The sequence below is a fragment of the Elaeis guineensis genome, chromosome 3 (genome assembly GCF_000442705.2).
Source record: "Elaeis guineensis isolate ETL-2024a chromosome 3, EG11, whole genome shotgun sequence".
Classification (NCBI taxonomy): Eukaryota; Viridiplantae; Streptophyta; class Magnoliopsida; order Arecales; family Arecaceae; genus Elaeis; species Elaeis guineensis.
Window position 1 is genome coordinate 116,126,719 of NC_025995.2, and position 72,089 is coordinate 116,198,807.

General features: G+C 38.7%; 2 protein-coding genes and 2 pseudogenes across 2 annotated transcripts; 3 read left to right on the forward strand and 1 right to left on the reverse strand.

Annotated features, from left to right (window-relative positions):
* The first annotated feature begins 6,443 nt into the window (after positions 1-6,443).
* Positions 6,444-15,594, forward strand: LOC140850923 (uncharacterized). Its single transcript, XM_073253442.1, is given in 8 exon segments — positions 6,444-6,703; positions 7,828-8,046; positions 10,093-10,225; positions 10,372-10,873; positions 10,967-11,029; positions 11,032-11,088; positions 12,940-13,124; positions 15,221-15,594. Coding segments are annotated over 8 exon segments (1,581 nt in total). The 3' UTR covers positions 15,383-15,594.
* A 1,103-nt stretch (positions 15,595-16,697) lies between these two features.
* LOC105040676 (protein trichome birefringence-like 31) lies at positions 16,698-18,993 on the reverse strand. The gene is made up of 5 exons (XM_010917322.4): positions 18,262-18,993; positions 17,999-18,170; positions 17,704-17,903; positions 17,320-17,463; positions 16,698-17,223 (listed from the first exon to the last, which is right to left on the reverse strand). The coding sequence occupies exons 1-5, from the start codon at positions 18,630-18,632 to the stop codon at positions 16,878-16,880; spliced, it is 1,233 nt and encodes a 410-aa protein (XP_010915624.1). The 5' UTR covers positions 18,633-18,993; the 3' UTR covers positions 16,698-16,877.
* An 8,971-nt stretch (positions 18,994-27,964) lies between these two features.
* On the forward strand, positions 27,965-41,502 carry LOC105040674 (protein trichome birefringence-like 38; annotated as a pseudogene).
* Positions 41,503-47,013: 5,511 nt separating this feature from the next.
* On the forward strand, positions 47,014-49,591 carry LOC105041483 (protein trichome birefringence-like 38; annotated as a pseudogene).
* The last annotated feature ends 22,498 nt before the right edge of the window (positions 49,592-72,089 follow it).

The window sequence follows — 72,089 nt, forward strand, 5'->3', positions numbered from 1 at the left end:
TGTCCCGTAGCCAAACTGAACGGCGACTCCCCGGTCGGGACGGGGGGTCGTTCGGTAAGCCCACAGAACGGAGCCCAGCTCGTCGACCCAGAGACCTTTGGCTTCGTTCAGTCGGGTCTTGAGTCCATGGAGCAAGGTTCGGTTGGTCACCTCAACCTCACCGTTGGACTGTGGGTGCCCGACTGAAGTTAGTCGTGACGGATGTGGAACCTGGCGCAGAAGTCTTGAAGTCTTGGTTGTCGAATTGCCGTCCGTTGTCGGTGATGATGGTGTGCGGCAATCCGAACCTGAAGATGATGGACTTTTGGATGAAGTCCTCCATCTTCCGCTCGGTGATCTGCGCCAAGGGCTCGGCCTCGACCCACTTCGTGAAGTAGTCGATGGCGACAACGATGAACTTCCTCTGGCCCGACGCCGGTGGGAAGGGGCCGAGAATATCGACTCCCCACTGAGCGAAGGGCCACGGAGCGACAATGGGAGCGATTTGGCTGGCCGGTTGGTGCTGAATATTGGCATACTTCTGGCATGGCTCGCACCTTCGGACCAACTCTGCCGCATCCTTCCTCATGGTCGGCCAGTAGTAGCCTTGTCGCAAGACCTTGAAGGCTAAGGACTTGCCCCCCAAGTGATTCCCACAAATTCCTTCGTGAACCTCTCGGAGAGCGTAGTCGGCGTCGGTCGGTCCCAAGCACCTGAGCAGAGGGAGGGAGAACGACCTCTTGTAGAGTCGGCCGTCCATGATCACATATTGCGACGCCGACCATCGGAGTCGCTTGGCCTCCGCGGGATCTTCGGGACGGTCCCGTCGGTCAGGTACCGACGATCGGGTCCATCCAACTTGGTTCGGACGTTAGCTGCTGCACTTCTTCGACCCGATCGATGCTCGGCTGCTGGAGGTTTTCGACGAACGTCCGACCCAAAGATCATAGGCCGACGCCAATCTGGAGAGAGCATCGGCACGGGCGTTCTCCGTCCTGGGGATGTGGGAGATCTCGAAATACTCGAGGCGGGCCACGAGGTCCTTACCTTCTGAAGATACTTGATCATGGTCGGATCTCGCGCCTCGAAGTCGCCCTTGACCTGCCCCACGATCAGCTGAGAGTCGGAGAATGCCCGGAGGCTGTCGATGCCCAGCTCCTTCGCCATCCTCAAGCCCGCGAGGAGTGCCTCGTATTCGGCTTGATTGTTGGAGGCCTTGAAGTCGAACCGGAGGGCGTATTCGGTGACTACCCCATCCGAATTCGTGAGCAGGAGCCCGGCCCCGCTTCCCTGAGCGTTGGAGGCTCCGTCGATGTGGAGTACCCAGGTGGAGATCGGGTCTGGCTCAGAGACCGAATCTCGTCCCGGGCCTTCAGCTCCCGACCCTCGGTCGGTCGTCGGGCATTCGGCGATGAAGTCGGCCAAGACCTGGGCCTTCAAGGCAGGCCTTGGTCGGTACTGAATGTCGAACTCGCTAAGCTTCATCGCCCACTTAGCGAGTCGTCCGGATGTGTCGGGTCGGCGCAGTATGGCCCTCAGGGGCTGGTTGGTGAGTACCACGATGGCGTGGGCCTGGAAGTATGGTCGGAGCCGTTGCGCGGAGACGGTCAGGGCGAAAATCATCTTTTCCGTCTCCGAGTATCTGGCTTCGGCGCCGTGGAGCACTTTGCTGGTGTAGTAGATGGGCTGATGAGTTCGGCACTCTTTTCCCGAACAAGCACCGAACTGATCGCCTCGGAAGATGTGGCCAAGTAGAGATACAAGGTCTCCCCGACTGCGGCTTTACGAGCAGCGGTGGGGAAGCCAAGTACCTTTTCAGGTCTTCGAAGGCCTGTTCGCACTCATCCGACCAAGAAAAACCGTTCGCCTGACGCAGAGTCTTGAAGAACGGGAGGCACCTTTCAGCCGATCGGGAAATGAATCGGCTAAGAGCGACGATTCTTCCGTTCAGCTGTTGGACCTCCTTCTTGGTGTTCGGATGACGCATGTCGAGGATTGCCTTTATCTTCTCAGGGTTGGCCTCGATCCCTCTCTGAGAAACGAGGAATCCGAGGAACTTCCCTGAGGTCACCCCGAAAGCACATTTGGTCGGGTTGAGCTTCATTCGGTGTCGTCGAAGGGTGCGGAAGGTCTCCTCGAGATCCTGAACATGGTCCGGGATCTGCGTGCTCTTACCAGCATGTCGTCCACGTACACCTCCATGTTACGCCCGATCTGGTCTTTGAAGACCTTATTGACGAGTCGCTGGTAGTGGCGCCGGCGTTCTTCAATCCGAAGGGCATCACCCGATAACAGTAGAGGCCCTTGGGAGTCACGAACGCGGTGTGCTCCTCGTCTTCAGGCGCCATCCGGATCTGGTTGTACCCGCGAAGGCGTCCATGAAGCTGAGCAGTCGAAATCCGGACGTCGCATCCACCAGCTGGTCGATCTTCGGAAGTGGGAAGCTATCCTTCGGGCAGGCTCGGTTGAGGTCGGTATAGTCGATGCAGATCCTCCACTTCCCGTTGGCTTTCTTGACCATGACATTGGCGAGCCAATCGGGATACGTGGATTTCGAATGAAGCCTGCTTCGAGCAGCTTGTCCACTTCTTCGTCGATGGCCTTCTGCCTTTCTGGGGCGAAGGACCTTTTCTTCTGCCTCACCGGCTTCATTGTCGGGTCGATGTTGAGTCGGTGAGTAATTGTTTCTGGAGGGATGCCCGACATATCTGCTGCCGACCAAGCGAATATGTCGGCGTTGGCCGTCAGCAGCTCCGCCAGTCGGTGACGTTCGGTGTCGGGCAATTGAGACCCGACCCAAACTTTCTGTCGGGATTTCTCCTATCGGGATCGCCTCGAGCTGCTCGGCGGCGAACCCCGTTCTTCCTCCTCCCGTTGTCCAGTTTGTCGATTGTCAGGGATCCTTCGTCTCGTCGTTTTGAGCGGAGATTTGGAAGCATCGTCGGCGAGCTGTTGATCTCCGCGCATCCCCGACTCCGTTTTTGGTCGGGAATCGAACAAGGAGATGGTACGTCGAGACGATCGCCTGAGGGCGTTCAATCCGGGTCGCCCGAGTATGGCGTTGTAGGCCGAAGGAACTTGGACGACCGCGAAAGTGAGGGAGACCGTGCTTTGCCGTGGTTCGGTACCGACCGTCACGGGCAGGGTAATTTCTCCTCTGTCGTGACGGTGTCTCCGGCAAAGCCGATCAGGGGCACAGGGATCCTCCTAAGTCGGTCAGTTGACAGTCGCATTCGGGAGAAGGTCGAGTAAAACAAAACATTTGTCGAACTTCCATTATCAACAAAAATTCGTTTTACATCATAATTGGCTATTGTCGCCGACACAACAACAGCGTCGTCGTGGGGAGTCTGGATGCCCCGAACGTCGTCTTCTGTGAAGGTGATTACGTCGTCCGGGCGCGGCTTTTTCGTCGGCTCCCCTCCTGTAGACGTCCCCGGTCCCAGCCGCTTGGAGATCATGTTGATGACTCGGCCGTCGGCTGGTTAGTCGGCGCCTCTTCAGTCGGCTGGGGGCGTCGATCGGCAATCGGTTGGGTCGGCGGACCCTTCCGAAATTTGCCGAGATACCCCCGGCGGATGAGATTTTCGATCTCATCCTTCAACTGGATGCACCGCTCGGTGTCGTGGCCGTGGCTCCGATGGAACCGGCAGTACTTCCGATGGTCGAGGCCCTTTGCCTTCAGAGGCGGAGGCCGTCGCAGGTATTCTTCCCCTCGATCTCCATCAGGATCTGCGCACGGGGAGCGGAGAGAGGAGTGTAGGAGTCATACCTGGGACGCACCGGCCTCGGAGTCTGTCGCGGGGTGATTTTTGGATCTGTCGGGGTGGAGAAAGCCGACTATTGGTCGGGGGCCTGCTTGGTTCGGCGGGCTCCCGACCTTTTCTCCGCTTCTCCTTCGGACCCCTGGGCTCGCCAAGCGTCGGTCGGACGCTCCTTCGTCCGCGCGCATATACTTGTATGCGCGCTCCAGTAGCTCGGCATATGTTCGGGGGAGGGTCTTGTCCAGAGAATAAGTAAATCGGGACCTCAGGCCCCGCTTCATGGCTGAAACTGCCATGTCTTCGTTGAGGTCCCGGACCTCGAGCGTGGCCGCGTTGAATCGCGCCACGAAGTGTCGGAGCGTCTCGTTTTCCCCCTGCTTGAGGGAGAAAAGGCTGTCCGACGTTCGCGGCGGCTTTCGGCTAGTGCTGAAATGGGCCACGAACGAGTGCTCGAGCTGCGCGAAGGAATGGATACTGCCCGATCGAAGACCGGAGTACCAAGCCCTGGCAGCCTTGCGGAGCGTGCGGGGAAGCCGATGCAGAAAAGAGCGTCGGTTGCCCCTTGAATCGTCATGAGAGCTTTGTAGCTCTCGAGGTGGTCGACTGGGTCGGTGGAGCCGTCGTATGGCTCCACGTCGGCATTTGAACCGACTGGGAATCGGCTCGTCGAGGACCAGTCGGGAGAGAGGTTGGGCGGTCTGGAAGTCGACGTCGTTCGAAGACTTCTGGCCGTCCATCTGCAGTTGGGCGAGTCGGCGGTCGATTTCCTCGAACCGTCGCTCGTAGTCGTCCGCTCGTCGATGCTGGGAGACCCCAGGGGTGGAGCCTCCGGAAGATTCTGAGAGAGGCCGACGGTGTGCGCGGCCGCTTCTCCTTCCTTGCCCGTTCCAACGGGGAAGGAGAGGGCCGCTGGGACCGTCGGTCGTCGCGCCGTGGTCGTCCCTCCTCCTCTCCGTGGGAGCGCTGGGAGCGCTCGCATGGAGGCGACAGGGGTCGCGCGGCCGTCGGCGGCTGCTCCTGGAAGGCATAGGTCGGGCCGCCGGTTGCTGCTGGAGGCTTTTGACTGCGTCGGTCAGTACGGTCATCTGCCGTACGATGGCCGCAATCTGGGCCTCCGTGGTCACTGCAGGGCGCGGAGAGCTAGGCTCCGCCACCGGTGGGGGCGGGGAGGCCTCTTCCCGGCGGGAAAGAGCGCCTCGCCGACCCAGTGACTCTCGATCGTTGAGCTCTTGTCTTTGTCATGCTGTTTCCCCTACCTGGCGCGCCAATCTGTTGCGGCCAATCGCCTCGTCGCCCGATCGCCGGGAAGCGTGCACCTGCAAAAGGAAGTCCGCACTGACCGGAGGCGGCTCCGGTCGGGAACCCTCCGACGGTCAAAGTCAGAGAGGTGACTGGCGGGCAACAGTGAAATGCAGACAGAGAGCTCTGAGAAAGAGAGAGAGTGAGGGGGAGGAGCGAGCCTGCGTATGTGGGAGAGACGGGCGGATCGATCCCTTGCACTGTTGCCTTCCCTGGTATATATAGTGGAGCTAGGTTATGGCGCCGTCATTAATGACGCGGACAAGTGAGGAACTGTCAACTCACTGTGGGCTGTCAGAGCCACCGTGAAAACGTCACGTCGCCGTGTAGCCGTCTAATCACCAGGGTTGACCCGGCTCTCGGCGGGACAATGCCCCTAGGCAACTGTGCCGCATGTCCGTGTCAGAGCTGACAACGTCTGGCGGCTGTACGGCGGTTGGAGGAGTCAGTCGACCCTAGGTCGGCAGCCAGCAGGGTGGCGTCGGGTTCCTCCGGATCGATCGGCGAGCTTCATGTAAGTCGGGCCTCAGACCCCCGGGTTCAGTCGGTCGGGGATGGTTACGCCCGACATACCCCCGGCCGGCGATGGGCCGTAGACTGGTCGGTAGTTAACCGCTGACGGCGTCCGTCAGTCGGTCGCCCCGACCATCTGTCGGATGGTCTATTGGCCAGTCGGAGTCGTCCGTCGGAGGCGGTCGGGCCCTCCGGCGGTCGGTCGGGCGGTCGGGCGGTCGGGCCCTCCGGCAGTCGGTCGGCGGGTCTCGCCAACACATTGCATGCAAAAATTACATGTAAATGAATACTTTAGACCTCCTCTGAATCTTATTTCATGTTATTGAAATGCAGGACATGTTGATAGTTCAGTCTGTAGCTTTGATTGTGTGCATGATGAAAGGCAGGCGGAGGCCGAAACTGCCTCCCTTCCAACTCAGGCTTTAAGCTGCTCCTTTGCATCATATTTCTATGAAACTATGGTGATGCCTCCCACCGCTCATTAATCCGAGGAGGAATCTTAACTCAATCGAACCATGTGACATGAGATGCAGAGTAGAGTCCATGCCGAAGTCTTCATAACTTCTTGCCCTGTATCCAGGATACTGAAAAAAAAAAAAAAAAAAAAAAAAAAAAAAAAAAAAAAAAAAATATATATATATATATAATATATATATATATATATATATATATATATATATATATATATATATAGGCAGTAAACGAGGACTACTAGTGGAGGCCGAGATTGCTGGACTCACTGACATTTGCGCACACTTTTTGGCATCCTGCTGCTAAACCTGGACTTCAACTGGCAGGCAGGGGGCGCAGCATCTCCAGTGCCAGGGGTCCGTCAGCTTCCGCTTCTTCCCATTGATCGCGAGCTTGAAAATTATCTGATGCCCGTCCATGGTCTTGACGACGGGATTAACGAGTGCGGCCCTGGCCATCTCTGCCGTCTTGTACCCTCTCTTTCTGGACTTCCCTGTATCCCGCCGCAGGAGAAGCCAGCGAGTCAGCATCCACGTCGGCGGGGACGCTGCCGACATAGATTTGCGGAAGGCAACACCGATGGCAGGCTGGGCGGCGGCGGGTGTGCCAGCTGGGCGATTGACATCCGGCCGTGGAGGAAGGAAGGAGGTGACGAAATCGTATCGCTTTCTCCGCAGGTGGCCTTATCTTGGAACACGACGGCCTCCTCGACGTCACCGTTGGAGGCGTTGACAGGGCGGAGTGGTCTCCCATGCGAGCTACGGAAGAAGAGTGTACCCTGGGTCCGGACTCCGGCAAGGCGTTAGCTACGATGTCCTGGTTGAACGGGTCTAGGATCTCACGGGCGTCCTCCATGGTCAGCCCGTCCCGATCCGTATGTAGTCGGACTTCGCTTCTTGGAGGCTGAAACACCGCTGCGCCGATCCCGTTGTAGTCGGACTCCCGCTTATTGGAGGGCGGATCCCTAGTCGGAGAACGAACGGAGAAACCCCTTCTTTCCGATGCTACTCCGCGGTAAATAAATAAATAATAATATTATTATTGTTATTGGTGTGAAGCAAAGGCTTACAGAAACGAAAGGATGACGTCACTCATTGGGATTAAAAAAAAATCATCCATTTATCCCGATTTATTATATATATATAGAGAGAGAGAGAGGGGGGGGGCCGGGGGGGTGGTATAAAAGGAGCTGACGCCGAATATAACGGAATATACGGTATACATATGACTGAAAAACCATAAAAATAAAAAATCCAACCATTCGTATAGAAATGGATAACCTAACAATCAAATAGCAAAGATAAGAAAATAAAGATGTAAAAGGAGATGGATTTTTTCTATACATTTTTGATATAGCTTCTCTTCTTTACATTGAGTAATCTTTGTTGACAGGTTTTATCTCCATCTCTTTATATTGATGGATTTTGTATAAAATAAAAATATAAGGATCAATTATTCTATTTAATCATAGGTTAATGTCAGCTTTTGTCTTTTGAGCTCTTTTTTGATCTCGTTTGTCGCGATATGATGTCCAGAGGCAAAAAGCTATGCTGCACTGGAATCAATATCCCTCAAAGAAAAAAAGGAAAATAATGTGCACGTGACTCTATCTGGTAAAAGAACGTGTATTGTCAATAGTTAAGGTGTGAATATATCAAACTCAATATTTTGATAGTCCTTGAAACTTTAAACCTTAATAATATTCTCTTTTACCGAAATTATGTAGAACAGGTGTTCCAAGTCAAGTGAACGACCTTCCCTTCCTCGATGTATCTTTATAGAATTTGAAAATAAATAAAAGATTGTCTCTTCGACGCATATATGTGCGTGGGTCCCGCCAGCACTCCAATTCCGAAGCGCTGCCTCTTATAGATTTAGGTTTTCCTCTCTTTCCCGACTTGTTTTTACTCCAGCGTCTCTCTCCTCCTCCTTTCCATCGTGACCCCTCTCTTTCTACTTCGAGAAATTCTCAAGTTCCTGATCGCTTAGCTCTTCGCTTCAAGTCGACTAATTTTTTTCGGTATTTCTCCTGGGCTTTGTTTTTGATCACAATCTCGTAGGCTTGGCGCTCTTTTTTAGTGGTATATGATGCATGCCCTTTGATTTTTTTCTGCTCTTTTTTGTTGTTGTTGTTGTTTTCCGAGCTACTCCACTCCTGGGTCTTGGCAATAAATTCCCTACTTTACTTTTATTTTACAGTCTAATTGACGATAAAAAGTAGATTTTTTTTTTTTAATTTGTTCTAATGTAATTTTCCTGATGCTGAATTAATAGATGTTAACATTATATGCACCCAGAAGGGGATTTCTGCTCTATTTTGCATTTGTGGTAGTGTTTCTGCGCACCCTAGCAATACAATAGGGTTTTGGACAATCGGTTGGTCGCTTAATGCGTTTTTGCTATTTTGACGACTCGAAATCATGGTAGAAATACATTTTTATATCCTTTCTGTTGAGATAGTTCGTGATTTAAATTAATGTGGTTTTAGGTATCCAGCAGTAGGCTGGATACCTTTCAGCTAAGGATCGTTGTTCATCTATGTCCATTATGCGAATATATGTTGGACTTCAGTTTCCTTCTTTCTTTTGTTTCTCGGTTTGGAGGAGTTTGTTGCATGTTTCAACTTCTGTTTATTATCTGTCTAGTAGTAACATGCTCCCATGGGTGTTTTTGGAGTTCTGAGGTTTAATTTTTCCGTGGCGTGACAAATTCTATGCTAAAAGGATGTAGCTGTGCAAGAATTTTAGCGTGAAGTGACTTTTATAATGGCCTAATACGCTGTCTTGGACCGACCCTTATTTTCAACTTCAAAATCTCTTAATGCAAATATTTTGGCAAGTCCCATTGTAAGGTATGAAAGTTCGAATATTTTTGGAATCCCAATTTAAACAATGTAAACGATTACTCATAATTGATATCTTGGCATCAATGTTTTTATGGGGAAGAAAACAGTTTAGCTCTGTTTGAACCGAGAAATATCTCTGTGATTGTGTCTGTGTGCATGTGTATATGTGTTTGTGTGCACAGGATGGGGCCATGATGCAGGGGAAAGTGGCTGTCAGATGATCTGCCCATGTGTGACTGCACAGTTTTCCTTCTATTTGATCTCTCTTCTATCCATTTTCACCTTCCATGTTATAAGCCTTTCAGAAAGTTTAAAATTTATTAGTGAGTCATGCTTCCCAGCTTAATCCATCTTGGATACAGAGGCATAAAAGATGTACTTAAGCTTTGTGATTTTGCCAAAGAAAGGAACGCTGTTATATTACAAGTTACGAGTAGTTCTTCTATCAACCCCTATGTAATGGGCACCATTCAGTTCTATTTGGGGATATCAAGTAAATTTATGGTTAGTTTGTAACGTGAGTTTGTAACGTGATCTTGGTGCTAAATACATTTGTACCATCAACTGTTAGGATAACTATCACAAAGTTTTATAGGAAATTAGGTCCAATTCTTAGCTGGGGATAGGTCCTTGCTAACAAGCTGCAGTCAAATCTTCATTAGTTCTCTTCCCATGGCTGATTTTCGATCTCAGTATGATATCATTTCGCTTGTTGTAAATGCTATGGGAGATGCATTGGGAATTACTAGCAGAACTTATAGTCGCTGTTAGGTTAATCGAAAACGTGTAATCAATGGGCTTTAAAGCAAGCGACTTAAAGTTGCAAACTTATTATGACCAATAAGTTTGGATGTTATTGCTGTCATCCTTGAAGGAACCCTAGCCTAATTGTTTTTGGGGAATGGTTATGGAGTAATTTCATGCTAATCTATTTATACAATTGTTTCTTCTGCTTTCTTATCATAGAATTGGACTGATATTTTCATTCTTAGGAGTAAACAAATGAATGCTTTGTCTCACCAAGAATGTTTAATTGTGTGTGCATGTGCATCTGTGTGTTTGTGTTCTTTTAATGTGCAGTTGTTTTATACATTTTGTGTTTGTAAACATAATGTCGATGACCGGTGAGCAGTGTAAATTAAAATTTGGAAAAGTTTGATCAATAAAACTTCCATGACAAGAGAGGGTGATGAATTTTTGTTGATTCTTTTTCTCTTCCAGGAGCTTATCTTTGATCAGCATGGATTTTACATTTGAAAATCCAGGGTGGGTTTTCTCTCAAAAAGAAAATTCATCTTGGGCTGACAACGTATACCAGAAGGTAGAAAAAATTCGTGCCAATAAAATGGTTCAGGTTGGCATCTTTTATCTTGAACAGAATAAGTAGTTTATAAATTGATTTGCCTAGTAATATGAGATCCTTATCTTCCCCCCTCCTAAATAACTTATTTTGTTTTTTATTCTTTCTAATAAAAAATAATGCATTATTTTGTTGGACAGGTTCCTTGCAAATATGTTAATGTAATGGGTGAACATGTTAAAAAGTTCCTTGACGAGGTTGACGAATGGCTTGACCCTTCTAGTAATCATGCTAAAGAGACAGATTTTGATAAATCTAGTGATACTGATTCAACAACAGAGCTTTGGAAGAAATCAAGTGAAAGAGTTGATGAAAACAACTTAAATGAGTTAGCAACTTCTGCCATAGAGGAGCCTATTATTTCTTCAATGGAAGATATGAAACTAGTCACACCCCCTGATGTAGCCCAAGATACTCTAAGCAACGAACGTGAAAAGGAACAAATTCCAGCTGAAGCTACAGATTCTAGTTGCACAGGTGTGGATGGAAATTATAGGAAACTTGCGGATGCATTCACATCTTCTGACTTCACAAGTGCTCTATCAACTGATGAAGCCCTTCCATCAGAGTCCCGTAAAAAAAATATGGTTCTTGAAGAAAGGTTCATGTTGTCAGGCAATAATGCATCAACTGAAATATGCAGTATGGATATTCTGATCAACAATCTACAGTGTTTGCTTATTTTGTTGTTTGCATTGCTGCTGTTGTATACCATTTTAAGATTTACCTAAATAGATGTCATTGTAGGCACCTCTACATCTAGGGGCATAGCATCTCTTGTGCATTCTCTTGGAAATGAACATCAGCAAAATTTGGAACTAATAGATCAGAGGCTGATGTGCAATTACCAGAATCTGGTACGTGCATAACTTCCCAGTTGTTTTCTTCCTTGTACTGGCTGTTGCATTTTATCACCTGTGTACTATAAAGTATGATTTTGATTCAATAATATTTTAGTGGCTCATGCACTTTGCCACATATTAACTATAGAAAGATTTTCCGGTTCCTTGTTCATTAGTCTACCTAAATTGGCTTGATAAGTGGAATGCAGGCTTCATCCTTGTGTTGTCATTGACCGGCAGTTTTCCATTAGGAACATTATTAATGCTCCTTGTAAGTCAACCTAGGCACCACCACATCTACTATCTACTATATCCTTATGCCCAAATTTTAGTTTTACAATTGGTTTCAGATTTATTGCCTAAGCATTGGTTTTTCAGTAATGTTTGTTGGACATACTTTGAGGTTATGATATAATCCACTGAGCTTCTTTAGGGATTGAATTGAGTCTCTCTGTCACTGTAAACTGGTAAAGTAGCAGAATTTAAAAATCATTAGCATTACTTCTCTATTCTTGTAGTGGTTTTCCCTGAACTCCCTTGAGAGCCAATTTGGACGTGCGAGCACCTAATTGCTGAATGTAATATGCTGGCAGGCAAAAGGGGTTGGGAAATAACTTAAAATTGGCAGAAGTTTAAGGGGAGTGGAGGTGCTCAGAATCAGTAAAATTAATAGAAACCGATTGAAAGATGATTCCATATCCCTCTAAATTTGGAATAATAGGATGCTAGACTCCTCTGATCTCTGGATTTTCTCAATCATGGATTTAGCTTGAGAGTTTTTATGAGAGAGTACATAATTTAGTGGCTCGGGTTGTAAGCAGGCCCTTAGTATTGAAAAGTTGTGGTTATGGTTTGATGTGATGCATCACTTGTAAAGTTACAAAGTCAGATTTAGATTCCTTTTGTCATTTTCTTCTGATATATCTTCATTTTCCTAGTTCAACAATGGTTTCCTTCTGCTGAGAAATTTTTGCTTTTTCCTCTACCACGCCTTGCCCTTTCTGCACCATTTTAGTATTAGAACTGAAAGCTTTTGAAGATTAGAGGAATTCCGTTCATGACTCAGAACCAATAATGAGGTTTTGTTTTGATGAGCAAAGGGAGATGAAAAGCTACCATCACAAAACCAATAATGAGGTTTTGTTTATGATGAGCAAAGGGAGATGAAAAGCTACCATCACAAATGCAAGTTGGTAAATGCAGGGTTGGCTTGAAGACTGAAAAATCTGGACTTTTGGCTAAGAAATCAGGCTGTTGGGCTGAGCTGGGAATTGGCATGAGAGCTTCAGGTTGAACAGGTTTGGGCCAGGCTCAGATTTAGGATTTTTAAATTGAAAATAGGGTTCCTACCAGGACTTGTTCCAAGTACTGCCTGAAGATACAGTAAGCTCAGGCGGAATCTAGGCCTTGTATGCGTTGGCCTTTTTGGGCTGAAATCAGGCTTGGGCCTGGTGGTTTTTGCCCCGGCCCAGGCTTTGAGCAGACCCCAAGTCAGGTCTTACCTGATCAATTGATGCTTCCCTCCCTGAAATTCTTAGGGCCATTTGCGCTTCACTGAGCACCTCCTGTTTAAACATACCAAACGTTCTTGTTGCAGGGACGTATGACAAGTTATGTTTTGATTTTTCTTATTTTATTTTTCATTTTCAAATGATTCACCCATCTGAGTTCTGATATTTACTGCTACATGCAAAATTACACACAATGAACTTCAGTTGACCACTTCTCCACAAAAATAAGAAAAAGGGAATATCAGTTTATTGTTGCTGATTTTGCATCTGGGCAGACCCACACTTTTATCGAATGGTTGATTCTTTTATATTTTAATTCCTCAAGTACCTGATAAGTGGTTTTTTGTAAGTTCAGCTGTTTCAGAAATTTCAGACCTCTCTGCCAGGGAAAGCTTGTTCAACAGTACTGATCTGGATGACCTGAGCACAGAACTCGGAGAACTTGAAGATGTAGATCTTCAGGATAGCTGGGATGATGACGATGAAGACTATGAACTTGCTTTGGTCTCATGTCAGGAATTCAAGAATAGGTCATACAAGGTAACTTGCAATTCATGGATATCGTACTTGCATATCAAACAAAAGTGGCACCAACACTGCCGTGTGTGTGTTTACCTAAAATGTCTACACTTGCTTATACATGATCTGACATATATTGGCCATGATGTGCGCTGCAGCTCATGTGATTATGTAGGTGTTTGATGTTCATTGTTATGAGAAGCTGTATCTGCCCACATATTAAGTCTAATTGTGTATGAGAAATGATGGCCATCCGGTTTGTATGATGCAGTCTTCCAGATTTACCAGGATTTGCATTAGCTGTTTGCTATTTGATTAGCATTCATTATATACCATGATGGTGCACTTCTATACTACTATTTAAATGATAGTTTCCAAATTAAAGTGTATGTTTTAATTCTCTTTCAATTTTCATTCCAAATATACCCTTCTACTTATCCTAAAAATTCTTTAATTACACCAATTGCTCGCTCCCCTCTCAGTGATCACATTGTGTTCTCTCTCTCGCCGCCGCCGCCCCATCTCCCTCTCTAGCTCCATTAGTTACTTCTTTCTCATTTCCCCTTCCCTGAACAGACCACACTAAACCAAGAACAGGTGAACACAAAATTTCCAAACATCTTGGACTGTCCATCCTCGCTCTCTCCCATCTTTAATTCGCTTAAAACATGTGCACTCCCCCATAACCCGCTTCCCTCTGTCACTCCCACCAACATATCCTCCCTCTATTTCTCCACTTCCCCTAGCTTGTGCGCAAACAATTATAAGAAAAAACAAATGCAGTGACCATATGAACAACCAAACAAGTAACGAAAACAATTAGAAAGATAAATAAATTCATTAGAGATCTAATTTAATAAATATTTGAAAGATTGTTATTTGATAGAAGACAAATATGAAAAATTGGAGATACCTGCTAGAAACAAATAATCATAACAAAGATATTATGAGAGTAAACAAATTAGAAAAAAATAACTAAACAGCTGCTAACGAATAAAGAAATATGCTTATTCTTATTGTTATTTTAATTTATATAATGTAAAATTTTATAATATTTTTTCTTGAAACGTGCATCGCACATTCTTGATTACTACTATTTCATAGATACATCGCATGCTTTTTGTTATCATTATAATTCAGGTCATATAAACTTCCTTACTATATGACATTAGTTTCTACTTGTCTTGCCTTGTTCAAATATCATCATTAATCACCTGAAGATAGTTTTTCAGCTCTAAACGTACATAGCAGTGTGATCATTTTATTAGGTGCATCAAATTTATATCCATGTACATGCTCGTGTGTGTATAGTATGTATGTATTCTCATGTCAGGTTGGGTTAGGGAGCTACCTAATCCATTTGGTCTATGTATTGAAGGAACCCAATTGTAACTACAGATGTAAGTGGGGTCTGCATTTAGACCAAATCAGATGTTTCATATAGTTCGGGTTGGGTAGGGTCCTGTTGGGTTTGCATCTGGATTGGATCTTGGGATCCTTGTGCAAGTTCTTTTTTCACAGACATTTGTCCAATTAGACATTAGTGCTGAAAATAAACATTGATATGCATCCATTTGATCTTTATTGGAATCATGTCTTCAGTGTGTTTTCCCCTGACTACCCCTAGTGAACATTGGAAACCCTGTTGTTAGTATCTTGCTAAGACTGCATAGCCAAAACTTAGATGCTGATTTACTGGATTGGAACAAGGGTCTGCCTATCCACTTTGATCTCCTTTCTAGCAGAATCTGTTCTTTATCATCCCCTGCTGGTTCTTATGTAGAGGTTGTGCTGATCATCTCTTTCCCCCCCCCGCACCCCCCTGGTTGACTTATTGATGCAGAGAAAGCATGAACATGCTCAATCATAATAGTTGATCGAGTTCTTATTATCCCAAGTATTTAGACCAACACACAGCCGAATTTTGCCTGATTTCATTTCTTGTAGGAGGGTAACCACTTCCTCCTGCTGAGTTTTATTTCCTGCAGTTTTCTATCTGCGGTTCTTTATGATGTATCTGCATCTGGAGTTTTGGAATTACAACATTGTGCAAGTATTTATGAACTTTGCTCTTTGTGAGCCAAAATTTGCAAAGTGACATTTGTTTTCTTCATCAGAAAAAACTCAGGGCTGCTATAATTTCAAAACTGCGACCGTTGAAGGATTATGGGCAGGCAGCATATTGGCACCAGGATAACAGTAAGCGAATGCAAGACAGGCAAGGAATTACTGCTGCTTCTATTCACGATACCATGGAGGCTGACTGGGAGTTCCTGTAAGGTTGTGAGAAGCTGCTAACTAGGCATTCCATCTAAGCGAGCTATTTCTCTGCCATGATGCTGGCTATGCAGTCCGATAGATTAATAATAAGCCATGCTCAATTCATTATACGAGCCAATTTGCAAAAATACTTGCCACACGTTTGTGCTTCCCTTTCTGGGGGCCTTAAGAAAAAAAAAAAACTTTCATTAGGAACTTTATTGCAACTAAAGTTTTTTGTTCATATATATTAGCATGGCGTTTTGTGTAGCCATCATTTTTTTAGTTTTTTTAGTTATGCAATCAGAGTTCTCAATATTACAAATTTAAAGCTAATATCGGTTCATGCTTAAAAGAAAATCTGGTCCTTGCCTGGAGGTTTCATTTACTCAGCGTGCAAGGCTGCTGCTGTGTGCTCCAGTTCTCTGAGGAGTTTTTTTTTTTTTGGTAAATGAATGCTCAGGTACGTAACTGGTTCTATGGTCTCATATGGTTCCCTTCTTTAGAGTGCCATGACAAAGAAAAAAATACTTTTACAACATTGGAGTGTTTTAACGTCCGCCTATGTGGACTTAGTTCCATGACTGATATTCTTTTGCACGAAAAAAATGGTCGTTCTGTTTTTACAACATCAATCATTGGATTGCTTACATAAATCTCTTAAGTATTTCAAATTCTTATTTGTACAAATCTTGAAGCAACTATTTCAAGATGTGACGGAGGATTCATGCCCAAGGAAGGTGAATCCTTTTCTTGCGCAAAAGATACAACCCGTCTAGTAGCTCACTCCTGCACGCAGCAGTAACGTGAGCAGAGAAGGTACACGTTTCAGGCTAACCGCTAAACCCGCTCAAACCAATACCATCACTGTAAATCCCTCCCTCCCACCCGTCTTAGACCGAGCTACATCTCCAAAAACCTCTATATAAACTCACGAAGAACCTTTCTAGTGTTAGAACTTGCCTCCAGTGGCACGCAGTAGTATAACATGGCTTCTACGTTACAATGCCTAGTGCTTTTCTTCCTTATATTTGGGTTGTGGAGCTGGCCGGTTGTGTCTCACAGCACATACAATGATTTTACGGTGGAGAGTTACATGCAATGGATGGATAAATATGGGCGAGCGTGCAGGGGGGGAGTCCTACAAACTGGCCGTTAAACAGTTTGCCTTACCAACCTGACCAACAAAGAGTTCTTGGCTACTCACGGCGGATATAAGCGTTAAAAAGGGGAGAGGCCAAGGACCAGTCCTTCAAGAATGAGAAGGAGACCTACGTACCATCTAGCATTGATTAATAGAAAGAAATCAAAATTGAAGCAAGTTAACTTTAAATTGAAGCATGCATAACTTCAATTTTTATGATTGGGAAAACCCAAAAATATATCTTTGTGCCGGCTTCAAAACAATTATTATGATGGGGTTGAAGGGCTGTATGATGTTTTATTGAGCAAACAATTGCGCTCGTGTTACCATGGTTCCTCACCTACATCTTATATGTCACGCGAGCTCAGTTGCTACGACTTTCTATATAACAAATATGCATACAATATTTCGTTCCATGTATCTGGTACGCCAGGCAGGCACCAATGGATGCAATCGGCATATACGTTGGGCTCTGATCTCTGCTCACTTGTTAAAAGCTTGCCTCTTCTCTCGGTGTAAACTGATGTGTGCCCATCCTTGCGGAACTCTGACAACTGGGTGATGTTCAGTAGGGTTACTTTTACCTTGAGCCCTTGCAAGGCATCTCTCACTGCCGCCATGATATCTAAGCTGGATCCTGTCCCCCAATATGGACCTTCGATTGGATACGTCTCGTTGAAGCAGTTCCCACTGCTTCCAGCTTTCCATTCCCAGCTCCTATACAATCGTAGCACCATGTATAATTATCAGAGTTCATATGACTATTTCCGGAATTAAACAAGATGGTCCTCTGATATTTTTTGTGGGACTTACCATAGATGGGTTGGTGATAAGCTCATGAAGAAGAGCTTCTGTTTCTGAGGATTGACGGTGGATTCAACCCATTTAGCCCAAGTTTGTAGAGCCATTCTATATGCAGTGGGGACACTATACTGCCAGATGTCAAGTGTGCCAATTCTGTTTCAGGTTCAAAAGGATTACGAGTTGCATGGTTTCAGATCATGTTCCAGAGTAAGTTTTGAGGATTACAGAAACATCATGTTCAAGAGTAAGTTTTGAGGATTACAGAAACCATATGTCAATCGAAATTTAAAGGATATTTATCTCTATGATATATATCTACGTGCGAATCACTAATCAGTAGAGAATTGTGAGTCCATGGAATAGAGAAGCGGAGAGAGAAAAGGAGCTACTCACGTGGCGTTGATGAGAGGTTTGTACATCCACCACACATAGCTATCAAAAACCATGACATCGACTCCCTTCCAATTCCGGCCATGCTTGGCAATAGAGTCTAAATGGACCAGTCTCTTCCGCACGGTGTGCTTCGTAGCATGGTCCGAGTTTGACTCCACGATAAATGGAGCCCAGTAGAACTCAATTGATGCATTGAACTCCTAAGAACCAAATTAATGAACTCAAGCAGAGTGAATGAAGCACAGGTATGAGGACTTTGGTGCTCATAAAACTAGGTTACTCAAATTTTGCCTACCTCTGCTACAAAAATTTTTCTTGGAGCATCCTTGTGCAGGTACTTCTTGTTGTCAGCCACACTAGATTGGAGGAGGCACACCATGGACTCCCACTGCGTTCTCTGGATCGAGTCCCCTATGAACATGAGTCTCTTGTTCCTCAGGCTCTCCAATAACTTCACAGCATCAAACCTGAATGAACCCAGTCCAGCACGCGTTATACTCCCAAAGCCCAGAAGTCAAAGCTCTAAAGTTTTAACACAAAGATAGAAGTGATGCTGACCTTGGCAATTCACATGAATGAGGTTTCCACCTCCACTTCTGATAGAGGGAATCGGGCCTCCCATTTCTCTGACAAGTCAGTTGCCGGGCCAAGTAGGGGCAGCTGTCTTCAGTATAGAGAGGGCGAGAATTATGCTTATCCAACACCCATTTTCCCTCAAAGAGATTGCATCTGTGGTCGAGAACATGGTCCATTTCTGCAGCATTTCTTCTTGCGGAGCTGAAGATGGCCGGAAATGACCGACGGAGGACATGACTCCAGCTTGCACTCGTTGTCTCTGTGACTAATCTTGTGGTTCCAAAGATCAAAAACGAAGCCAAAATGAAGGGGAAGAGGGTCAGGGCACGGCGATCAGTGGGTGGCGACTTCATTTAGGTTGGCATGTAGATGGAAGAACGCATCGTGCATTTGAATCTTTTCTTTTCTTTTCTTTTCCTGCGGTTCTTTTTCCTGTGGGGGAATGCTTGCTCTTGAAGTGTTTCGAGAACACTCAATGCAACCACTCCTCGTAGCAGTTACTACGTGAGACGCTTTCTGGATTGCTTGTTGCGGAGGAAATCACAGAAAGTGGCCGATCGGCTAATTTTGTCAAACAGGTTGGAGGCAAGCGAGCTGAAGCGGTGAAGCCCCATCTAGAACGTCCACTGGGCCACCCAACACTCCAGCTCAACTTGTCGGCAACTCAATGGCCGAACTTAACCTGATTCAGGCTTGAGTGATTCGGATTGTTAACCCAGCTCGGCGGCCTTATATATATATATATATATTTATAGAAAGGCCTTTAGGTTGGTTGGGGCAAGCCACCCAACAAAAACCGCTGGGCCCACCGATCTCATGAATGGTCTTAGGCTAACCTAATGCCACCAATGGATCCGCCGGCCTCATGAACGACCTTGCTGGTGAGAAAATAATTAGAAATGGAAAAAGTGGAAAACGGTGGTTAAGCTGCACCCATCGATTCTTTGAGGGTGCATCATAGGAATAGGACATCAACATGCTGTCGTTAGGGCTTCAAGCAAGTTAGTTTCGTTGGGGTTTGGCCCAACCCAAATCCATTCCACCTTTCTAATAATTAGTTTCAGAAATACTGCGAACACAATTGATAAACAACTTAAAAATATGAATCACGAACTTAAAAACAATCACCGGTTGATAAGCATGAGGGTCTATAGTACAGGCAACTTATGTGTTTCTCGGGAAGGGTGGTATTAGGGTAAATAGTTGGGATCATGTCTCAAAAAATGTCCGAGGGATTTACTTGAAAAAAAGCCGATATTTACTTACGATGCCAAGAGTTGCTCAGATGCCTACCGATTATATCAGAATGGCGATACTCGGCGACTTATCTGACAATACGACTATTTTATGGATCAATGATGATATCAACATTTAATTGGTTAAGTTGCTTGATTGAGGGACGGGGATCCATAAAAGAACCATCACACATGACTTGAAAGATCAGGGATTGGAAACCATGCACGACAAGGGCATTAACTACTCCTAATTGAAGAATTATGGATTAGAGTAACCATCTACTAAACCCACATCAAGTTCAGTAACTTCTACATTTTTGCACTTTAAGGAATAGAAGTTACAAAGTAACCATTCACTCCATCTCTATATAAGAGAAGGTAAGAAGAAGATTAGGATAAATTTTTTTGAGATATATCAATCGCTTGCTTCTGTAATCTTTTTCACTGTTTCGCTTACTCCAATTAACTTAAGCATCGAAGAGTCTTCCGTTAGATAATTTTTGATAAGAAGACTTTATTTTGGAGACTCTTTCTCTACTAAAGGTTAGGCGCACTTATTCGATACCTCACTCGAGATCTTGCCGGAGTTCAGTGGCAACAGGTGGTATTGCATGTTTAATGGATGCTTCAACGGAAATCATAAAGATGATCTACATATTGAATTTGTATCATAAAGATTCATGTATTGAACCTGTATCTATGGTTTTCTACCTCCATAACATCTTGCTATCTTGTTAATGTCTTTACAAAGAAATAAAGATAGCCTCAATAATTACAATATCACGGTAACATTTTGGTTTGGAGTCAATATATATAGAATATAGGTTACTAATAGGAAAGGCGATCCGTGGTTCTCAGTTGAGGATAAAATCTGACAGAGGAAAAAAAAAAGGTTATCTAATGTAGGTCAAGACATGAAGGACTTGCCATATAAGAACTCCAAAAATCTATTTTTAGAATTCTTTTTAATGCTAAAGACTATTTCATTACTTTTTCTGAGTTTGAATTTTTTTTGATTCCGTACTTGGACTGGAGAATAGCTTGTTTGTCAATCATGACCATTCATTAATATTATGATGGCAACGATTGACTAGGGCCCCTAGTTTGCAATCCATGTTTTGCTGTGGGCTTTGCTGAATTGTGGCCCATCTGCCATGCATCGACAAAACGGCCTTCTCCTGTCAAACCAGGGGAATAGCGAGCAAACGGCCGAGCCGGTTCCAGTATGAGGACATTTAGAATTCTTTATGAAGCTGTACAAGATAAGCCCAGCCCACTTGGTACCTGCTTATTTGCACCCCCACCCCCCAGAGAACCGCTTCCCGCGCGTAGTCGTCATTCCTAGTTTGCCAATTGCCATTATGGATATGGCTACCAGTCGACGCACGCTACGCTCAGTCCCATGGATTTGAAACCCGGCCCGTTAGTACACAACGTCACTTCCCAGCTAAACCGATGCCAGGCGCGCGTTGCCAAAAACCGACGGACGGGATTACATAAGTCGGCAAAACGGAAGGCCCATAACAGCAGCAAACGGAGACGTGACGCGCGCGAGATAAACCGCGTCGCCAGCCGGCATTAACGGATCTCCTGAGAACCCACCGCCATCGCCTCTATAAATACGCCTCCCGTACAACTCTGCTGCTCTCGTTTCTGGCAATGCGAAAGAAGGTGTACAAGAGAGCCAGAGAGAGTGAGAAAGCGAGGAAGAGGGAGCGACGGGAGAAGAAGGAAAGGAGGGAGAGGGCCCTAACGGAGCGGCATGCTAGAGGTATAGCCGCCCTTGAGGTCTACTTCGCAGAACTCCCTTCTCTTGGTCTCTCGTTCCGCTCCCTCCCTCCCTCCCTCCCTCCGTCCATTCTTTCTCCCCCTTTTTCTATGCGTTTCTTGGACCTCTTAGGGTTTTGATCGAGTACCAGAAGGTTCTGCGACGTTAAGGTTTTGGTTCTTGTTTCTATTGTTTTATTGATTTCGTACGGTGGAAATTATAGGTTTCTTGTTCAAGCTAGGGCTGTCGTGGATTCTTGGAGGGTTCTAGCTTCTAGGGTCCTGATTCTCTATTCTTTTCTTTTATTTCTTGATCCATCATCTTGTTTCATCGGGTTTTTTTTGAAGAAAACTGTCAGAAAGGGAAGTGACGGAGGATTGGTAGCTTTAACCGAGTACATGGTGATGAAAGAGATGATCTTGATGCAGTCACGGTCAACATCATGATAACATGATTCAAGTGTCGTTCTTGATGCTTTTCTTTCCCCTTTTAAATTGGGCTGGATTCAAATTAAGTGAAAAATTGGTCAAGAAAAAGAAAGCAAGCTTTTTTTCTTTTTTGTTTTTGGGAAAACAATCTTTCCTTTCTAATTTCCGCTCTGCGTGTAGGACCAAATAGAGGGAAGAGGGTGAAAGCAATGTGGAGGGAAATCTAAGTATGTCATCGTTGGAATTTATATTGAGCTTGTGAGAAAGGAACGAATAAGATTGATTATACTTTGGAAAGTTCAAATACCTTGATATCTTTCTTTCTTTTTAAATTTAATCCGGTAAAGGACAACCTGTAACATTGAATCCAGTGACATCTAATACAACGTGTAACATGTATTATATTGCAGGATAACAATCTATCTTTATTTTGTGATGACAATACTTGTTCCTGATCACTATATGATACCAAATTCTCTTTCACGATGATGTTGCATTTTTCAAATGACAGAAATTGTTGATTTAATTCACCAAGGAGGTAAGGGGTCTTTTATAGCGGTGAAGTCAGGCCAGAAAAGATCAGTTCTTGAGGACTTCCTCTGGAGAAATTTGTTCGGATTAGCTATTTTTCCTTTTTAAGCAACTTTTGAGCCTTGTGCTGTAGGCATGGCAATTTAATATGCTGTTTTTTTTTTTTTTTTTCCTTTCCGGTTTGTTTCTTTGTTTATTGGTGATTTGAGGCTTCAACTTTGAGTTACGACAATTTTGTTGATTAATTATTCTATTCAAGGTCATAGATAATTTTTTTCCCACCTTCACGTGCTTTAGAAATTAGAACTCTCATCTGTTCTCTGAATTTATATGAGTTACTGAGCACTCCTTTGACATTACCTCATGTTTCCCACAGTTGAAGGATCTACGGTATTAACAGTTGCAAGGTGGTCATGGCATGGATGTGACCCTTGGTGGGTGGCACCTTTCTTTATTCCATGGGCTGCTGAGACTTCTCTATAGTTTGCACTTGTTATGTGAGTTCTTTTGGGTGCTGCAGGAGTGGTACTGCTCCATATGCAAAACATGTTTATAAGGTATCAATCTCATACTTCATTTTTCCTTGAAATTCTTTCACTAATCTTCTCTTTAATATCAAATACATGTTTATAGTCTGAGGAAATGAGGAAGTTCATCTGAGCATGATTTTGTTTTTACTGCCATCCTTCCAAGTTGTTAAAGTTGTTAAAACTGGACTTCTCCCATAGATAGTTTCCTCAAACAGAACGATCTAATGCACTTGAAGTTGCCGTGGCTATATTTCAGCTTGGTAGTGCAATCAGGCTTCTCTAAAATCATGTTGCAACCTGGTCTAGATCTTTTATAACATTTTCATTATTTGGGGTATCTTTAGGCATTGGTATAGCTGTTGGCAACATTGCTAACTCTTGATACATGGTCCACCATATCATAATAACCTAGAGTTGAGACTTCCAATCCCTCCTACCAGGGAACGGGAAAAATCCAGAATTGATCCCCCCCTTATGAAATTATTATCAAAGTTGCCAGCATGGGCTCTAATTTCTGCAAATGCAATGACAGCTGGGTAAATTCCATACACCATTGCTCATAGATAGCTTTTGTATCAGGCATGTTCATAAACAACATCTACTGTCCACTTTTCTAAGCAGATAGTAGAAGTCATCCTTTGACTTTATTTGCAAGGAAGGAACTTTGTTATTCATTCCTGGATGCCAGTTTAGTTTCACACTGTATGTATTCTTAGTTCTGTTTGTTGAAAGCTTTATGGTCTACTTTTAGTATGCAGCTCAAGGATTTAGATTCCAATGGGACGTTCCGTGGGACATCGGGATGGAGTACCATCCTATGTGTCGGGACAAGGCTGTTTCGCTAGTATCCCAGCGTCCTGATCGGGATGTCTTGGGACATCCTATGTCTCAAATGTTGGGACTTGGGGGGCGAAAGAGGGAGGGGGGGGGGGAAGGAATGGCGGCATCCGTTCTATGAAAAAATTGGGACAGTTCTATCCCGCGGAATTTAAAATCTTGACCCAGCTTATAAAATCGTAAAGTATTTGGTGCAGATATATTTTATTCACCTCAAGCATACTTCCATGGATCATGTTGGCAACTTGAGGATGTGTTGCTGGTGCTGTGTCAGACATGCTAATTCGAAGGTGTTATTTCCACTCAAGTCATGCAGCATTTTTTTTTTTTGAGATAATCAAATCATTATCAACAAATTGAAAAAGGCAACATAGTCTTAGTGATTAGACTTTTCTTTTTGCTGTATTACACCAGAAACTATTATTTTGAACTTGGGTAAACAATTACATCCTTCATTCAGTAACCTCTAACGCACTGAAAGGTCAGTGGTTTTCATATGTGAACCTAATTTTTAATGCCTTTGCTTTTGGTGGTAGAGTTGCTTATCAAAATTCACCCTAAGATTTTAGTTTATTTATTGATTTTGCTTATTTATAACCTGCATATGAAGCAGTATCATTCGTTCATCCTATCAACCGCTAATGCTGATGACCTGGTTTTTGGTTGTTTGGCAATGGGTCTATGAGCTGGTCGATATAGGGTTCAGTGTAACCCTCTTAATACTTTTCTCTGCCCTTTCACCTAGCATCTTCTGCTTGAGAAGTTAGGGCGGTGAAGAAGAGTGTAAAGGTGATGGTGAAGAGCTTAAGGCTATTGATGGATGGCGATTTCTTCATAGGTACTTTATTGAGGAAGGCATCCATAGGTGCTTCAAATCTGCACTGCTCCCATAATGAAACATACAATTTACCATATCGGTACCCTTTCTCAGGTTTTCTTATAGCAAGATCTGAAGTTGTTTATTTCCTTCTCCACCATCCAATTGCTCAAATTGTCTGTGAGATGAGGGAGATGAGGTGGTTTTCTTTGCATTAGCAGAGTATGATGTCCTTTTTCATATTTTTTTTTCCCGCATCATTTTCATTCTAGATTTCAAGATATTTTATGATCTTAGGTTTCATGCCTATTCATATCTTCTTTTTTTTCCTGCCATGTTTCAATTTCCAGATTTCTTGCTATTTTATAATTTTAGGTATCCATGCCTTTTTCTTGCCAAGGGACCGAAGGAAACTTTTCTCAGCTATTATGCCTTCATTCTTTTTTGAGCAGATGCCAACTATATTAAGTCTTAAATTATTATATAGAAGTTCTGATGCAAAATGAACTTAAGAAGATGCCAGATTTTTAGCTTCTAAGTTCCTTAAATAATTATAGATTATAAATTCTAAAAAGTGATAACTTTTAAGAGTGCTTATTTCCTAGAATTGTATGCATTCTCTTCTGGTTTTTCTATTGGTTATAGACATATGTAGTTGTGGTAGTAACAAAAAGAGAAATTTAGTTATGTACATGAAAGGATCAGGAATTCAAATGCTTATTACTCTCCTATTTCCTCTTTATAAGAGGAGGAAAAAACAGACTATTACTCTGTTGGCTTTCTTTCTTTTTTTTTTTCTATTTCTTCTTTTCAGTGTAAATTTTCATTGATTGGTCTTGATACTATGATAATCACTTGGTATATTGCTTATTTTACTGGTCTACTAGCTGCTATTTTAAAAGTAAACAATTTTACAGATACTAACGTTAGATGCTTACTAGAAATGTGCCTGGCTTCTTAGACTATCTAATGAAGCCTTGAGCTTTTGATTGGATATTTAGCTGTTTCAGGTTTGTATTCTTAGAGGTTGAGCTTTGGCTCGATAGTAAGGTTGCTTCATTATGACCTGGAGGTTATGAGTACAAAACATGGGAATGGCCTCTCTGCTTTCAGGTTAAGGATGCACGCATTTGACCCTTTCCAGACCTTGCAGTGGTGGGAGACTCTTGCATCAGGCTGCCTTATTTTTAGGTTTGTGTTCTTCTGGTTCAAAATATTTTGTATCAATAGTTACTTTATTTTATTTTGCTTTGTATAATTATATGTGTAGCTTGGCTAGAATTTCGTTGATACTCTGATGGATAAGGGTAGCAAAGTAATATGTTAACTATGTTTCATAGAACTAGGAGGAAGCAACGTGATTGAAGCAATTGCTCTGATGGGGTGTTGAATTAATTTAAATTGTGTTTTCTTCATTCCAGCAAATTTTTTGCTAGTAATATATCTCATTATTTTGCTTTTGCATAACTAAACATGACTAGAACTACGTTTGCTTGATCCTTGGATAAATATTTATATGCAAACATGGCTGGTGGAGCAAGGAGGAAGGAAGCACTTGAGCTATTGGACATGCACTAGATGAAGGTAAGGCTATAAACCTTTTCATAGCCATTGTGGTGTTATTGCTGGAAAAAAAAAATGAAGTGCAATGATATATCTTAATAGTCAATTTTTTTTTTCTTTTTTTACAGTTGATATTTCCAATTTCATGCTCTATGTTGTGAATTTTGTATCAGCTAATCTGGTTTCTATTATTCTTTTTAAAGGAACATCAAGCTTACTCTGATTTTTAATGTCCTTTTAGGTAATACAAAAAGCAACCATGTGAGTTTGCTATAAAGAAAATCATATATAGTTATATTTTTTACTTAATATATGTGATGGTTCAAATGTCTCACACATCAGCCCTATAAAAGGTGAAGTGAAGGAGGCAGTATGTTCTTTGAACCTTGCAACAGGCTGCAATATTCAGAGCTAACCTACTTACTACCATATTCAAATGTTTCCTCCATAAATTTCTTTGTTGCTAAGCTTCATCATGAAATATATGGTTTTCTAATAGATTTTAAAAAGTAAGGAACTAAAATGGAAATCTTAATTTGATGTCCTTTTCAAACCAAATTTGATGTCGAGGACAACTTCAGCACGTGATACAAGAAGAGATAGTAAATTGCAAATAATTATGAAGTTGCAAAAATTCACGACGTATAAACTGTTTCTGCTATTTTGCTTTCTGTTCCAAGCAGAATGTAGGCAATTTTTAAGTTTTGAAATTCATGCACTATCTCTAAAGTTAAATATACTTTGATCGTTAGGTCATTGCTTCCTACAAACAATATTTCAACTTTGTTTTATCAGCTGACTGGTTGGATAAGGTAGCCTCACCTAGCCATATATCATCAAGTCAGATGGGACATGGTTACTTGGTTCAGCCCTTTCTATTCTTTTCTATATTATTTTCTTTTTCTCCCTAATCAAGACTAGGGTGTCAGAATTGCCCTTTTAACTCCTGTACTTTCTTCTCTACCACCTATCGCTCATCTCATGCAGTCTGGATATGAGATAATTGTTTTACTCTAATCCATCTACCATTTAACAGATAAAAGTGTGGAGGGATGAGAGGGGTGATCTTTCTTCTCCATGTTGTTGTTACAAAGGAGCAACAAGGCTCTGCTCTATCCTTTTGTTACATCATGTGGACGTTTGCTTTCCGCTGTGATGGTTGAGATCTCCTGAAATTAGAATATTGTCTAATAATTACGGAAAGAATATCGGTCAGCTGTAGCGTTCACCCTTTGCCAGAAAGAAAGACAAAAGAAAAAAAGAAAAACTAGAGCATTCACCCACGACTAACGATATCCCCCCCCCCTCTTTTCTTTGTGTGTGTGTGTGTGTGTCTAACTTGATGATCTAAGAGGTACGCTCGTGAATTATTGAACCTCATGGAAGCACTAATGGTTGCTGATAGACTCCTTGTGGGTCTATTCCTGGTATTGGTAAAAGCAAACACATTTCTTCATTAAATGATACATTTAGTTTATATACTGTTTTATGCCATGGTACTTGGAGCTTATTATCTGTGCATTTTTTGATGTGTTGTTGCTTTGTTATATCTTATATGTATTTCATTGTCAGAGCAAACCATCTAGATATATGCTTCTGTTCCAAATGGAGACTTCAGGCAAAAATTTGTGGTAACTTGAAGATTTTCATCTGGCAACATTGCCAGTTATTGGTTTCTGACGTGCATGATATATGAAGTGTAAGTGTAGAAATTTGTATGAATTCTTTCCGTAGGATTTCAATAGTTGCTATTTTTATTAGAGATTAGCTTGTTTGGAAGGAAAAATCTGAGAGAGATTGATCTACCGAGCATCTCAAGCAAGAGCTATCTTTAATGTCTGGAAAGTTCCCTGGCAATATCTCTTGGACTGGAATTGTGCTGGTTGCATGCCAATGAATGGCAGGCTCTGGTGCCATTTTATGCCAAATATTGACATGGCATAACGTGTACATGTCAAAATGCTGATGTGGTAGGCACATGATGTTTTAATCCCTTCTTTCTGTTTTTGCTTGGAAAATGAAAATTCTTATGAATGCTTGTAGTTTGTCTGGTTCATGTCAATTAGCTGCAGTTGGATACTTAAACATTCTTCAGTATGATGTATTTTATTTGAAATTTTTGTTGGCTATGAGCAAATTAATATTATGCTAAAATGAGAAAGAAATTCTGCTTAGTTGTTGGTTCTGAATTTAAACTATCACGTATTCAATGTCAACTAAAGGTTGACAACTGGAAGTCTTTGTTTTTTCTTTTTTAATATGATTGAGATGATAAAGCAATTTTTGGATCATCAATAGTTTCTCTTTGCAAATGGAGTTGAATTGGAAAGTTTTTAAAGATAGCAGTCATGAAAAGGCTAATTACAGAATGGTCTTATAGAAGTTGGACTAGCTGTTGGAAGATGCCAAGAAAGGAGTTTAATAATTGAAATTGTAAAAATCGAATACATAATTATTAGAGTGGCTCATTTCTAATAATAGAGTTTATAGCATCTTATTTGTTGCAAGAATCAGGATGAGAGGGGGAAAGCCTAACTTAAATTAGGGTGAAGTAGGATCAGATAGAACCTGAATTAGTGGTATTTGACATGCAGTAATTTTGCCAACTCAACCAGGGCATAAGTACTACAAATAGTACTTCATAATTTGCCAACTAAACCAGGGCATAAGCACTACTAATGGTACTGCATAAGTTGAATGACTATAAAAGAACTTCTACAATATGTAGAGGTCCTTTTATTTGGTTGACATAAATTTAAATTGAGCAAAATTTGAAGTCTATAGAGTGAAAGATATGTACAACATTTGTTTGTGGAAAAAAAATTATAAATCTCTCTGTCATAATAACAGGTAAATAAATCCATAATAGATGGTGGCATGAGAGATCTTGTATGATCTTAGTATCCAGAATTGTGACTATATTTGAAAGGGAGAATTGTGCAATGAAACTTAAACTGGGAATAAGTCTCCAAATTAATGGACTTTAAAGTTGACCAAAGAAAATTTTCGACTTTTATAAATTCCCATAAATGTTGAACAATCTTTATTCTACGAAATCTCATGGAGATTCTCGTAGATACACAAAAAAAATTAGATTCTGTCCAAGGGCATAACTGTGATTGATGAAAAAAAGATGTGCTTCCTCAACAGAAGAAAGAAATTAATATATAAAACAATAAAGGGTGTTTTGCATACATACCCTCCTAATTGATATTTGCATGTACCCTTACAAAACACTTGTTTTGCATGCATATTCTATTTTTTTTCCACACGTACCCATGCCATCTAATGCTATTAAGAAATTAGTGTTTTGAAATTGAAATGACTGGAATATCTTTAATCACTAGACATGCAAAAAGAAAAAAATTTATAAGGATATACATGCAAATAGCAACTTTTGAGGGTACTCATGCAATTTAATATATTTAGGAGGATATATATGCAAAAAAAAAAATAATTTTATTTTTATCTATTTCAACTTGTTTTAGCACTCAAACTAGTCTAGTGCTTGCTCATCAATATTTTCTATGAAAATATTGCTAAGGAAAAAGATCGATCACTGATTAGATAACAAAAAAGGTTTTGTTATTGGGAAGAGGGAAAGTTTGACTGGTCAGATAAGCTCGAAGCAAGACCCATTAACCTATTACCCACTTTTGAAGTAAAAAGATAATCTCATAATTTTAATTAATTTTTAATTTAAATAGATATGATTTTGGCTAATGACATCAGCTAAATTGCTATGTCAAAGGTATTCATGCAAAAATAATATTTTGTGAGGATGTACATGCAAATATCAATTTTAGAAGGATATTCACACAAATCCAATATTTAAGAGGGTATTCACATAAAAAATCTAAGGATTTTTTTTTTTGCATGTATGCTCTTCTAAATATATGAAATTACATGAATATTTGTAAAATTACTATTTGCATACATACACTTATAAATGTTTCTTTTTGCACATACCCATTAAGGGTATTTTGGTCATTCAATTTAAACCGCTAATTTCTTAATGGCATTAGATGGCATAGGTATATGTGCAAAAAAAGGAAATAGAAGGCTATACGTGCAAAATAAGTATTTTATGAGGGTATATATATAAATATCAATTTTGAAAGAATATTTATGCAAATTCCAATATTTAGGAGGATATGTACACAAAAAATCCAAAAATAAATTTGGTTACCTCTCTTTAGACATTTTATCCAGTCAAGCTATCAAAAAAGGAAGTTGGTGCCCTCTTGGTTAACTAATTCATTAACAACCCTAGGTCCTTTGCTTTTCTTCCCCACAGTCCTTATCTCTCTCTCTATGGGGTCTAAAGTGAGGATGGGCTTTGTTCCTCTCCTAAATCACTATGTTCTTTTAGCACTCTTTGTGGCCTCGTGTGGTGTAATAGTGGAGAGTTTGAATGGGGTGGAGGGAGCTTGGCCCAGTGCAACTTGTTCCAAGAAGTTGGCCCTACGATGAATCATGCCCTCTCTATGACTTGGCAGGTTATCCGTTTTTAGTAGACCTATGTTTAACTGCCTGAAGAGTGGCTGACCTGATAAGAAGTACCTCAAGTACTGGTGGAAACTCGATAGTTGTGAGCTCCCAATATTGGTTCTTATTCTTCCGGTGCCATCTGTACTAATCTTGTAATGGAATAATTTGTTAGTGCTTATATACTACAATTGGTCACACAACGAATGCCAAGTATATGGTTGAGTGATGTTTCTTATGCTTAATGGGCAGCTTATTTTCGAGTGAAAACAATCATAAATTGGATCTACTTCGGTAAAAGTGGATTGCAGTGGAAATGCATTTTTTGAGCTGATTAATTAATAATTGGCCTTGCATCATGTCAAAAATTGATCAAATCTAACCTTCTTGCATCCTACTATGTCATTTGTTTTAAATATGTGATAGTCATGTGACTTGGGATGGATCTTGATGTTCATTGGTGTATTGTTGTGCAGATTTGATGGCAAGGATTTCTTGCAGAGCATGAGGGGGAAGACAATAATGTGTGTGGGGGATTCAATAAGTTTGAATCAGCGGTACTTGCTTGCTACATGCGACAGTACCTAGAACTACCATTTCTTACAACAAACTGGCTGATAGTGTTAAATTTGAGGTTGGTATTCCTATCTTTTTTCAATTGAAGAGTTAATTGACTTTGTTTTTAAGAAATTATCTTTTCCTTGGGAACAAAAAAAAGCGATATGTCACCTGAGATAAATTCTCCTAATCCCAAATATGGCACCAAACTACATGTTCAGCACCACATGTTATCCGAGGATTACTGCTATGAAGAAATATCCTCCATTGAGTCATGCCAATCTCATGAATTTCACTAGTTGATCCCCTCCTATGTGGAAAAATTATTTGTTGGACCAGATCTGTTAGCTCAGCTGTGGACCATTACAACCACAGAGCAACATGCACTGACACACCTGTATTGCTCCATTTTTCTGCTGCTTTCTTTGTTTCTTTGTGTTTAGGCATGTTTCTTTGTGGTTGGACTTGTCCATGATTGGTCCACTCTGAGGTGGTGGATCTAGGTCAAACAATAACTTCTCCCTATGAGGCTGTCATGTAATATGCTAGATATGAAGGGAATTTAGGTGGTGCCAGGATTGGGCTACATAGCAGTGTCGATAATCAATATGCTCCAACACCAATATCTCTCACCTTTCACTCTTTAATCAGAGGTTTTGTTGCAGGACTACAATGTCATGTTGTCTTGCTGCTTTGCACTGTATATGGTGGACATTGTCCCTGAGAAGATAGGGAAAGTCCTTAAGATGGACTCTGTGCAACAAAATGGGCAGGGATGGCTCAGTGCAGATGTTCTCATCTTCAATTTGTTCCCTTGGTGGAACCAAAGCAATCCTGGCTGACTGTGAGATCTCACTGTCCTAATTCCATACGTTCCATCACTCTCAGATTTACTTCAGCAAGTTTTGACTGTAGGATTTTATGGTGCAGATGGGATTATATTCAAGGATGGCAACGAGATACTCAAAGACATGAACCGCACCAAAGCTATGGGGAAGGCTTTGAATGGATGGGCAAGATGGGTGGACTCCAACATTGATCCAAAGTCTGAGAAGGTCTTCTACTTCGGAATTCCCCCAACCCACATAAAGTTTTGGCACCTTATCAATTTGGAAATTATCTATGAAGAAGCACAGCATGTTCATACTGACTTAGTTGATCTTTACTCTTTACCATAAGTTCTTGCTTGCTTTTGTCTTTTCCTTTTATTGTGGTTTTAATTGGCACAGTGGAGAGGATTGGGCCTAGTGAGGGAATATTTGTGTTGGACAAACAGAACCACTGATGGCAAAAACATACCCCAGCGGTCCAATTCTGCAAGAAACCATGGTACGGAGCATATTGGGAAGTATATCGAAGCCAGTCTATTTGCTGGACATAACTTTCCTCATGCAACTCAGAAAGTATGGTCACCCTGGAAAGTGCAGTGGTGGTGATTGTGCACTGGTGCTTAGCTGGAGTTCCGGACACATGGAACATATTATTGGATGCTGCCCTTCTTGAATGGAAGTGAGATTGTTTTTCCTTAGAAATATATGGAAGTGGCACAAATGAGAAGATGTTCATGTAAAATGGGGGAGAAAAAGTTCAATTATTAGAATCAATTACATGGGGATTTTCCTTAGTTGTTTGCTATTTTCTTTTTTCAATAATAATTATCATAGAATGTAAAATTGAGTTCATGAGAACACCTTAATGGGGAGAAGTGTTTCTCAGTTCATGAATTGTTTGGCTCTTATTTTCTTAAGAAAAAGAAAAGATCTTCAAGAGTGAAGGAGATGGTGTTAGTGGGAAACTCGATGATTTTGAGAGGGATCATTCATCAACAGGATCCAACTAGAAGGTCTTCTTTATCTGCTTGAATCAATGATCTTTAAGTCACGGTCATGGATTTTCAAAACTGTGCTGAAATGGAGCTGATGAGATGTTCATAAGGCTTTTCTTTTTTTTTTTCTCTTCTGAAAAAGAGGGCACTTCACAGTCAGCAAAGAATGCATCAAGAAGCCTCCAACATTATGCGCGCAAGAAAAAAAAAAAAAGAATTAAGCAAAATGAAGACCAGTGGGACAGATATCAATGTGCAAAAGTGTAGTCATGTATTAAGCAGGTTTGGTGTCACCCTCTTAATACTTTTCTCTGCCCTTTCACCCAGCATCTTCTGCTTGAGCAGTTAGGGTGGTGAAGAAGAGTGTAAAGGTGATGGTGAAAAGCTGAAGGCTATAGATGGATGGCAATTTATTCATAGCTACTTTATTGAGGAAGGCTTCCATAGGTACTTCAAATCATACTCCCGCATCAAAACATTCAATTTACCATATTGTCACCCTTTCTCAGGTTTTCTCATAGCAAGGTCTGAAGTTGTTTATTTCCTTCTCCGCCACTCAATTGCTCATATTGTCTGTGAGATGAGGGAGATGTGGTGGTTTTCTTCTAGCAGACTATGATGTCCTTTTTCTTTTTCTTTTTTTTGTTTTGTTTTCCTGTATCATTTCCATTTCTAGATTTCATGCTATTTTATGATTTTAGGTTTCATTCCTATTCATATCTTCCTTTTTTCCCACAATGTTCCAATTTCCAGATTTTTTGCTATTTTATGATTTTAGGTATCCTTGCCTGTTTCTTACCAAGGGTCCAAAAGAAACTTTTCTCAGCTGTTATGCCTTCATTCTTTTTTGAGCAAATGTCAATTGTTTTTAGTCTTAAATTATTATATAAACCTCTGATGCGAAATGAACTTAAGAAGATGCCAGATTTTTAGCTTCTAAGTTCCTTAAAGAATTATAGATTATAAATCCTAAAAAATGATAGCTCTTAAGAGTGCTTATTTCCTAGAATCTTATAAATTTCTTTGTGGTTATTCTATTGTTATAGACATACGTAGTTGTGGAAGTGATCACAAAGAGAAATTTAGTTATGTACATGAAAGGATCAAGAATTTAAATGCTTATCACTGTACTATTTCCTCTGTAGAAAAAGGAGGAAACAACGGACTTTCACTTTGTTGGCTTTCCTTTTTCAATTTCTCTTTTTCGTGTAAATTTTCATTGATTGGTCTTGATACTATGATAATCACTTGGTATATTGCTTATTTATCTCTTACTGGTCTGCCAGCTGCTATCTGAAAGTATACAATTTTAGAGATGTTAATGTTAGAGGCTTACTTGAAATGTACCTGTTTTGCTTCTTAGACTATCTAGTGAGGCCTCAAGTTTTTGATAGGTTGTTTAGTCATAGAGGATGAGGCTTCACTGGATGGCAAGGTTGCTCCATTATAATTTGGAGGTTATGAGTACGAAACATTGAAACAGCTTTTCTGCATTCAGGTTAAGGATGCAGACATCTGACCCTTCTCAGACCCTGCAATGGTGGGACTTTCGTGCATTAGGCTATCTTATTTTTAGGTTTGTGTTCTTCTCATTCAAATTATTTTGTATCAATAGTTCGTATATTTCTTTTTGCTTTATATAATCATATGTGTAGCTTTGCTAGAATTTTCCTTGATACTCCAATGGATAAGGGTATCAAAGTAATATAATATAAGGAAGCAAAGTGATATCGGAACAACTGCTTTGATAGAGTGTTGAATTGCTTTAACTTGTGTTCTCTTCATTCCAACAATTTTTTCATTAGTAATTTCTCTGATTATTTTGCTTTTGCATAACTAAACATGACTAGAACTATGTTTATTTGATCCTTGGATAAATATTTATATGCAAACATGGCTGGTGGAGCAAGGAGGAAGCACGCACTTGAGCTACTGGACATGTACCAGATGAAGGTAAGGCTATAAACCTTTTCATACCCTATGTGGTGTTATTGATGTTAAAAAAAAAAAAAAAAAAAGAACAGCAGAAGTGCAATGATATATTTTAATGGTCAAGTGTATTTTTTCACTGTTCATTTTCCCAGTTTCATGCTCTATGATTTGAATTTCATATCAGCTAATCTGGTTTTTATTATTTTCTTTAAAGGAGCATCAAGCTTACTTTGATTTTTTATGTCTTTTTAGGTAATAGAAAATGCAACCATGTGAGTTTACTATAAAGAAAATCATGCATATGGTTATATTTTTTTAATTAGTATGTGATGGTTCAAATGTCTTGCACATTAGCCCTAGAAAAGGTGATGTGAAGGAGGCAGTATGTTCTTTGAACTTCGCAATAGACTGCAATTTTCAGAGGCAACCTGCATACTACCTTTTTCAAATGTTTCCTCCATAAATTTTTTTATTGTAAGCTTAGTCATGAAAGATATGCTTTTCTAATAGATTTTTAAAGAATAAAGAACTAAAAAGGAAAACTTAATTTGATGACCTTTTCAAACCAATTTAATGTCCTTTTCAAACCAAATTTAATGTCGAGGACAACTTCAGGACTTGATACAAAGAGGTGCGCTATCCTCCACCTTCGAGATAGGAAATTGCAAATACATGTGAGGTTGAAAAAATTCATGATATAGTAACTGTTTCTGCTATTTTGCTTTCTGTTCCAAGCAGAATGTAGGTGATTTTAAGTATTGAAATTCATGCCCTATCTCTAAAGTTAAATTTACTTTGATCTTTAGGTCATTGCTTCCTACAAACTATATTTCAACTTTGTTTTATTAGCTGACTTGTTGGGTAGGGTAGCCTGACCTAGCCATATATCATCAAGTCAGATGGGACCTGGTTACTTGGTTTAGCCTGTTCTATTCTTTTTTATATTGTTTTCTTTTTCTCCCTAATCAAGAGTAGGGTGTGGGAATTGTCGTTTTCCTCTTGTACTTTCTTCTCCACCACCTATTGCTCATCTCATAAGGTCCGGATATGAGATAATTGTTTTACTCTTGACCATCTACTGTTTCACAGATAAAAGTGTGGAGGGATGAAAAGGGTGATCTTTCTTCTCCATGTTGTTGTTACAAAGGAGCAACAAGGCTCTGCTTTGTCCTTGTAAATTTTGTTACATCATGTTCACTTTTTCTCTTTGTTGTGATGGTTGAAATGTCCTGAAATTAGAATATTGTCTAATAATTCTGGAAAGAATTTTGGTCAACTATAGCATTCACCCATGACTAAAGATACTCCCGCGTCCGCCCCCACCCCCCCCCCCCTCCTCTTTTTTTTTTGTCTAACCTGACGATCTCAGAAGCATGCTTGTTAGTTATCGAACCTCATTGAAGCACTAATGGTTGCTGATAGACTTCTTGTTTGTCTATTCCTGGTATAGGTAGAAGCAAAAGCACTTTTCATTAAATGATACATTTGGTTTATATACTGTTTTATGCCACAGGACTTGAAGCTCATTATCCGTGTTTTATTTTTCAATTTATTGTTTCTTTGTTATCTCTCTTGTGTTTTTTATTGTCAAAACAAATCATCTAGATATATACTTATGTTCCAAATGGAGACTTCAGGTAAAAATTGGAGGTAACTTGAAGATTTTCATCTAGCAATATAGTCGTTGATTTCGGACATGCATGATAAATGAGATGTAAATATAGAAATTTGTATGAATTCTTGGTGTAGGGTTTCAATACTTGCCATGTTATTAGAAATAAGCTTGTTTGAAAGGAAAAATCTGAGAGAGATTGATCTACCGAGGATCTCAAGTGAGAGTTATGTTCTGACAGCTCCAAGGCAATATCTTTCATAGTGGAATCTTGCCGGTTGCATGCCAGAATGCCAGTGATTGGTAGGCTGCAGCAAACCATTTTATGCCAAATATTGACATTGCATAACATGCGCATGTCAAAATGCCAACTTGGTAGGCATGGATGTTTTAATACCTTATATTTGTTTCTGCTTCAAAAATGAAAATTTTTAGGAATGCTTGTAGTTTATTGAGTCAATGTCAATTTGCTGCAGTTGGATACTCAAGCATTCTTCAGTAAAATTCGGATACTAATCCGGATGATATTACTCGGATTTTACTTTCTCATTTCATCATCAGGTGGTCTGCTGAATCTAATTTAGATATCATTGATCACCCTTTGATCTTTTCTACTGTCTCGACCACCCAGAATGCTTCCTTGATAGCTTCTCCTTCAGATGATGAAATTGAATATGCTCTATTTTTTATGCATGTTGATAAAGCTTTTGGTCCTGATAGTTTTCCTCCCTTCTTTTAGCATTATTGGTCGATTGTTAAGGTTGATGTCATTAAGGCGGTCCGTCACCTTTTTACTACTTTTCTTATGCCTGATGATTGGAAGCAAACTTATATTGTTCTAGTGCCTAAGAAGCTAAATCCATCTTCACCAAATGATTTTCGGCCTATTAGCCTATACAATATGGTCTATAAATTGGTTGCTAAAGTTCTTCTACATATGCTTTAACAAGTTTTACCTACTTTAATTTCAGACGAACAGGGAGCTTTTATTCATGGTTGTCAAATTTCTTTTCATATCTTGTTAGCTTAGGAGCTCATTCATTCTTTATTCCGGGCTCCAAGGTCTAAAAGCCTTATGCTTCTCAAGTTAGATATGGAAAAGGTTTATGATTGTGTGAGTTGGTCTTTTCTCTCTCACATTTTCTCTCATTATGGGTTTCATCCTTTATTTGTGAGGTAGACGCAGGCTTTTTTTTTTGCATCCTCAATTTTCCTTGTTAATTAATGGTTCGCCTACTACTTGGTTCCTGATTTCATGTGGGCTTCAACAAGGTTGTCTGTTGTCCCCCCTGATTTTTTTTTCTACCATTTTGCATACCGCCATCCAGCATCTATCAAGGATATCGGTTACGTCATGGGCCGATTATTTCTCACATCTTTTATGCTGATGATTGCCTTATTATGGGACGTTCAACAGTAAAAGAGGCTGCTTCACTTGCTTCTTTTTGGGATGTTTATTGTCATTTCTCTGGCTAGGTTGTGAATCGTTCAAAATCCCATATCATGTCGAGCCTGTCTACACCACATAGAATTAAATCTCAAATTTGTAGTTTGCTTAATATCACTTGTCAAAACTTATCCTGGCAATATTTAGGAACTCTGATATCCAATAGCCCATTAACAAGAGTGGATATACAACCTTTATTCTCTAAGGTGTCTAGTCCTTTGGATCTATGAAAATGGAGAAAACTTTCCTTTGCAGCTAGAGTTATGCTTCTTCAATCGGTGCTCTCTACGATTCCTTTATATATGTTATCAGCTGTGCATATTCCTTGTTATATTCTAGATCAGCTTGAAAAAGAATTTGGAGCATTCCTTTGGGGTCATAAGATTGAGCAACGAGGCTTTCATCGAGTGGCTTGGGAGCAGATTTGTATACCTAAAGATTTGGGTGGTTTAGGATTTAGGTATTACATCCTTGCGTCTTTGCCGCTCTCAATGCTTATCTAAACTTGCTGCGCATTTAATTCCGCACCTAAATATCTTATGGGCTCAAGTGATTACGGCGAAGTATCATTTCACAGGGTCTTGGGTCCATTATTTTAAACCTTGCAATTTTTCGGTCATCTGGCTAAAATTTGTGCCGCTGCATATTATGTTCACTATAAGTTTCAATAGCTAATTGGCAATGGGGAGCAGGTAAATCTTTTTTCTGATCCTTGGTTGACTACTTGCCCCTTGATCAACATGCCTACTTACCTTAATATTGAAAGCTAATCAATGGAATTAAAGGTGTCTGATGTTATTACTTCTACGAGACAATGGGATATACAAAAATTGACTATTCTCTTTTCTGCGGATATATTGCATCAGATTCTCTCTTCCTATTCCTAAAGGTCAGTGGGCTGATCAATTAGTTTGGGGTAACATGAAATTACCTGATATTTCGCTGCATGATATGACCGATATCTCATCTCAGATGTACATTCAGACTGCTGTTCCAATGGTCCCATTTTGCTGGATTTGGAAGCAAAAAGTTCCTCCTAGAGTGAAAACTTTTTGGTGGTTCTTTGCTAGGGGAAGACTGCCAACTAAAACATATCTTTATCATTGTGACATCCTTACTGCTTTTCAACAATATTGTGACTTGTGTTCACAGGTTACTGAAGACCTTAATCATGTGATTTTGAGTTGTCCAATTGCATCTAGTACTTGGCAATATGTCTCTCAGCTCACTCATTTGCCCTTTCCTAGCTGTTCTGTACAACATTTGCTACACCATATGTCTAATCCCTATCTTCATGATCTGCGTAGATGTTTTTTCACCGTTGTTGCTTGGGGTCTGTGGAATGCCTGTAATGAAAGATTATTTAACCACATCCCTACAAATACTAAGCAGCTAGCTAGGTATGCTCTAACCATGGCTACCTTGATATTTCCTGATAGGCACTGGGGTAATCGTAATAACATTCTGTCTAATCCTATATCTCCTCATATAGTTTCGTGGTTGCCCCCACCCATGGGTACTATCAAGGTTAACTTTGATGCTTCGGTTATTTCTAATAAAGCAGCTGTAGGTTATATTATTAGAGATCATAATGCAAAGTTGCTCCATGCGGGAGGTAAGTTTTTGTCTCATATGTCAGTTCCATTTGCTGAATTAATAGTTGTCTGGTTAGGACTTAAAGAGGCCATATTTTCACTGAATGCTACTCACATAATCCTCGAAGGTGATTTTACTACTTTGGTCTTGTGGATAAATAATTCTTATGTGCATAGGTACCCGCATCTTCCTCTTCTACAAGATATTACTAAATGAGAATCTTCATGCACTTCTTTTAAAGTTTGTTATACCCTTAGGCAAGGTAATCAGGTTGCTGACTATTTGGCCAATAAAGCTTTGCAGGGTGATTTCGCATGGACGTTTACAGATCTTATTGATATATCTTGTTTATATCTTCTTCATGCAGATGGATATATGGTATAGTTTGTTTGTTACAAACCTTTTTGTGCAGATTATGATTGACATTTGGTAGCAATGTATCAGATTACATGGATGGCATAGCACTGTTCAGCATGAGACTCGATATTCCTTCATGTTTTTCCACTCTCTTTTTAACTACTTATTAATTCTTCCTTCCATCTTCCTTACTTCCCTTGGCCGATACCTGTTATCATCTATCTCTTCTACGACTCCCCTTGGCCATATCTCTACTCGTATACAAGATCATCCACATCAAGCTGCCTCTCGTGCTATGGGTGAGGGGTCTGGGAAGTTTAAAATATCTGTTTGTATACAATATGATCCATATCAAGCTGCCTCTGGTTTTGAATATGGCTCACTGGAGTGTATTGAGGGTTTACTATTACATGGTGGGTATATTCTAGGGAGTATGGGAATGACTAGGTACAATTGTTTACATCCTTCCTCTTCTTGCTCCGAAGTTGGATGATATAAGAGAATACAAAGATTATTGTCTTAGCTCAAAAGTTGCTTTTGTAACAACTGTTGGGATTCTGCAACACCAATGTGCTTACCGCATAGCTTTGCAAGAAGTGCTGCTTCTAAATATGTTTTAGGAGGAACATTATGGCAAAGGACTTTCTCATTCGAGGACCCCTGTTTCTTGGCTTCTTCACTTCTTCAAATGTACTGCAACGTGATAGGCAGAAGATGCGGAATTATTGGCCTATGGCCTATGCTGGCAGTCGCTTTTGGGATGCTCATTACTTTTCTTCGACATTTCATTACTTCACCAATACGTTGTCTGAATTATGGTACTTCTGATACTGCCATTATGTGGGGCATTCGGGATCGCACACATGAGGATGTGCTGATATATATACTATTTGAAAGAAAAGAATGGTCAATTTTTGGAATAATAAAACTTGCAGTCAGAAAAATAGAAAAAGAAAAAAAAGAGGAAATAGGGAAAAAAGGAAAAGAAAAAAAAAACTTTTATACAAAAAAGAAAGAATATACAAAAGAAAAAAAGAATATATAAAAGAAAAAAAAGAAAAGAAAAAAAAGGAAGTAAAGGAAGAAAGAATATATAAAAGAAAAAATGCAAAAAGGAGGTTCCGGAGAAGAGAATACTCTTATGTCTAATCTTTATGTTCTGTTTCATTTTGCAGGTTCTTTGTCCGTCCTTTATGATCAAGATGTTTGCTACCTATTTCTTAAGCATCTATCATTCGTGTAGTGGCACCTTGCTTTTCCGCCATGTATCGGCTTTGCCATTTATTCGTAAAGGGATGTCTCTATATGCATATTTCCGATGTATGCTGATGGCAGCATGCGTAACATCTTACGATGCTGTGGTACAAATTTTGCTTGTGGTAGGCTTGTTCTGTTTTTTGTTTATGGCCACTTCTTCTCTATTCCGATCTTCAGTGCTTTGGATGGCACATGTTCATACGAACCAACTTTTTCATCATTATTATGAAGGTCTACAAGTTCATTTTGGGAATTCAGATATTGGTTTTTTTCCAAGCAATTCAGTTTTCAATATCTACAAATGACTGTATGCATTGGGATTTCTAGTCGATGTACTATTATGTAAGTCATCATAACAAGTTTTTTTGGATGCTGCATCTCATGTGAGCATAATTTGTTTATTGGTGCTCAAATATTGAAACAATTACAAGGATTATCTCTACTATAGCTGCAACATAGATTTTTGGCTTCATCCCAACTTTTCATACAAGTAGACATGAACACCGTAGGGTTCTGGTTACTTTTTGCTACTTCTGGATTGTGGTCCTTGCATTCTACTAATCACAGTGAGACATTTTTTACTCTCAGGATACTCACAGTTATTAGTTGCTTTTGTGGTGTGGAGAATGTATAGTATCATGTGTACTTTCTCTATTTGTATAGTCTTTTGTTACAGTCTTTTGTTTCCTATGTAAAAATGGTTCAACAGTCGTTTTGCTATCTTTTCTTCTTTTACAATTGAGCTTTTTTTTATAGATGGGCAGCGGATCGGGCCATCCATGGCTCGGTCCGATCTGGCTCAGTGTGAGATAGGCTGTGCCAGGCACGATCTATTAGCCACAGTGCTGTACCATGCCTGACAAGGCCTATAAGAGGGGGTTGGGTGGGGTTGGGGTTTTCTGGCCTGCGATCCAGGCCCGGCATGGCCCATAAAGGTTTGGGCCAGCATGATCCATGGGTTAGGTACGGCATGGCTTGCATGTCAGTTTGGTCCTCTTGAAACGAGTCGTGCCATGGTTCGGTTTGTTTAGAATTTTTTAAATTTTTTAAAAAAATATGCATGGATAAATTAAAAAGAGGTTGGGGATTAGGGTTTAAATATAAAGTCATTTTGTTAGGTGGAGGCTTTGGTGTGGATTCCTGTCAGTTTATTAATAAATATTAAAATGGTACAAGACGGAAGGGGGGATAGGTTTGACGTTCAGAGTATGATGAAGAGGGAGAGAAAAAAATAAAATTATTGAGGTGACTAACTTCAACAATTAAAAAATTTAATATAATTAATAAAAAAAATAAAATCATATTAATTTGTCTTTGTTCTCGTGGAATTTTTTTGTGCTAGTTTGATAAAAATTTTATTAATTGTTGGTTTCGTTTGTATCGTTGTCATCAGAGGATGTAGTAGGATGTCCATCTTTATTTTGAAATCTCGTCTTCGCATTCAATCAATTTTAGAAACAAAGTAGTATCTCTACTATTTCGTCGGTCATTCGATTTTTTTTTTATCAAGAATATGTCGATTTGTATTAAAAGTAGATTTCGATGCTACTGTAGATATCGACACAGTTAAAATATCACGTGCAGTGGTAGTGATAGACAAAATAGGATATTGATTTTTATTTATTTTTAATCAAACTAACACATCTAAATTATCTATTTGATTTTTATCTTATGCACAATGAAGATCATTTCGTAAATAAAATTTTAATTCATCATTTAAAGCAGAAGAAAAAGATGCAGATGAATTTAAAGCACGTGTCTGTCTTCGATGTGCAATAATATTAAAAACAGATGGAGGAGAACTAATAGAAGAAGCGATAGAGCTTTGTGTTGGTAATTTAGATCTACAAATTTTTTTATCATATAATGCATAAATATGATAAAGAAGTTTTGTTATCTCAGCTTTAACGGGTTCAGGATTCAATATCATGTTTTCACAATATACATCAAGTAAAATTAGCACATCACTCAATTTAACTCATGGATTAAATGCAACAGCTAAATTATGTATAGGACATATCTTGTTCTAATATTCATTTCATTTAGATTTTATTTGTTCAACAATAGGCATTAAAACATCAAATCTATATTCTACAAATTTTCTACTAATATCAAATATTTGTTGTAAAAACGAACATGAAGTTGGATAATAAATATTAGAAAGAACATGAGTAGCATTATAAAAAGTAATCAAAATTTTTTTTAAAATTTTATCTTTAGTCCAATCAATTTCAGTCAATATAAAATTTAATCCACAGTCATTAATATATATACTTAATAAGTATTTATATAGATATATATCATGTATCATGGTATATATTGATTTTCAATGAATCATTACATCAAGTTTAAATTTTTTAAAATATTTATCATGATTTACATACAGTTGCTTAAATTCTTAAAGTCTTGCTCTTAAAGCATGAATAAAAAAAATTATATTTTTAATTTTTAAAATTACATCTTGCATCATATCTATATCAGTTTATACAGAAAAATTTAAGATATGACATGCACATCTAATATACAACAACTGGCCATTTAAAATAGGATGCAATGAGACCTTCAATAATGTAACAACAGAATTATTATTAGATGCATTGTCAAAAATAATAGACATGATTTTATCATTAATTCTAAATGCACATACCGTTTGATAAATAATAATCGAAATTTATTGTCCATAATGTGAAAAATCAAGAGCACGAAAAGTAAGAATACGTTTACTTAAATTTCAGTCATTATCAATATAATGAGTAATAATAAAAATAAAATAATTACTATCTACCGATGTTAACCAAATATCAGAACTTAATGGAACTTTTGAATTTAAGGCAAAGAGAGTTTTAATTAAATTTTATTTTATTATTAAAAAATTATCATAGCTACTCTTTTAAAAGTACGGTTACTAGTTTTTTTGTAAGCAGGTTGTAAGATTAATTGAATATATTCTTCAAAATTAAAAGATTCGTATAAACTAAAAGACAGTTCATCCCTAACTATTCATTTAACTAGTATTTTTCTTTGATTTTCATGATTATATGTAAAATTACCTACTAGAAATCTTTCTTGTACATTGAGGGTATTTTGGAGATGAGAGTCATTCATCCTATAGCTCTCTTGATGTCTCCTCAAATGGTCAATTCTCCTGCTACTGCGCACAACTATAAAATTTAGCATTTTTTTATATTTTACTTTTCAGGCTCCGTCGCCAACAAGAACTCTTTTAAAATCCATCCAAACTATACTAGTCCTTGTACGGGAAGAGGTTTGACATTGAGTAGTTTCAGAGGGAATAGGAGCAACGGGATTAGTTTTCTCTTTCTCGAAAACAAAGAGGACGCCAAAATGGCTCTCATCATAAGATGTTATTTCTAAATTTATGAATTAAAAAATAAAAATAAATTAGAGGTGGAGGAATTGAGTAGAGGCAGCATCAAGATTTATAAGCTTTCTCTTGTGCTCATCGACAAAGATCTCCTCTTGTGAGTACTTGAATACTTGCTAAATACAAACTAAAAATTAAATTGCTAGAATACTTGCAATATTGTTAGAAGAAAAAATAGCAGTAGCAGGGAAGGGAGAGGAGTAGATTTGGTATGGTGAGAATGGAAGATGAGAGGGTTATTTATAGAAATTTATAATTTTTTTCATAATACCTCTCAAAATAGTTGTTTTTGGTTGTTGGGAGAAATAAAAAGGTAAAAAATCAAAAAATAGTCATTTTTGACCGTTATGGGCCGAAACGGGCCTGGGCCTAACGGCCTCAAATAGGCCATGCCTGGCACGGCCCGTAATGGGCACAAACAGGCCATGGGCCATGCTCGGCCTGTAACGGCCTCAAACAGGCTATGCTTGGCATGGCCCGTAATGGGCACAAACGGGCCGTGCTGTGGCCCGTAACGAGCACCGGCACGGCCCGACCTGTTTGCAATTTTTTTTTAAAAAAAAGGCCTGCGGGCCAACGAACCGTGTCAGGCACGGCCCGCCTCCCACAGGGCCTAGAGCCATGCCGGACTGAGGCCTGGTGCTAATCATGCCGTGCCTAGCATGGCCCTAGGCCATGTCAGGCATGGCCCGTTTAGTAATGGGCCATATCAGGCATGGCCCGTTTAATCTCTGGTCCAATGGGCCTGGGTCGGGCCATGCCAGGCACGGCCTAGTGCCCTTGTTGGCCTTGTTTTATGGCGATTATTGTTTGTATGTAAGGCTCAATTTATACATCTTCTGCTTCATTTGGATTTGTGAATAAAGGTGCTGTCATCTACCAAAAAAAAAAAAACATTCTTCGGGATATGTATGTTATTTGATTTTTTTTTCTTGGCTATGAACAAATTAATATTATACTAAAATTAGAAAGAAATTTTGCTTAGCTGTTGATTCAGGAATTTCAATTATTACGTATTCAATGTCAAATAAAGATTGATGTTGGTATAGCTAATCGATCTCTGATTATGTGGCAACATCAGAAAGGATTAGCATGTTTTCGATCTGATGATGAAATATCACATTGACCAAACCAACTTTAGGGTGAACTGACTCAAGATGCCTATCGATTTGGTATTGTGGTTAATTGATTCACCTACTGCCTTGCTATCAGGGATATCAATCTTGCGCCGATCTCTTTCAAGATTAGATATGTTCAAAGTCAATTACTCTCTAGCTATATTGTAGCTATTCTTCATGAGGGTAAATAATAACTCACGATTTTTCTATATCTGGTCACTTTGTTATAACAAACTAACAGTCTAATAAATAAGATAATTCGAATTAGATGGTTACTAATGGTCTAACAAATTCTTCTATATAAAGAGGTAAAGAAGATCTGCAAAAGGTAAGTAGTAAAACAAAGCTATCTCTTTCTATTTCCTCTCCGCTGAAGAGAATTTGAGTTCTTTTCATTCCATTCTACTCTCTTTTTGCTTTCTATTTTTTTATTTTTCACTAGCTGTTTTCAGATTTTGACTGACTTAAGCATTGGAGAGTTCTAAACTGGAGGGTTTCTTATTGGTTTTAGGACTTCTTTTGCCGAGTCACTGATAGGCTTCATCAACTTGATCTTTCACAGAACTCCAGCTAGATTTTTGACCGACCTCATCTTCTTTTCTTCAGAGCCTCACAGTAACAGTTGACAATTGAAAGTCTTTATTTTTTTAAATATGAGCGACACAATAAATAAATTTATGGATCGTTGATGGTGGCACTTTGCAAACAGATTAAAGTTTTTAAGATAGCACTCATTAAAAGGCTAATTACAAAATGGTCTTATAAAAGGTGGACTGGCTGTTGGAAGATGTGAAAAATGGAATTTGATAATTAAGATTGTAAAAATCAAATACATAATTAGATGAGTGATTTATTTTGAATATTGGAACTTACAGCATCTTATTTGCAAGAATCAGGATGTGAGGGTGAAAGTGTAACTTAAATTGGGGTGAAGTAGGGTCGGACCTGAATCACGACATGCAGTAAGTTTGCCAACTCAATCAGAGACAAGTATTGCTAATAACACCTTATTATTTGGATGACTGCAAAAGAACTTTTACAATCAATACATACAATTCCTTTTATTTGGTCCATATAAATTTAAAATTGAACAAATTTTGAAGTATATAAAGTAAGAGATAATAACATTTGTTTGTGGCTCTGTTTGAGAGGAAGCATTGTGAAATGAAACAAAGTTGGAAAAAATCTCCAAATAAATAGACTTTAAAGCTGACCCAAGAAATTTTATCGACTTTTATAAATTTACATAGATGTTGAAACAATCTTCCTTCTATTAAATCTTATGGATTTTCTTATAGACACACGGAAAAAATTGAGGGTCCATTCAGATTTGCTTGAAAGCATACTCCGTCCGTGGACGTTTCTGCAATTGATGAAAAAAGAAATTAATGTATAAACTAATTTATTAGGTTACCTGTCTCTGGCCATCTTTAACTGTATCCAGTCATGCTGTAAAAGAAAAGGAAGAAAGCCAGTGCGCTCGTGGTTATAAATAAGCTGATCGCTAATTCATTAACAACCCCGCGTTCTTTGCCTTCCCTCCCTGTAATCCTTCTCTCTCCATGGGGTCGAAAGCGAGGATGGCCTTTGGTTCTTTCGTACTCCGCTACGTTCTCTTAGCGCTCTTTGTGGCCTCCTCGCATGGCGTAATAGTGGGGGGTGGAGGGAGCGCGTGCAACCTGTTCCAAGGGAGCTGGGGTCTGGGATGAGTCATACCCTCTCTACGACTCGACGGGTTGTCCGTTTATTAGACCCGGGTTTGACTGCCTGAAGGGTGGCCGGCCTGATAAGAACTACCTCAAGTACAGATGGTTGCGAGCTCCCAAGGTTGGTTCCTATTCTTATGGTTCTATCTCAATTAGTCTTGTATAAAACAATTTCTTAGTGCCTATATGTTATATTTGGTCATGCACCGTATATAAAGCATACAGTTGAGTGATGTTTCGTGTGCTTAGTGTGTTTCGAGTGAAAACCAAGTCATAAGTTGGATATACTCCGATAAAAGTGGTTTGTATTGGAAGTCCATTTTTCAACCTCATTAGGACATAGACCAGCCTTGCGTCATGCCAAAAATTGGTCAAATCTAACGTTCTCGCATCCTACTATGTCATTTGTTTTCAATATGTAATTATCATGTGACTCGGGTGGATCTCAATGTTCGTTGTTGGGTTGTTATGCAGATTTGATGGCAAGGATTTCTTAGAAAGAACGAGGGGAAAGACAATAATGTTAGTGGGAGATCCAATAAGTTCGAATCATTGGGAGTCGCTCACCTGCTTGCTGCATGCGGCAGTACCTAATACTACCGTTTCATCTAAGGACCCGTATATATTTAGGAGGTGTTTGGTTCGCAATCGGAATCAGAATGGAAATGGAAATCGAAATAGCTTGGAATCGAAATCGGAACGGCCAAATCTCCCAAAACGTTTGGTTCGTGATCGGAATTAGAATCAGAATCAAAATTGGAATGAAAATTTGAATCTACAGAGGAAAATAAGGATTTAGTTCTATATAGATTGAGCCATTCTCATTCCACCATGGAATCAGAATCGGAATGAAACTCCTTTCAACCAAACGGTTGAAATGAGAGTCACCCATTCCGATTCCGATTCTAAACCCCCACTCCTCCCAACCAAACACCTCCTTAAGGTTGGTATCCCTTTCTTTTTCTAATTTAAGAGTTAATTGACATTAAGTTTTAAGAAATTATCTTTTTCTTTGGGGAAAGAAAGGGTGGGGCATGTCACGTGAGATCAATTCTCCTGATCCAAAATATGGTTCCAAACTAAATGTTCAGAACCGCACGTCACAGCTGCTAGGCTGTCACATTGCATGCTAGATATGAAGGGAATCTTGTTGGTGCTAGGATCGGGTCCCGTAGCAATACTAACAATCAAATGTCCTCCGACGGTACCAATATCTCTCGCCTTTCACTCTCTAATCTGAGGTTTTGTTGCAGGACTACAACGTCACGTTATCCCGTGGCCTCGCACAGTATCTGGTGGACATTGTCCCTGAGAAGAACGGGAAAGTCCTTGAGCTACACTCTGTACAACAAAATGGGCAGAGCTGGCTCCGTGCAGATGTTCTCATCTTCAACTCATTCCTTTGGTGGAACCGCAGCAATCCCGGCTGACCGTGAGATCTTACTGTTCTAATTCCATACGTTCCATCACTCTCAGATTTACTTCGGCAATTTTTGACCGTACGTAGGATTTTATGGTGCAGATGGGATTATGTGCAGGATGGCAACCAAATACTTGAAGACATGAACCGCACCGAAGCAATGGCGAAGGCTTTGAAGACATGGGCCAGATGGGTCGACTCCAACATCGATCCAAATACTAAGAAGGTCTTCTAGTTCGGAATTCCCCCAACCCACATGCAGTAAGCTATCCATGGCACCATATCAATTTGGAAGTTATCTACAAAGAAGCGTAGCATGGTTCATTCTGAATTAAGTGATCCTTACACTTTTACGATAAGTTCTTGGTTGCTTGTGGCTGTCCAATTTATTGTGGTTTTAATTGGCATAGTGGAGAGGACTGGGGCGAGCCAGGGAAAAGTTGTGTTGGAGAAACAGAACCACTGATGGCAAAAACGTACCCCGGAGGTCCAATTCCGCAAGAAAGCATGGTAAGGAGCGTGTTGCAAAGTATGTCGAAGCCAGTCTATTTGCTGGACATAACTTTCCTCACACAACTCAGAAAAGATGGTCATCCGGGACAGTACAGCGGTGGTGATTGCGCGCATTGGTGTTTAGCGGGAGTCCCAGATACATGGAACCTATTATTGAATGCCGCTCTTCTTGAATGGAAGTGAGATTTCTTTTCCAATTGGAAGTATATGAAAGTGGAGCAAATGAGAAGATTTTCATGGAAGAGGGGGGAGAAAAAGTTTAATTATTAAATCAATTGTGCATGGGGATTTTCTTTAGTTGTTTGCTGTTTTCCTTTTTCACTAGTAATCATCGTAGAATGTTCAAATCGAGTCCATGAGGACATGTTAATGGGAAGAAGTGTTTTTCGGTGCATGAATTGTTTTGCTCTTATTTTCCTGAGGAGAGAGAAAAAAATATATTGAGAAGCGAACGAGATGATGTTAGTGGGAAGCTCGATAATTTGGAGAGGGATCAATATTCAACAACGGGATGCAACTAGACCTCTTCTTTATTTGCCGGAATCAGCGATCTTTAAGTCGCGACTCGCGATAATGGATTTTCAAAACTATGCTGAAATGATGCTGATAAGATGTTACAAGTGGGACAGAGATCAATGTGGGACCACGTAGTCCAGGTTCTTTGGAGCATCTACAGCCGTTCAATATATTTTATGATCTGCTGGCTATATAGCAATCTGATACGGATCCATTTTACTCGGTTCCTATTAAAATGGCATAGCTCTATGTTATGTGTGGGAACAAAGCCTATGATTTTATGTTGCATATGACCGAGGACTACTTCGAAGAAGCCATGCATGCAGAACAGCTTGGCAGAGTCAGGTTTGGAAGCAATTGATGGGCCAAGCGCACTTTACCAACGAGCAATCGTACTATTCTAATGTGAGTACAATTTAAAAAATTAAAAAATTAAATATTTTATAAGATCGATAGACAAGTATCATCCTAATGTCAGGTTCAATTTCTGGTGTGCTCAAAAATAAATGATGCAACACAATTTACCATCTTATTTGTCTCCTGAAAAATATGCCGAACAGACACCGCAATAGAAAGATGAAGAGAATTTTAGATGTTATGGAAAAGTAGATGAGCCTCCAGCTGTTTTACCTCATCCCAGATCCAGCTGATGACTGTGGTAGAGTTATCTTCAATAAAAATTCTCTCCACCTACAACTTCTGTTTGGCGCAGATGATATCTGTCTAAGTAGCACGAAGCTCCGCTCTCGAGATGGAAGGCTCAAAAAGAGGTGAGCCCCTCGCAGCCGGCAACCTGATATCCAGACTTCAGATGATATAGTCCACACCACCTTTTTCATCCCTCATATTGCCATCAAAATGAACCTTGATAAACCCCGAAGGAGGGGGCACCCAGAAAATGAAAAGTATCTTCCAGGTGCAACATGGGAGTCCCAAAAATTCGGAACATCAAGGACATGGCCAACAGTGTCGAAATGATCGTACTCCGCAGCTAAGTAACAAACTTTCTCTAGCATCCGATGTACAGGCACAACCTTAACTTCAAAGATCAGACTGTTCTTGAAAAGTCAGATCTGATAAGCGACATACACCATCTTACCTTCTTAGGTGCAAGTCAAACTCTTGGCCATACTCCAATAGATCAAATCCAAGAAGGGATTCAGTCAAGGACTATTGCTTGCCCCATAAGGCTGACCAGCTGCCATCCTCCAAATCAATGTCGCCCATGGACAACAAAGGAGGACACGCTTCATCGACTCATACTCTAGCCCACAGACTAGCCAAGCAGTCGGAAGCTTCATGCCCCTATCTCTGAGAAGCATATGTGTTAGAAGTCGATCCCAAGCAACCTTCCAAAGAAATAATCTGATTTTTAGATGGACAATCACTCTCCAGATCCAGACTAGCCTTAATGCTTCTATTTGGTATTGATCTACTCATCTTAACGAGGTCCTTCATAGGAATCTTAAGATAATACAATCGACCCCTTACCCTCCAATTCTGATTTCAATGGATGGGAATCAGGATAGCATGAATCCTATTAGCGAGCTGACTACCAATGAGATGAGTGTCATCATGTGCCCTCCAATCCCTACTATTGGTAGTGATTAAATCACAGACTCGTAGATGGCCATCCACCTCCATGTTGATGTTGGTCGGTTAATATGAGAGAAAAAAGTTAGAAATCTAAGCATCTTAGCTCACATTGATGATTGATCGAAGTCCTATTCCAAATCAACCATCTGACCTGGGCCACCACTAGTGGAGCGTAGGCACAAATCTTCTTTCAGATGAAGGAACAGCCATGATCAATCTAGATCTGGGATCCTTGACTCCATATCCCATACCGAGCCCTCATCATTTTACTCCATGAGCAGTATGTCTAGTAATCATAGCATCTCTTTTGACTAATAGGAACTGGATCTCTAGGCCTTCATGCCGTATAGACTGGCAGACCACCTCCCAGGATAGCAAGTGAAGCCTACAACTTTCTTTTCTTGAGCCCACAGAAAGTTTCGAAATTGCTACTCTAGCCCTCTGAGATAAAAGCTTGGCACAACAGTGTTCCTTAAGAGGTAGATCGGAGTGGAACTTATGACCAATCTTACAAAAATAGTATTGCCAATCATGGAGGGGACGTTGGCTTGCTAGCTCTCAAGACGATCCTAGATCCGTTGCCTCATGGATTTATAATCAGCCCTTTGAAGTCTCCATCCCATGGTAGGAACCCCTAGATAGGTCAGGGCCTCGATCTGCTCCGGGATCTCCTGCCTGGACCGAATCGTCTGCTTTATCTAGACCTTCATCTTGAGGCTAAACATGATGGTGGACTTCTGCAAGTTGATAAGTTGGCCAGAAGTCGAGCAGTAGGCTTCAGCAATGGTTGCAAAGCATCTCGCAATCCGAACCGAGGTTCGGCCAATGAATAAGCAGTCATCTATAAAAAGAAGATGCGAGAGTGGCTGAATCCCCGGAGCGGGCCAATAGGGCTCCAACTTCGACCTTCAAATCATCACCCACAAAGCATAGTACAGAGCATTAGCACATAAAATAAATAGATAGAGAGAAAGAGGGCATTTTTGGTAAAGCCGGTTGGTCAAGCAAAAGAAATCTATTGGGACGCTGTTGCCCAGGATGGTATAGCTTGAGATCTCCACATAATCTATGATCCAATCGATCCATCAGTTCTGGAAGTGGAACTAGCATAGTGTCTAACATAAAAAATGCTAGCTCACCCGGTGAAAAGAGAGAAGCCAAAGAATCAAAAGAAACATAATAAAACAATATGAATGAAAAGTTCATACCATTGATTGAAGTAATCCATATCTTAACGAAGATTTACATGTTCCTATAACCTAAGGCAACAAATGGGTCTGCTGGTTAGCTAAACATGTAGTGATTAAATCCAATCCCACCCTGATCGGGCCTAACTCCATTGAGTTTCTTAAGATCCATCGGCCGGCTCATCAAAAAAATCAGACTACGAACACAAATGAATATCATGATGTGGTGCCACCTAAAATATCCGGGGTAAAAAAAAAAAGGTTCGGTAGATTAATGAATATTATCATGTAACCCGCCTAAAATTTGGCCCCAGTTTTTATTTGCACTCTGTATACATCAATTACTAGTAAATCTTGCATGATGGCCGGTTTGTGGTGGAAGGGTAGATGTTACTTGCACATACATGCTAATCCATCGATGCCAGAAATTTCTGCATATAGGCCCCTCTGCTTCAATAAAATTGTAATAAAAGATTTTTTGATAAATATCTTGTCATTAACAGTTTTTATCTAGGGCTTGCTTCTTTGTAAAATGATCAATTTGTCATGTACTAATTATCAAATAGGAGCTCTTGACCATTGTGAGTGGATCCATGGAATATCAATCATGCAAGAAAAACAAAGTTGACCTGGATGCCCAAAAAAAGAAAAAAAGCGCATGGGCCGGTGAAAATTCAAAATTCATCGAAAGGCTAACAACAAAATGGTCTTGTCATGCATGAAAAGATCAGCTACACAACGGTCATATAAAACTTTGACTAGTAGTTGCTAGACTTGAAGACAGAAAACCATGTATTTTCTTAAAAATATAAATATATGTATATATATAGCTATAGAAAATTTCACATACGATGGTAGTCCATCTTCTTCGTTACCATAGGTTATGATGTCCTTCTTTGTGCAATCACATTGTTAAACTGCAATTCAAGCTTCACAAGAAGGTAGTTGACTTTTACAAGCTGGGATAAATACTCAACAGATGTAGGCTCGAAAATGTATTCCATTAATTAAAACAGATGTAGTGTTTCCTGGACCCAAAATAAAAGGAAAAACAATTTATAAAAAGATATATTTACCGGACATCTTTTGCCTTCCATGCTCAATAAAGACCAAGACGGCCTCCAATCTATAAGCATATTTCAGGTGGTTTTAGTAAATTTGACAACTTAGATCGTTTCAACCTCAACACCTTTGTCTTTCCTCCCTTTTGTTCCTCTTTCAGTGCGAGAGCCACTAAGAAGTTGGGCTATGGCCTCCCCCATTCTTCTGCATTTTTTTGGCATTCTTATATATTGTTTAGATTGGGGATACATGGGGGTTCATAAAGGGAAGGGAGAGAAGGGTAAAGAATAAATTTCTGTTTGGCAAAATTTTTTAAGGGATGAAGGAGGGTAAAGAAGGGTTTTTTAACCCCTCCATATCCCTCAATTACTCAATTTTCTGTACCCCCGATTTGAAATATAACGGAGGGGAAGGTTCACGCTTAATTTTCACTTTCCTAACTTATCCTTAAGAAAATTTTAAAATTATAACTAGATCATTATATACTCTATCTTTCCAACCACTCCTTTGCTCTTCACACAACTCAGAATCTTATAGCTGTCCCTTCATCTACAACAGAATGGACATTTTAGAAAGCTAAAATCATTCTCAAATAGATTCATATGAATGCCAAAAAAAAGAATCAAATAGAGCAGAAGCACATTTGTCAAAAAGAACAGACATTTGTCAAAATATCACAAACATTAAATAGTACATCTATTAATGAGAAAATACATATTTATCAAAATATATATAAAAGTTCTTCTACTTCTCCCTTAACCCCTATATCCAAACAAGAATAAGATATGTACCCTTCTTTACTCTTCCCTTTTCTCTCCAAACAAGGGTTCATTAATTTCCTTATCCTCCCCTCCCCTCTCCTCTCCTTATGAACTCTCATGTACCCTCAATCCAAACAAAACATTAGTATGCTTAGAAACTAGCTATACTAGTTCACCTTATTAGATGGTGGAAATTGAATGCGTTTATAAATTACTTTATATATATATATATAAAAAGAACATCGGAGGAAAACTCATTAATATATTTAAAATAAAATTGATTTATTGTTTATGATCTTTGGAAATCATTTTTATTTTATTAAAAAGTATGTATGTGATTGATAAATGAAAATTTAAATGTTTTGATAGTAGAGTAATTCCTTGTAAACCTCATGTGCAGCAAAAATGATGTAGAGTGTACCGTAGCTGCTGATTGATCCACGTAGCATAGAAGAAATATCCCTCTTAACCATCAACTCAATATCTGACATCGTAATAAATAATTAGAGCTGCATTGTTTTTCAGTGCTGTAGAAATTTAATGCAGCCGGACTTAATTTTGAAAATTTGAAACTGACAAAAGTATCATTTCCCTCCAAAATACATTCAGGTGCTCTATTTTGTTTATGTTTGGCCATTTTGAATGCTATTTTTCTTTCTTCTTCTTCATTTTGTTCTATTTCTGTCTGAGTATTAGACATCCAAGATTTTTCTGCAGCGAGTCATGTGCGTCTGAAGTTATATTAATATTTTGCATGTTCCAACATTTTTAAACAACATATCATACCCGTAAGATTTATTTTTTTCTCTGTAGATTTTTTTTTTATAAATCCTTTATTACAGCAACTTCTTAGGCAGTTAAATAGAGTTAATACATTGGTAGGTTGAAATGAAATTTTTTTTTGTCAGTACAATAGAAAATAATAATACTATCACAGAAAGTTATAAAAAGCAAATAGGATGTCATAACAATTATTGAAAAGTCATATAAGCCATCAAGAAGTAATATAGAAATCTTTTTTCTGCATCTTATGATATTCGGATAAAAAAATATGATCTTATATTTTTTGGTATGACATCATATAACCCTGTATGACTTTCTATTTTATCAAATTAGTATTTTAGAGGTATATATTACTTTATATGAACTTGTATGAATATAAATGGCTCCTCATTACTTAATAAAACTGTATGAATAATAGTTATGACTTTTCTTCTTAATGGTATGCTGAAATGGAGCTTTTTTCTTTTAGTGCAATAGGAAGCAATAATACTGTTACAAAAAATTATAAAAAACAAACAGGATGTCATAATAATTATTAAAAAATCATATAAACTATCAAAAAATAATATAAAAGCTTTCTTTTTGTATTCTATAACATTTAGATTAAGAAATATGATCTCTTATCTTTAAGTATAGCATCATATAGTTTTGTATGACTTTCTATTTTGTCAAATAAATGCTTTAGAGATATAATCACTTTATATGAATTTGTATGAATATAAATAACTCTCCATTACTTAATAAAATTATATAAACAATAGTTATGATTTCTTCTTAATAGTATTATAGAAATTGATCTTTTTTTTATTAGTATAATAGAAAATAATAATATTATCATGAAAAATTATAAAATATAAATAAGATATCATAAAAACTATCAAAAAATTATATAAGCCATCAAAAAATAATATAATTTTTTTTTTTGTAACTTATGACATCTGGATCAAAAAATATGACTTTCTATCTCTTGGTATAACATCATATAGTCCTGTATGACTTCTTATTTTGCCAAATAAATATTTTAGAGGTATATATCATTTTATATGAATTTATATGAATATATATAACTCTTTATTACTTAATAAAACTGTATGAATAATAACTATGCTTCTTCTTCTTAATGGTATGCTAAAATAGATTTTTTTCTTTTAGTACAATAGAAAATAATAATACTGTCATAGAAAGTCATAAACAGCAAATAGAATGTCATAATAACTATCAGAAAGTCATATAAGCTAGCAAGAAGTAATGTGAAAGCCTTCTTTTTGCATCTTATGTTATCTGGATCACGATATATGATCTTCTATCTTTTGGTACGACATCATATAGCTCATATGACTTTTTATTTTGTCAAATAAGTATTTTAAAGATATAAATCACTTAATATGAACTTATATAAATATAAATAACTCTCTATTACTTAATAAATTAAACTGCATAAATAATAGATATGATTTCTTTTTCTTAACGGTATTGCTGAAATGGAGCTTTTTTTCTGCCAGTGTAATAGAAAGTAATAATACTATCACGTAAAGTCACAAAAAGCAAACAGAATATCATAAAAACTATTGAAAAGTCTTATAAGTCATCAAGAAGTAATATATATAGATCTTTTTTTTACATCTTATGACATCCGGATCAAAAAATATGATATCATATCTCTTGATATGCATTATATAGCCATATATGACTTTTTATTTTATCAAATTAATATTTTAGAGATATATATCACTTCATATGAACTTGTATGAATGTAAATGACTCTTCATTACCTAATAAATCTAGATAAATAATAGTTATGGCTTCTTCTTTTTAATGATATGCTAAAATGGAGCTTTTTTTTTTAGTGCAATAAGAAGCAATAATATTGTTATAAAAAGTCATAAAAAGCAAATAAAATATCATAATAACTATTAAAAAATCATATAAACCATCAAAAAATAATGTAGAAGTCTTCTTTTTACATCATATAACTTTTGGATTAAAAAATATGACCTTCTATCTCTTGATATGACATTATATAGTCTTGTGTGGCTTTTTATTTTATCAAATAAATATTTTAGAGGTATAAATCTCTTTATATAAATTTATATGAATATAAATGACTATCAATTATTTAATAAAACTGCACGAATAATAGCTACGGCTTCTTCTTCTTTACGGTATTGTAGAAATTGAGTTTTCTTTTGTTAGTACAAGAGGAAATAATAATATTATCACAAAAAATCATAAAAAATAAACATGATATCATAAGAACTATTGAAAAGTCATATAAGTTATCAAAAAATAATAGATAAGTCTTTTTTTACATCTTATGATATCTAAATCTGGAAATGTGACTTTCTATCTCTTGGTATGATATCATATAGCCTTATATGACTTTTTATTTTATTAAATGAGTATTTTAGAGACATAAATTATTTCATATGAGCTTGTATGAATATAAATGACTCTTCGTTACTTAATAAAACTATATAAATAATAAATATGATTTTTTTTGTTTCTTAATGGTATAGCTAAAATAATTTTTTTTTCTATTAGTGCAACAAGAAGTAATAATACTATTATGAAAAGTTATAAAAAGCAAACAAGATGTTATAAGAACTATCGATAAATCATATAAACCATTAAAAAGCAATATAATTTTTTTTTTATTCTATGATATTCTGATCAAGAAATATGATCTTCTATCTCTTGGTATAAGATTATATAACCTTGTATAACTTTTTATTTTGTCAAATGAGTATTTTAAAAATATGAATCATTTCATATAAAATTATATGAAGTGATTTATGTCTCTAAAATATTTATTTGATAAAATAAGAAGTCATACAAGACTATATGATGTCATACCAAGAGATAGATGATGATATTTCTTGATTCGGATGTTATAGGATGCTAAAAGAAGATTTTTATAATACTTCTTGATGGTTTATATAATTTTTCGATAGTTATTATGACGTCTTATTTAATTTTTATGACTTTCTATGATGATATTATTATTTTTTATTATACTAACAGAAAAAAATTTAATTTCTGTGATGCCGTTAAGAAGAAGAAGCTATAGCTATTATTTATATAGTTTTATTAAGTAATGGAGAGTCATTTATATTTATACAAGTTCATACGAAGTGATTTATATCTCTAAAATGCTCATTTGATAAAATGAAAAATCATACAAAGTTATATGATATTATACCAAGGGATAGGAGGTCATATTTCTTAATCTAGATATCATAGAATGCAAAAAAAAGATTTTTATATTATTTTTTGATGGTTTATATAACTTTTCGATAGTTATGATGATATCTTGTTTGCTTTTTATGACTTTTCATGACAGTATTATTGCTTCTTATTACACTAAAAGAAAAAAACTACATTTCAACTCACCAATGCATTAACTCTATTTAACTATCAAAAGAGTTGCTGTAATAAAAGATTTACAAAAAAAAAAAGATCTTTAGAGAAAAAAACAAACCTTACGAGTATGATATGCTGTCTTGACATAGTTAGAATAGGCAAAATGTTAGTACAACATCAGACGCACATATCTCGCTGCAGAAAAATCTTAGACACCTGATGCTAAGACAGAAATAGAATGAAATGAGGAAGAACAAAGGGAAAACAACATTTAAAATGGCTAAGCATGAGCAAAATAAAGCATCTAAAGGTATTTTGGAGGAAAATGATATTTTCATCAGTTTCAAATTTTTAAAATTAAGTCTAGTTGCATTAAATTTTTGCAGCATTAGAAAATAGTGTAGCTCTCATTATTAATTACAGTGTCAGATACTGAGTTGATGGCTAAGAGGAATGCTTTTTCTATGCTATATGGATCAATCAGCAGCCGCGATGCGCTCCATATCATTTTTGTTGCACCGCATGCAGTGCACAAAGAATTACCCTTGAGAGTAAGTATGAGAACGTTTGACCTGACCCAATTATTTGACCTATCCGGTTCACATGTCAAGCAAGAGTCAACCAATAGGTCGAGTCAAGTTCGAGTTAGGAGCCCCCTCAACCCATTGGGTCATATCACTATTGACCCAAACCGCTTTCTACCAAGATTCCATGCAAGCACTATCACTACAAGAAATTTAGTTTTTTGTGACAAGTAATGTTGTCACTGAAACTTGGAATATTGTCACTGATGAATTTCTCTGACAACAAACTATTGTCACTAGCCGGTCACAATTGCTTCATCGCTAAAATCATTTATGACAACTTAAATTTCTTGTCACTGAATCATTTCTTTTCTGTGACAATAGAGCTTGTCACTTAATGTACTTTTTGCTGTCACCAATACAATGAAATGGGCATGCCTTGAAGGATCTTGTGACAATAGTAAATCTATTTAGAGACGAGTTCTCTTATTGCAGAAAAGTCTTACAGAGACAAGAGTTTCACTTGTCACTGAAAATAAAATTTGTGACAACTTAACTTATCACAGAAACAAATCATTCTTGTCACAATGCAATAACGTAAATTAGTTTTGGGACAATAATGACTCTGTTTAGTGATAAAGTTTCTTGTCACTGAAATAGCTTAAAGTGACAAAAACTTTTGTTGTCACTGAAAATAAAATTTGTGACAACTTAAGTTGTCACAGAAATAAATCATTCTTGTCACAATGCAATAACGTAAATTGGTTTTGGGACAATAATGACTCTGTTTAGTGATAAAATTTCTTGTCACTGAAATAGCTTAAAGTGACAAGAACTTTTATTGTCATAAAAAATTTCATATGTGACAACTTGTTATTGTCACTAAAATTTAGTGTATATGACAACAGAAATTTATCTCATTCACAAGAAAACTAATAATCCAAATACATCTTTCTCAATGTTTGCATTCAGTAGATATCCAAAATAAAAATCACAAGATAGTACCAGTAGTTCATAAGCACTCCATATGCTATTTAATTGATCAAAACCAACAGTATATGATCCAAGACATCCAAGGAATTTTTAATTTCACTGTTTGGAATTCGACAGGACATCCAAAATTAATTTAAAAAAAACACTGACTAGTACCTATAGTTCATAAGCACCCTACATTCTACTTAACTGATCAAAACTAACAGCCTATGACATCCATATTTTCAAATTGAAGCTAGTTGACGTACTCCTATAATGCCAACAGAAGTAGCTGCCCATATTATTCCTGCATATAAACAAGGTTTGGATTAGTAAATGATTGGCTAGAATAAAGTTTTAAGTAATTAAAGTCTAGCAACCTCTAGATAAGCAACAGATTATCCACTAAAAATTTTTTAAAAAAAATAAGGCAACTTTTTTTGCATATAATTTGTAAATTTATACCTCATATTGAAAAGTTGAGACAACAAGAAAGGTTTTCAATGGATTACACAAGAAATGAGCTCAGGCATGTTAGCAATTAAACTTCTAAAATAAAAAATTAAAAAAAAAAGAATTGACTATATATTAAGAATCTCAATTCAAAGCTGCCATTCCTAGAATTATAAAAAATTATGGATCTCACACTCTTAGAATGCAGCACTGTACCTAAGTATACTATAGCTGATTGGTTGTTATTTATATTCCTCTCTTATAGATCATTGAAAACAAGAAAAAAAAATATCATATTTAACTTTTCTACTTTCTTAAAAGTAAAAAATTCTTACTTGGTCAAGGTTCATGCATTGAGGAAGATGAAGCTCTTGATTGGGAGAAAGTTTCAAAAAAGGCAGCAAAGCGAGCTTGGATCATAGCATTAACTTTTTCATTAACTTGTTCCTTCATTTGAGCTTGAATCTCAGCTCTAACCTCATCTTGCAATTGAGCTTGAACGTCTTCTCTAATGCTATCCACCAACGATTCCTTAGCTTGTTCGACAGCTCTTTGTACCTCTTCTTGTATATTTTCATTATACCTAACTCTCTTAGATGGTGCCTTCTTTTCAGCACCTTTGCCACAAAAATAATCAGACTTTTGGCCAAGTACTTGCAGTAATATGTCATCACGAGTCATTTGGGATTCATTCTCTTGTGTTTGTTGAACAACCTCCTCAAGTTGTTCCTGCAATAGATTATCAAAGATTAGATGCCAAAATAATGCATAATGAATTTTAAGAACAATAAGAAAAGTTTTTTAACTAACATGGATCTCCTTGGATTTAGGGTCAGACCATACTAATTCTCCTTCTTTATTTTTTTTAGTGTGCTGAATCAACCAAACCTGATCTGGTGGTGCTTTTTCACCTGTTTCTGGGTCCCTCTGAAATGAATCATAAAAAAATAAGTATTTTATTTAGAAGTTCCTAAAACTATGTTAAATCTTCAATTTATTCTAAAAACTTACAGTTGATTCTTCAACTTCAGCATAAGATCGGGTGCCACATGTATGCTTAGTAACTAGCTTTGCCTTATTTGCTGCATTTCGCTTGCTTACTTTCTACAAACAATTGATACATGCAACTAACATCATCTATAAATCCAAAATGATGATGTATATATTTTAAATATAAATTAAATTTTAATTTGCAAAAACCTGAAAAGCATCAGAGCTGAAGTATGCCATCATATATTTCCAATCTTCTGGAGTAACATCTTCAGGAATATTAGCCAACCTCTCCTCATCAGTTCTAAATTTTTTATATAAATCATGCAAGCGATTTCTCCAACCTCTATAAAGTCGTTGCATGGTGGCCAAGACAAAAGCACATAAACGATATTCATTCCTATCATCTTCCATCTTAAACTTCTCCTAGAAGACACAAACAATGTAAATTGTATGTTAATATATATAAATAGAAATAAACAAGATACTAAAATCAATCATAAATATTTAATTTACCTTTACTTGTAGCCACATTCGCTCACCTACTCTATTTGCCACCAATTTTTTGCAGTTAATGGAGCTTGTGTCCTGACAACATAACCACAAAAATTGACAATATCTCTAGCATTTTCTCCTACTGCTCTCAGTATATCACGAGGGATGCTAACTTTCAATGGTCCATTCTTTGTTCTCATATCAACCTTAATACATTTGTAACGCCCACGCACATTCTTACTTGAAACAGTTGCTATAGAAAATAAATTACAATTAGTATAACTAAATTTAAGTAGAATAAATTAAAAGTTTCAGCTATAAATAAAATATTATTATACCAGCATTACTACAATGACTAGAAACTCTTGGTTGAGTTTGAAGTTGCTGTCCATGGGATTGACTTTGCTGCAATTCAAGCATCTGGTCTTGGTGTTCATTTGTCTGCTGGTTTTGTTGGTCCCAAAGTTGTGCCTCTTCTTGTGATTGATTTCGCCGCAGCCTTTCTCGATGAGGTGATGTAACTTCATTTGTTTGAAATCTTATATCAATAACAGGGCATTGTCCTCGTCCACCAATTCGTGCACCTCTTCCTCTACATCTAACCATTTCCTAATAAAAACAATAAGCAAGCTTTTTAGTAAAAGTTCAACTAATTATCAGCAACATCTACTAAATGCACAAAAAAATATGAATATGCCATCAGAAGATACAAAAATAACATGAACACAATAAAATGATTTAAATTAAAATACCTGTTGGTCATCACATAATGTTTCTTCTTCCAACATGACAAAAAATAAAATTCTAATTACAAATAGGCTAATCATCAGGACTATATTCATCAGAACTGTATTCATCATGGTTGTTTTGATCATCATCTGTTTCACTTTCAGCTTCTTCTTCTATCTCATCATCATTAATAAAATCATCTAATGTCAGATTCTCTCTATTTGTGTTATTGTTGGGTGAAAAGCTTTGTGGTTGAAGATCATCTCGATGTAGCACTCCTATCAACTCATCATTGTTCATGACTTGGCCATATTGAAAATTTTGTTCTTGTTCCTCTTGTTGGTAGACATCATCTTCGATCAAACTATCATCATCATCATCTGCATCATTATCTACAGATCGCACATCATAAGCATCACGTGGATAAGTTTTTACCACAACAAGCCAATTGCTATCAACTAAATCTTCTACATAGAACACTTGTTGAGCTTGAGAAGCCAACACAAAAGGCTCATTGATGTTCAAAGATCCATGGATATTTACGCTTATATATCCATAGTTGTCAACCCTATATCCTCGTCCCAATTGGCTAATATCCCACCAGTGACATTTGAAAAGAACTACTTTTTTATTTTCCACATACAACAATTCAAAAATATCTTCCAACACTCCATAGTATTCTTTATTAGCAGATGTATCATCTCCTTTTACAAGCACTCCACTATTCTAACTTTTTCGCCCAATTGCACGATCTCTTGCATGAAATCTGAATCTATTGACAATGTAAGTTCCATATCTATGAACTATTTTGAACGGTCCAACAGCCAAGCTTAGAAGATCTTCACTTGCTTTGCCTTTAGCTTTAAGCTTTGAAACCTATTTAAGATTAATAAATTAAGCCATTATTAGCATAAATAAAAGTAACTTAAAGTATTTACCTATATTATATGATACCTACACGTTCATAAAACTAATCTGGAAATTCCTTGTGATGTCTAGCCAGGATATTTCTTGAGCTCGCCTCTTCCAATTCTTTTTTATGCTCCCTATGAATGACATAATTAATCAATAATAAAGATGATTGAAGTAGAAACAAAGTTCTTTGAAGATTTTCATAATAACAAGATTTTGTTCTTACTCAATATATGGTCAAACTTCCTCACAGTTTCGAAGAACATATGCTTGAGCTTGTGTAAACTCCTGAGCATTAAGCTCATAAGACTTAAAAGCTCCTTTTGCACAGCCATCTTTGGCAAAGATTGATAGTCCTTGGTATGAAGTAGCTCCATCATCATTTCATGGGACTCGATTAAATTTTGTTTCAACACTATTCAAATACCTAGAACAGAATGTAAGGCATTCATTTGCAAGATAACCTCTTGCAATTGACCCCTCTGGACGAGCTTTGTTTCGGACATAAGACTTTAATGTTCGTAAATATCTAGATTCAAAAGATATTAACTAAGTCAAAAATAATACAAAAAAAATTACATTTAAGTTTCAAAAAGTTAAGGATTACCTTTCAACTGGATACATCCATCTATATTGAACCGGTCCACCAATTTTAGCCTCGCTTGCCAAGTGAATTGGTAAATGAATCATAATATCAAAGAAAGCTGATGGGAATATTGTTTCAAGTTTACATAGAGTCATAACAATGTCATCCTCCAACTGTTTTAGATCTTGAACTTTTAACGACTTTGAGCATAAGTTTCTAAAGAAATTACTTAGCTCAATCAATGGCTCACAAACAAACTTAGGCAATAATCCCTGAATGGCAACTGGAAGTATTTGCTGCAAAAGGATATGATGGTCATGGCACTTTAAGCCAGAAATCTTCTTCTCATTTATATTCACACATCTTGATATGTTAGAAGAGAATCCATCAGGGACTCTTAGATTAGATAAGAAATTACAAAAGGCTATCTTCTCTTGTGGGGATAATGTATAAGTTGCAACTGGCATCTTCAATTTACCATTTTCAATATAAGGATGAAGATTATGCCTAATGTTCATATCTACAAGGTCAAAACGGCCCTTCAATGTATCTTTTGTCTTTCCTTTTATATCCAGCACAATTCCTAAAATGTTAGAAGAAATGTTTCTCGCAATATGCATCACATCAAGATTATTGCGCAATTTCAGATCCTTCCAATAAGGCAATTGAAAGAATATACTCTTCTTCCTCCAATTGTAAACATCGTTAAAATCATCACGCTTATGCTTTTGACCCTTTCCAAAAGTATCTTTTTTTAACTTACGCAGCTGATCCAACACATCATCACCAGTTAGTACCTTAGGTGCATCTCTATATTCATATTTTCCATCAAAAGATCTTTTATTACGTCGCCATAAATAATTTTTGGGTAAGAACCGACGATGCCCCATGTAACAAATCTTACTTCGTATTGAAAGAGAGCAAGTATCTTTGTGGCAACAAGGACAAGCTAGTTTTCCTTTAGTCATCCATCCAGACAAATTACCATATGCAGAAAAATCATTAATAGTCCAAAGGACAGCAGCATGTAAGTTGAAATTTTGTCGTGTATGAGCATCATATATCTCTACTCCTATATCCCATAACTCCTTCAACTCTTCAATTAAAGGCTGTAGATACACATCAATGTCATTTTCGGGGCACTTAGGACCTGGAATAAGAAGTGTCATCATAAAATAAGGATCTTTCATACACTGCCATGGAGGTAAATTATATGGAATCAACACAACTGGCCATATACTATGAGGGGTAGACATATTTCTAAATAGTTGGAAGCCATCACTTGCAAGACCAAGCCTAACACTCCGAGGATCTGCAGAAAAGGACTTGTACTTATCATCAAAGGATTTCCAAGCGAATGAGTCAGCTGGATGTCTTAATATGCCATCATTTATCCTTTTCTCCTCATGCCATCTCATGTCCTTTGCAGTGATTTTAGACATATACAACCTCTGGAGTCTTGGTTTCAAAGAAAAATAATGTAAAATTTTGTGAGGGATATTGCGCGTTCTGCCTTGATATTTCCAGCAGGATAAGTTACATACAGGACATACGATTGCATTGGCATGCTCTCCCCAATATATAACACAATCATTCAAGCATGCATCTATTTTTATATGTTCAAGTCCCAAATCCTGAATAAGCTTCTTAGCTTCATAAAATGAGTTTGGAACTAAGGCGCCATTTGGAAGAACTTCCTTAAAAACCTTCAGCAACTTATCCATTGATGTATCACTCTAATTATTTGAACATTTTAAATGGAGTAACTTCACAGCAAAGGATAATTTGGAGACCTTGTCACATCCAGGATACAAATTTTTATCAGCATCTTTAAGCAACCTGTAAAAGGCTGCTGCTTTCGGATTTGGTTCTTGGGGTTCATATCCTTCATTCACATCATCTCTTTCAACATCAGTATTTATGAAAGCACATGCATCATGAACCATTCCAATTAAGTCATCATAATCTGTATTTTCTTCCTCATCTAAATTGTCTCTACTATTAGCATTGCATTCCTCTAAATTTTCTTCAATTGTCTCACCATGATAAACCCAATGTTTATAACTTTTCACAATTTCATTTCGGATCAAGTGAGCCCTCACTTCATGTCGGCCCTTAAAGACTGTATTTCTACACTTAGTACAAGGACATCGTATTCTATCACTAACAGTTGGCTGACCAAAAGCAAAATTAAGAAACGAATGGACTCCATTTGTATATTCCATACTTGCTCTGTCATTAAGTTTCATCCAGTTCTTATCTGACATTATGTCCTGCACATTATAATAGACAATAAAATAATATCAACTATAATAAAATGAGTTGTTATGGTAAAACTACAATCAGCAGGTAGCGTAAGAATTAGAAAGATAATTGAACATAGAAAATTGAGGTTCGTAAGATGCTTATTTTAACAACAAATATATAATTTAAAGCCCTATATACAGTAGTTCATATTCATATCATCAATAGAACAGAGCTCCATAAATTGAATCAAAAAGTCTCAAAAAAAATTATTCTGGCCCCATATGAGAGTTCAGAAAGGTGGAAATTAGCCTACTGCAAGTCTCACACCATGGATTCAGTATCATATTCATATGGATAATATCCATAAGCCAATTCATGAAGGAAATAAAGAGGTATAAATCAAAAGTTTGAGTAGGCCAAAGAGTTCAAACCAAGGGGGAAACGGGATCTAGACAAAAATACACAACCATCCTTGCCATGCTCGATTTTAAACTAGCTAAACGAATTAGCACCCAGTCCTTTCTATCACTAGCTTGATCTGTTATTTATATTTCTCTTTTCAGAATAAAGGGGTCATGAAGAAGTGTTGTGGGTGATGTATGATGGTGAGCGAAAGCTATAAGGGAGAAAGAAAGTCTACAAATAATTTTCTCCATTGGTTTTGCTTTGCTTGTAAGCTAAGGGAGCAAGAAAAGTTTACTTCAAAAAAAAACAAAAGGGAACAAGGAGAGTGTGCCAAATCATCATTTGCTTCACTTGTATACAATCATACCTGCAAACATATTATAAATATAGAGGACAACCAAATAAGATTTGTAATCAAGGTTTATGTAACCATTTTTTATGAGGTGTCCATGCTAATAAATCACTTCCCAAAGTAGGTTAGGGAAGGATTTGGGCCCAAATATCTCATAAAACAACCAAGAACATTTACCAAATAGATAAGTTGGTACCTTTAACTAAATGAAAAAGAAAAAAAAAAGGTACCTCCAATTTGTCTTCACTTTTAAGGACCAGGGGAGGGTTGGCTGTTGAAATTTGCATCACCCGAGTGGTGCCCCATCTTACTTCTAGAGCAATCACAAGGAGAGCAGTACCCATTCTCTCAGATTAATCAAGCAGAAAATTATTAATACAGTTGAACTATTCAATCAGTCTAAGCTTTTGTATGGTGACATTCCTCCATCCTATATATATTCTCCTGTATTTATTCAACCCATATCACACGTCTGGATCTTACATCTGAGACTCACTGCCTGATGAACAGATTGGTATCATATTCATATTATCATGAGAACACAACTCCATAAACTGATAGTTAGGAGCCAAAAAAAAATGGAGCTTGGAAGTCTGACACCATGGATTTAGTATCATATTCGTATTATCATTTGAATAGAACTCCATAAATTGAAAATAAAGAAATCAAAAAAAAATCTTTTCAATCAAAAATCTCCAAACCCTACAAAATATCATGCTTCTACCCAGATTAGCTCTCCAAAACCTCAAGCTCACATCGCTGCAACTCACATAAAATCCCATATCATCGAAACCTCAAAACCCCTCTAATATCCTTAGATGCTCTCCTTCTCCATAGATCTCCAAAAACAGATAACGAAATGAAAAGAAAAAGATGCAAAAATCAAAGGAAAATGATCAATCTATGAGGGAAAAGGGCATACCTTTGATTTTTTCTATCCGTCCTCTGTTTCATCTATTTTTTTGATGTTTTCCCTGGATTTTTCTCTGTTTTTTATGAGGCTCAATCAGGTGGGGAGGCTTGGAGCGGCCAAACGGGGAAGACGAGGGGTTTTGGGCCTCTTTCCCATGAAACCAAGAACAACGCGCGAAGATTGATTTCTCAGCGACAGGAAATTTTTTATTAAATGAGCATTAAAAGCACTTAAAACGGGTTAAAAATGCGGAACAATCCCGTCACAAGGGTCGACTCATGGGTCGACTCATGCCTGGGGGTCGACTCATGGGTCGACCTCTGTGAAAAAACATCAGAAAATGAGAAGGAAAGCACGGTTCTGTAAAATTGGCCTAAAACCCGCAGAGGTCGACTCATGGGTCGACTCATGCCTTGGGGGTCGACTCATGGGTCGACTCACAGGGTGTGCCAAGTTTGTGCCATCCAAAAATTCAGCATGCCAATCATCTCATATGCCATGAGTCGACTCATGGGTCGACTCATATTTTTCAAACATGAATATCTTTCAAAATACAAGTCCAAAAATAATAAAATTTTTACCAATGGATCACAAATCTTTTGTTCTATCATTTGATGCTTTCAAATCAGGGTTTGATAAAATTACGATTTTGCCCCTGAAGAGCAATAAGTCTTTTTCAAGCGAAAATCAATAGTACCCTTTCAAATGCTTTGTAATCATCAAAATCAATCCAAGGAGCAACAAGAATGGGCATATCTATACAAAAAGACTTTTGGTATTAGAGCCCGGGTTTTGAGTTCTAACTTTTAATATAGTATGACGGCCTCCTCCAAATCCAATCCAATGTGCACCAGAATATTTTCTTCAATGGAGTTATCAATTGGAAGGGTGCCAGTTGTGAGTTCTCTCACATCACTACTAATATGTGTGGGGGTTTCTGGGATTGAGTACTTGTGAAGAAGTGGTAAACATGAAGGAGACGAAATGTTTCGTTTCTTCTTCTTCTTCTTCCTCTTCTTTTTTTTTTTTTTAGAGGGCAAAGAAAGGGCTTCCAATCAGGGGTTTGGTGCTTAATATTTTTTTGTTTCAGTGACGAGTAAATATTGTCATTGAATTTTTTTCTGTGACAAGAAAATATTTTTTGTGACAAGTAATTATTGTCACCGATGCCTTTTAGTAACAGAATTTTAATTCTTGTCACGAATAATATTTTATTTTTCTAACTAATATTTTAGTTTTTTGCACTTTTATTTAGTGACAAGTTCTAGTGACAAGAAAAAATTTTTTGTCACCAATAATTAATAATCTATGACAAGGATATTTGTTTGTCACTAAAATAAATCAATTGATGCTAATCAGTGACGAGCATGATTTCTTGTCATAGAATATTTATTTTCAGTGGCAAAAATTTTCTTTGCCACAAAACACTTGCCACTATAGATAAGATTTCTTGTAGTGTATGTGGGTTAACAATTCTATAGGAAAGGTTGTTGCGATCACCATACGTGATGACCCAAATCGCTTTCTACCAAGATTCCATTGCAACTTCATATGGGGCTCCCAAATTATGTAGGAGGAGTGGTTGCAATTACCATATGTGATTACCCAAACCTCTTTCTACCAAGATTCCATGCCAATGTTACATGGGTTTAAGAACTTCGGTAGGCACCTTCAAGGTATCTTTCTTCTTTAAAAAATTGGAGATTGTCCAAACAAATTTTGCTATGGTCGTCTAAAAAATATTTCAACCTTTTTATTATTTATATATTTCTAATCGTCAGATTAAAAATGAATCATTCAGATTTCAACATATTGAAGTGCTCATATGAATAACTGATGCAGTAAATATTTCAAGGATCAAAATTATTTCAACATTGAATTGATGACAATTTCATAATTAAAGTTTGCTTTAAAAAAATTTCTCCGTCGGCCATCGATGGAAGAGCCAGGGGGGAGGGGCGTATGTGTGACCGCAGGCAACTTGAAAGGATGAACGAGTTGTGGGGACTGATGGGGGGGGGAGTTGGGGCGCAGAGAAGCTATAGGCGGGGGTGGTTGTGGTGGGGGGTGTTGTGACGTGGAGAAGCCATGAGCATGGGGGGCATGGACAGACGAGAAAGGAGTTGTGGATGTCGCTCGAGGTGGGGGTTGGTGTGCCGCAGAGAAACCATTGGTGGAGTGGTGGGGGGACAATGAGCGGGTAGTCGGACAAGCCACAGGTGGTTGTGTATGGGGTGGAGGGATGGTGTGCATGCACATGGAGAAGCTATAAGCGGAGTGGTGGGGGAGGGGTGGGTGGGGGTGTATAGACTAAAGGCAAAGGAGCCTCAGGTGCTGATGTCGAGTGGGAGGGGGGTTGGGGTGGGGTTATGGATTGGGGAATGGATCTTTTATGGTATTTAAAAAGTACCGGTGCTGTATATGCTTTGGAGACGTCCATCAAAGGATGGATCACCGCGTGCGCTTTTATGCGTATGTTAAAATACTAAAAGAAAAAAAAAAGGATAAATCCTAGGGGTATTTGAACAGTTTAGATAAACATCACATAACCATTCATCTTTTGATGGATGCCTCTAAAGTATGCACAACACCCTGCGATACTTTTTGAGTATCGCATATGTTGGGTGGATGTCTGGCCAGGACACCACCTCCCAAGATCCTTTCAGTACCACGCGATGCAGCAGGAAGAAAAAAGAAACAAAACAAAAGAAAACAATCAAAATACGTGGATCAGCCACAAAAGGGCTCGCCTCCACGGGGCATGCAAACTTCACTATGAAAAAAAATTTTACAAGAGGAGACCTCACCCTCAACCCTTGTACACCCAATTATCTCTCATCTGAAGTTCCCCTCACAAAAGCTCTCTCTCTCTTGAAGACCCCCCTGAACCCCTGAAGAGCCTGGCGACCGCTGTCCAGGAGCCTCCTGCTCCTTCTCTCACAGTACATCCGCCTCTCTCTCTCTCTCTTCAATCGGGTTCGTACGGCTCTGTACGGTGAGAAATCGAACCGCTGCCTTCTCTGTTCGTCTCAGGCCCTTTTAAAGGGTGAAACAGAGCTTAAAACCTAATTAGATTAAGTTTAAGAGTCCTAAACAAGCCAAATCAGCATCCCAGACCGTCGGATCAAGACCGGGAGCCACCTGGGCCGTTGGATCGCACTCCGATCCACAGAATAGTGCCGTGGACCGCGAGAAATGTGTGGGAAACGCCCACGCGGTCCACAGGCACCGCCATGGATCGCCCGGTCCACGGTGGACCGGGGCAAGGGGGGCCAGCAGGCCGCTGGCCTGGGCCGCGCGCCCTGCTGGGCCGCACGCCCGCCTGGGTCATGCATCCCGCGCGGTCCTGGGTCGCGCGTCCCGCGCGCCGTTGCCGCCCGCCGCCGGTCGCCGGCGGTCCTCCGCCGCCTCGATTCTCGTACCGACTTCAAAAGCTCGTATCTCCTCCATCCGAGCTTCGTTTCGGATGATCTTGGTCTCGTTGGACTCCGTTTTTCACCGCGAACCTCGCTGTGGGCTCAATGTGGGCTAAATCTCAAGGCATCAAATCCTAACAATCTCCACCTCGACTCAATATTCGGCCTCCTCCAAACTCCGAGAGCTTCTGGATCTCTTCGCCCCCATGCCCTGGGGCAATCGCCTGCTGATCATGGATGGACAAACATGGGAGTCGAGCCAGGCTGCTCGATCCCATCTCCGTCGTATGCTGTGCTCCTCCTGACCTGAGACCTGCTCTGGGCATCATCCTGCGGCAATAGGAATCTTACCTTGCGATGTTGCCTCTCGTCCTTCCGAGTCTCCTGTCTCGTGCCCGATCCACCTCCTGGAGCTCCACCTCGCTCTGGCTCCATCTGGCTCCCGATGCTCCACCTCGCACTGGGCTCCCTGCCAGGTAATAATATCCTCTGCTTCCCTTCTTCCCCTCCAGCACAATCCTATCGCCGCGTAGCACCCTCAGGATTCCTCCACCAGCTACCATCCTGTAGCCTCTCGAATCCAATCTGCTAAGTGAGATAAGATTCCGCCTGAAATCGGATATGTATC

Bases quoted from the DNA above. Each gene is read 5' to 3' on its own strand.
- LOC105040676 (XM_010917322.4), bottom strand. From the start codon at position 18,632: ATGAAGTCGCCACCCACTGATCGCCGTGCCCTGACCCTCTTCCCCTTC. The intron at 18,171-18,261 runs GTCAGCATCACT...GGGTTCATTCAG, and splicing joins CATTCATGTGAATTGCCAAG to GTTTGATGCTGTGAAGTTAT. The intron at 17,464-17,703 runs GTGAGTAGCTCC...AACCTGAAACAG, and splicing joins AAACCTCTCATCAACGCCAC to AATTGGCACACTTGACATCT.